This window comes from Conger conger, chromosome 13 (assembly GCF_963514075.1).
Source record: "Conger conger chromosome 13, fConCon1.1, whole genome shotgun sequence".
NCBI classification, from domain to species: domain Eukaryota; kingdom Metazoa; phylum Chordata; class Actinopteri; order Anguilliformes; family Congridae; genus Conger; species Conger conger.
In genome coordinates this window covers 47,547,945-47,620,033 of record NC_083772.1, presented here as the reverse complement: position 1 = coordinate 47,620,033, position 72,089 = coordinate 47,547,945, and the positions used below count along the sequence as shown (strand labels likewise).

General features: G+C 42.3%; 3 protein-coding genes across 4 annotated transcripts in view; 2 read left to right on the top strand and 1 right to left on the bottom strand.

Annotated features, from left to right (window-relative positions):
- The window catches only part of tsku (tsukushi small leucine rich proteoglycan homolog (Xenopus laevis)), a 20,958-nt gene extending 8,655 nt beyond the window's left edge, over positions 1-12,303 (top strand). For both annotated transcript variants that reach the window (XM_061217778.1, XM_061217779.1), the window contains exon 2: positions 10,675-12,303. In XM_061217778.1, the coding sequence (XP_061073762.1) occupies positions 10,681-11,658 (978 nt within the window). In that variant the 5' untranslated portion in view covers positions 10,675-10,680 and the 3' untranslated portion in view covers positions 11,659-12,303. The remainder of the gene's footprint in view (positions 1-10,674) is intronic.
- Positions 12,304-18,958: 6,655 nt separating this feature from the next.
- acer3 (alkaline ceramidase 3) lies at positions 18,959-39,971 on the top strand. Its single transcript, XM_061218201.1, has 11 exons — positions 18,959-19,143; positions 24,776-24,886; positions 25,544-25,596; positions 26,738-26,790; positions 29,003-29,084; positions 30,805-30,840; positions 34,110-34,168; positions 34,285-34,386; positions 35,982-36,086; positions 36,984-37,029; positions 39,219-39,971. The coding sequence occupies exons 1-11, from the start codon at positions 19,044-19,046 to the stop codon at positions 39,270-39,272; spliced, it is 801 nt and encodes a 266-aa protein (XP_061074185.1). The 5' UTR covers positions 18,959-19,043; the 3' UTR covers positions 39,273-39,971.
- Positions 39,972-50,499: 10,528 nt separating this feature from the next.
- Positions 50,500-59,439, bottom strand: LOC133107919 (collagenase 3-like). The gene is made up of 10 exons (XM_061217223.1): positions 59,314-59,439; positions 57,467-57,705; positions 56,528-56,676; positions 55,830-55,955; positions 54,950-55,105; positions 54,373-54,493; positions 53,585-53,718; positions 53,177-53,336; positions 52,523-52,626; positions 50,500-51,468 (listed from the first exon to the last, which is right to left on the bottom strand). Exons 1-10 carry the CDS (start codon positions 59,419-59,421, stop codon positions 51,368-51,370), a joined length of 1,398 nt encoding a protein of 465 aa, XP_061073207.1. The 5' UTR covers positions 59,422-59,439; the 3' UTR covers positions 50,500-51,367.
- Positions 59,440-72,089: the final 12,650 nt, after the last annotated feature.

Below are 72,089 nucleotides of genomic sequence, written 5' to 3'. Positions count from 1 at the left end.
GTCTCCAGAAAAAGCAGATGTATCAGTGCACATTTGTCTTTGACACACTACAGGACCCAGCGGTTACCTCACACAGTCACACAGGGGGGAAGGGGAAGAATGTTTACGCCTCAACAGGAGGATACAATAGTTGGGATGGTCATTGTCAACAACAGCATCAGGCTAAGAGAAATATGCAACAACATAATCGCAGACAACAACATATTTTCAAACACTGACAGTGTAAGCACTACAACCATTTCAAGAGTGCTACAGAAACATCAGATCAGGATGAAACAGTTGTACACTGTCCCCTTTGACAGGAACTCTGAGGGTATCAAGGAACCCAGATACCAATATGAAGTTTATGAGGGTATATGTGAAGGTTTAGGACCACCACCCGCATGAACAGATGTCACTTCTAGATGCAATGGCTGCTGGGTGTATGGACATAACAGTGGAACACATCCAGGGCTGGAAAAGGCACACAAAGAGATGTTTTCCTCAGTGTATAGCAAGAGATAAAATTTGGAGTGATGTTGATGAAAATCTATGGCCAAATGCAGAGGATGGATGGGCCAGGCCAACAGTAGACTTCTGATACTGATAGGCAGACAGTATATGTGCGAATTACTGTATATAGTGAAAATATTGCTTTTTGATATGCATTTGTTATTGATTGTAATGTATTTTGAGTAATTTATTGTATTGTATTTTTCTTTTCTGAATTACAGTATATTGCACTGTGAGAACAAATGTCAAAATACTGTAAACCTCAAAAATAGAGGAAAGGGAAACACATAATATATGTATTTAGCAATGCTCCAAGTTGTTTGTGTTTTGTAGTTCATTGAACATTGAGTGACAAAGTAGTCTTATAGGAGAAAGCATATGCTATAGTTATGGCAGCATGAGTCACTTTTGGGTAAAATATTAAGTGTTTTGGTGGTTGAAGTGCATTTTGCACCAAAGGTTAACTTATTTGCTCAGGTGTGTGTTTCAAAAGCACACTGTGTGAAGAGTTTTGGAAAAGTGGACATGGTATTGAGACAAGTGTGAAAACGATTGTAAAAAAACTGTAAAAATATATATATATATATATATATATATATATATATATCATAACTGAGATATTGACCTTTCATACTTTGTATCTGAGATCAAGACAGAAATAAAGGTGGAAAAGGAAAAAGAGGAAAAAAAACAAAAAAAAACAAAAAAACAAGTGTAATCCAACTAACAATGAAGTAGAGTTGGGCTAGTACAATGAGATAGTAAAGAAAACAAAAGGAGGAAAAAAAAAAAAAAAAAGAAGAAGAAGAGGTGACTAAAGGTCTGACATTGCCTGTGTTATTGGTAGCCATCGTTCAGCAAACCTGTCCGTTTTCAGATGTAATCTGGCTGTGATTTCCTCCATGATAAAGACCCTTTTTACCCTGTCTCTCCATTGTGTTATGCTGGGGGGTTGTGGCTTTAGCCAGGATATTGTTATCATTTTTTTGGCTATTAAGAGCAAAATTCTCAATAAATAAATTGTGTTTCTATCCATAATATTGTCAGGAGCTATACCCAGTATGAAAATTAATGGGTCTCGGGCTATTTTAATACCCAAGATCTGCCTAATCTCCCTTTGTATATTCTTCCAGAAGTCCAGAAGCTTTGGGCATTGCTAAAATATGTGTGTGAAATGCCCCACCAGTCCACAGCCCCTCCAACATAGTTCCGAGGTGTTGCTGTATTTTGAAGTAATGGATGGAGTATTAAAGTACCGCATTTTCACCTTCCATTCAAATTCCCTCCATGTTGGGCTATGAGTTTGAACCTTCTTTGAATGTTTCCTCCCATTTTTCATCCATTATTGTACTATTTGTTTCCAATTCCCATTTTTCTTTAACTTCCATATTGTTATCATTTGATTCCTGTTGTAATGCTTTATAGATGTTTGATATGATCCCCCTTTTTTCCCTTCCTCTACACATGACATTAATAATAACTCTATTTTGCTTGGTTTTTTACAAAGGTTCATCATGTTTCTGAAGGTAGTGTCTTAATTGCAGAAATTTATAAAAATCATGGGCTGGGAGATTAAATTGCTTTGTAAGTTCTTCAAATGACTTCATGGTGTATTCCTTAAATACTTGTGCAATATATACTAACCCCTTGTTTGTCCATTTCTCATATCCTGAGCCCATAGTAGTTGGTAAAAAATCTGGGTTTATTGCTATTTTAGTGGCCCTACAAATAAAAGTTGATAATTTTAATTTCTTTCGTACCACTGACCATATTTTCATCGTTCCCCTGATCCATTCATTACCAATCTTAAGTTTCTTTTGTGCCTTTTCATTCAGGAATGGGAGTGATTCCAAGGGTACCATTGGACATGACTTTTGTTCCATTTCTACCCACACTGAGTCTGTCTCTTTAGTTAACCACATAATTATAGCTCTCAGCTGTGCTGCCCAATAGTAATTTTTTTAATTAGGTAAATTCAACCCCCCCTTCTCTTTTGGGCAAAGGATTGTCTTATATTTAATTCTAGCTTTTCTCTTTTGCCATATAAATTTAGAAATAATTTTATCTAGTAATTTGAAAGTAGAGCTAGGAACCATAATAGGTAATGACTGGAACAAGAACAAAAGTCTTGGTAATAGATTCATTCTCACCGTTTCTATTCTCCCCATCAGGGTCAGAGTTAAAATCTCCCATCTAACCAAATCCTTCTTTATTTCAGTTATCAATTTTGCATAATTTGCATCAAATAGCTGTGATGTGATCGGTGTAATGATGATACCCAGATACCTAAACCCTTTATTAATCCATTTAAAATGAACCTTCCCTTCTAGTTCTGCTGGACATTTCCCTGAAAGCATCATAGCTATTGATTTACTTTCATTAGTCAAGTATCCCGACATTTCTCCATAGTCATGCAGACTGTTCAATAGGCTTGGTATCGATAACGATGGTTCACTTAAATAAGCTAGGATGTCGTCCGCGAATAACGATACCTTGTGTTCTACCCCCCCTACATCCTTTATTCCCTTTATATCTTTGTTTTGTCTAATCGACTCAGCCAGTGGCTCAATGCCCTGTCGAACTCCTCTTTTGAGGTAGAAAAAGTCTGAACAGCACCCATTAACTCTGATTCGTGATTTGGGGTTTTTATATAGCATTTTCACCCAGTCTATAAAGGTTGAGTGAAACCCAAAGGCCTCCAATGTCTGGTATAGAAAGCTCCATTTTACACGGTCAAATGCTTTTTGTGCATCTAAACTGAGCATCATGGTAGGCTGAGGATTATTTTTAGTGCAGGATATAAGATTTAAGGTTCTTCTAATATTATTAGCGCCTTGTCTACAAGGAATAAAACCTGTTTGATCTGGGTTTATTAATTTAGCGATATATCTCTGCATTCTCTGTGCCAATATGTTTGTTAATATTTTTAGATCATTGCAGAGCAAACTAATAGGTCTATATCCCTCACATGAGGTTGGGTCTTTGCCCTCCTTATGCAAGACTGAGATGATGGCTTCTGACCAGGTATTTGGTGGGTCACTTGATGATAGAGCATAGTTGAATACTTTAAATAGTACTGGTGTGACCACTTCTGCAAAGCATTTATAAAACTCTCCCGAAAACCCATCCGTACCAGGGGATTTATTATTTTTAAGAGTTTTTATAGCATCCGATATTTCCTGTAATGAAATCGGCTGTGTCATTTTGATCGAATCTTCTGCTGATAATGATGGTAGATGTAAACTTTTAAGAAATGCCTGAGTTTTGCTTTCTATAAGATTCTGAATCATTATACAAATCTTTATAGTAGTCTGCGAGCGCTTTCGCTATCTCATTTGGCTTTACCATCATTTGTTTGGAGTTCTTATTTTTGAAATTATCCTACTAGTTTCGGCCTTTTGAAGTTGAAAGGCTAATAAACGATCTGCTCTATTGCCCCTCTCATAATACCTTTTATTTGTAAAGCGTAGAGCTCCTTCTGCTTTATATGTTAAAAGTTCATCTAGTGTATGCCTGTTTTTTTTCAGTTCGAGGAGGGTGGAGTCATCTGATGTTCTTTTATGTTCTAACTCTTGTTCTCTGACTCTACTCTCTAACCCTCTTTGCTGTTCTAATCGAGCTTTTCTCATCCTGGATGTTATTTCTATTATTTTCCCTCCCATAAAAGCTTTCCCTCCCTCCCATAAAATCGATCGTGATACCTCGCCATTGTCATTTATCTGAAAGTATTCCTTTAAGTCTTGTTTTATTTACCGCCTTCTCATCTGATAGAATTGACACATTAAGTCTCCAGTATTTAAAGAAGTGTTCATGGCCTATATCTACCGTTAATATAATAGGTGCGTGGTCACTTATGGTTATGGCCTCTATGCCGCAATTCAAGACTTTATGTATATGCTGTTTTGATACAAACAAAAAATCTATCCTCGAATAGCTCCCATGTGGATTTGAATAGAAGGTGAAATCCTTTACCTTAGGGTTTTTGTTTCTCCATGGATCAGTAAGGCCTAACTCTTTAATAATGTTGTTTAATGCTTTGGATCTTTTTGTAATTGGTCCCTGTTCTAGTGGTAACCTGTCTAAATTACCATTCTGCACTGTGTTGAAATCCCCACCCATTAATATCATCCCTTTTCCATTACTGGCAATTACATTTGCTATGTCTTTAAAGAATGTCTCATTCTCCTCATTTGGGGCATAAATATTTAGTACAGAGATAGTCATATCCCCTATCGAGCCGATAACCATAACATATCTAACATAATTATCTTTTATCACTTTCTCTGTAGAAAATGGTAAAGATTTATTAATTAATATAGCAACACCCCTTCTCTTGCCATATGATGCGTGGAATACTTGGTCTACCCATTCCCTTTTCAATTTTTTATATTCTCCCTCAACCAAATGTGTTTCTTGTAGTAAGGCAATTGAGCATTGTAATTTCTTCAGTTGGCTCAGTATTTTCTTCCTCTTAATAGGATGATTTAAACCATGAACATTATATGACACAATATTTAATCTATTAATTTTACTTTAAGTTGAAACCCATCCATTGCACACCTCATAGGAACCAAAATATATGTACACCTTGTATACACCAAATCAGCTGTAGTAACCATCTCACAATAAAAAATACAAAAAATAATAAACATCTCCTTCAAAACAAACATACAATAACAAAATAATAGGACTCCCAAAGGTCCGGTCTCCAGAGAGATGTGGCGAATCCTCCCTGGGGAAATAGCACTGTGTGCATCTGTAACTTCTCGATCCTCTAAAGTTACTTCATACTCCATCTGAGTAGCGATTTAGCTCAATTGAACCAATATGTTTCAAGTAATTTCAATATGTAGTAATATATTTAACTAGCTTCACTTATACTCAGTAGGCTATGCATTTTTGTTAGGCTCATAATTCTAGTCCTTACCGTGGCCTACTGGTGTTCACGTTAGAGTTCACTCGATGAGGGCATGCAAGTCCGCCTCTGTAATGTGTGGTTGCTTCCTCGTCTCACTCCGTCCTGTCACCGTGATCCAGCTGCCTTGCATCATCACCCTCTGTAGTCTCTCCGTCTCATCGTCCTCGATGTGAATCCCCATGTCCTTCAGCATTGGTACAGCCTCCATTAGTGTAGTAAAGGTCTTAGTTCCTGATTCCAGAAACACTTTTAGCTGTGCAGGGTATGGGGACTGTGCTTTCACGTTCTTCTCCTTTAATTTTTTTATGACGTCCCGCACCTGTTTCCTCTTCTTTTGAATCTCTGTCGTGTAGTCTTGATTGAAGTAGATGGTCTGTCCCTCGTATATAGTCTTGTGTTTCCATGCTTGTTGGATTACATGGTCTTTCACTCTATAGTCTAGGAAACGGACGATGATCGGCGGGCAGCTTTCTCCTTTGGTTTGTGCTCTCTCAATACGAATGTCCATATCCTCCGGTATTTGCTCACTCACAAATCCTATGGTGTCGTTTTTCTCGGAACCCTCCGGGAAGCCATGCATCCGTATGTTATTACGCCTTGCCCTTGAGTCTAGGTCGTCACATTTCGCAAGTAGCTTTGCCTCTTGGTGAAGTAGGAAGGCGACCGTTCTTTCCAGTCGCGCTGTCCTGTCTTCCGTGTCTCCCAACCTCTCTTCCATTTTTACAGTTTGTTGCTCCAACAAGGCTGTTCTTCCCACAAGTTCCTTCATATTTGTCTCTAGTCTTTCCAGTGCCTTTTTGTTAGCATTAGCTGCGTCTGTATGCTCTTCTCTTAGCTTGCGTAGCTCCGCCAGTATAACAGAGTCATTTTCGCCTCCATGCATTGACCCTGGCGGCGTTCCTTGCGCCTCGCCTGAGCCTTCGTTTTCTGCGGCGCTGGGCTGCTTCTTTCTGCCAATCTCTTCTTATTAAGTTTCTTTATCAAGTTTTCAACGGTTTGACTGACTTTTTGCCGTTATGTTGTTTTGTTAAGCTAGTTTTAACTAGGTTTCATGAGAGCTAGTTGTTTTCACATGCCTTCTACAACATGGCGCCACCGGAAGTCAATTCTATTTCATAAAGCCATTTCTAAAGCTTTGGGACTCCAGCGAACCACAGTGAGAGCCATTATCCACAAATGGCGAAAACATGGAACAGTGGTGAACCTTCCCAGGAGTGGCCGGCCGACCAAAATTACCCCAAGAGCGCAGCAACGACTCATCCAAGAGGTCACAAAAGACCCCACAACAACATCCAAAGAACTGCAGGCCTTACTTGCCTCAGTTAAGGTCAGTGTTCATGACTCCACCATAAGAAAGAGACTGGGCAAAAATGGCCTGCATGGCAGAGTTCCAAGACGAAAACCACTGCTGAGCAAAAAGAACATTAAGGCTCGTCTCAATTTTGCCAGAAAACATCTTGATGTTCCCCAAGACTTTTGGAAAATACTCTGTGGTCTGATGAGAACTTTTTGGAAGGTGTGTGTCCCATTACATCTGGCGTAAAAGTAACACCGCATTTCAGAAAAAGAACATCATACCAACAGTAAAATATGGTGGTGGTAGTGTGATGGTCTGGGGCTGTTTTGCTGCTTCAGGACCTGGAAGACTTGCTGTGATAAATGGAACCATGAATTCAGCTGTCTACCAAAAAATCCTGAAGGAGAATGTCCGGCCATCTGTTCGTGACCTCAAGCTGAAACGAACTTGGGTTCTGCAGCAGGACAATGATCCAAAACACACCAGCAAGTCCACCTCTGAATGGCTGAAGAAAAACAAAATGAAGACTTTGGAGTGGCCTAGTCAAAGTCCTGACCTGAATCCTATTGAGATGCTGTGGCATGACCTTAAAAAGGCGGTTCATGCTCGAAAACCCTCCAATGTGGCTGAATTACAACAATTCTGCAAAGATGAGTGGGCCAAAATTCCTCCACAGCGCTGTAAGAGACTCATTGCAAGTTATCGCAAACGCTTGATTGCAGTTGTTGCTGCTAAGAGTGGCCCAACCAGTTATTAGGTTTAGGGGGCAAACACTTTTTCACACAGGGCCATGTAGGTTTGGATTTTTTTTCTCCCTTAATAATAAAAACCTTCATTTAAAAACTGCATTTTGTGTTTACTTGTGTTGTCTTTGACTAATATTTAAATTTGTTTGATGATCTGAAACATTTAAGTGTGACAAACATGCAAAAAAAGGAAGGGGGCAAACATTTTTTCACACCACTCTATATATACTTCAAATGAGCAGTGCAAATCCCAGTAAATTTATATCATTACAAACATACCCCATAACTTTTCAAGTAACTGCTAATGTGTGTGCGTGTGCGTCTGTGTGTGCAGCAGAGATGGGGCCTTGAGTCAGACACAGACTCCAGACTCGGCTCTGACTCGTCCAAAAATGACTTGAGACTGGACTCGGACTCGTCAGTAATGACTCGTGAACAATAAGAGTGTGCCAAATGCCATTGTCAACATGTTGCTACCAATCATTATTTTTCAATGATATTTCTGAAAAATAATCCCTGGTTGAGAACCCAATGTCGTTTTACGCGGCACACTGCGGTTTTCAGTTGCAACCATAGCAACACCCTACACTGTATTTCATGCAGCATAGCTAGCCTTACAGTTAAGCATGTTGTGACCTAGAGAAGCGTAATGTACAATAATGTTAAAACAAACTTCTTCAGGTTGGCTTGAAAAGCCCCTTCCATTTTAATTGTCAACATAGATCACAGAAGCAGCTCGCTTGCATGAGCAAAGGGTTGCACTATTTTAAAAACCTTTGAGTATAAACCTTAAGCTCAATATGCAAGCAGGACAGCAAGTCATTTTGGTAGGTGAAGTTATGTAATAGTTGCGTGGAAATTGATTGTTATTCCAGTGTCATACAAATATGAATGGTATGTACTTTAAGTTGTTTGTGATAGACGTTGGTATTCAATCTGTAGAACATGAACCCAGACCTGAGGTTTTGGCAAAGTATTTCCCCAGCCATCTTGAGAATGGATTTGCCAAAATGTTGGCTCTGATGTGGTAGTTCATTGATATATGAATAAATGAGCAAACTAACCGGTTCTTATTTGCGTGCCCCTGATAACACTGTTTCTTCCGTTGAATTTCAGCCAAGTGCAGGAAGTTCTGAAATAAAAGTAGCTATAAGTAAAACTCAATTTATTTATTCAGGAGAGTAAACATAACTTTGTAAATGGTAAATCGCTGGCATTTATATGCTTCTCATTCACACACCAATGGTGATTGGCTGCCATACAAGGCACCAACCAGCTCATCAGGAGCAATTTGGGGTTAGGTGTCTTGCTCAGGGACACTTTGACACACCAAGGGAGGGATCGAACTGCCAACCCTCCAACTACCAGATGACTGCTCTTACCTCCTGAGCCTCCCCCCCCCCCGTAATGTGAAATATTGCCTCATGGAGCCCTCACTCCTCAAAGTCTGAACAATATGGCTCCATGGTGAGAAGTGTCTGCCACAGCCCTGTGATGGAGCTGGGAAGGTGGTGCAGCCCTGTGATGGAGCTGTGAAGGTGGTGCAGCCCTGTGAAGGAGCTGTGAAGGTGGTGCAGCCCTATGATGGAGCTGTGAAGGTGGTGCAGCCCTGTGATGGAGCTGTGAAGGTGGTGCAGCCCTGTGATGGAGCTGTGAAGGTGGTGCAGCCCTGTGATGGAGCTGTGAAGGTGGTGCAGCCCTGTGATGGAGCTGTGAAGGTGGTGCAGCCCTGTGATGGAGCTGTGAAGGTGGTGCAGCCCTATGATGGAGCTGTGAAGGTGGTGCAGCCCTATGATGGAGCTGTGAAGGTGGTGCAGCCCTGTGATGGAGCTGTGAAGGTGGTGCAGCCCTGTGATGGAGCTGTGAAGGTGGTGCAGCCCTGTGATGGAGCTGTGAAGGTGGTGCAGCCCTGTGATGGAGATGTGAAGGTGGTGCAGCCCTATGATGGAGCTGTGAAGGTGGTGCAGCCCTGTGATGGAGCTGTGAAGGTGGTGCAGCCCTATGATGGAGCTGTGAAGGTGGTGCAGCCCTGTGATGGAGCTATGAAGGTGGTGCAGCCCTGTGGTGGAGCTGTGAAGGTGGTGCAGCCCTATGATGGAGCTGTGAAGGTGGTGCAGCCCTATGATGGAGCTGTGAAGGTGGTGCAGCCCTATGATGGAGCTGTGAAGGTGGTGCAGCCCTGTGATGGAGCTGTGAAGGTGGTGCCGCCCTGTGATGGAGGGTGGGGAGGGGCTTCAGGTTGCCAAAATGTTGAAGAAGAGGCTGAACCTCTGCCCTGTAGTGTCCCTGTAGTGCACTCTTTGGCCATGCTTCATGGTTGAATATTGCTTCATGGTTGAGGCAGTCGACGACACCTTCCCCTGACTGACTCAGCAGACAGCCTAAGCTCTAGGTCTACTCTTTTCAGCTGCAGTGTCATCAGGTGCTGCCACATGCAGATTTGGGCCATCGGTCGATGGAGCTGCTCTTTCAGCTCCATGCCCTGGAAAGCACCAACATCGAAATAGCAGTAACTGAACTGAAACATTTATTTTGTAATGTTGTGTTTTCTCTTATTTGCTATTGTATCACACCTGAAAGGTAACACTATCGCCTGAATGCTCAAAAACTTCTCCAACATACCTCCTGCCTTAGGGCCTGTGTCTGCTACGTTTCTTTTTACGAGTGCCAGCGCCTTTTTAAAATGGTTATCAAAGTAGTTCAACTGTTCAGAAAGGTGCAGGCTCGTCAATGTCACTTTTCATGATTTGACCCATCACAGCTTAGGATGGGGCGGGACTTCCTTTGTGCTCCACGGTTGTGAATCGATTGAGTGGTGACTTCCCCATCAAGCAACTCCAGGGCCAGTGCTAGGGCAAGCATCCTTCGGCTTGTTGAACTTATGTCTAAAACTGTAAATAAATAATACTATAAACAAACAAACAACAACAAGTGGAGCCAAAGATATGATTCTCCAAAATCGACACAAACCCCAATTTCTAGTCATAAGTCACCCCCCCCTCCTTTTTTTTGGTGCGATTTGAACAGAAATATCTCTTGAACAACAAATCCAATGATGCTAATTGTTTGCATATTCTCAATTGAATATATCAGGAACTTTTATACAAAGTTTGAGAAAAATTGGAGTGGTCACCCCCCCCCCACCCTATGCTGACCGCCCTGGATAAAAAAATTCAAGTGAGATAACACTCCTGTTGTTGTTTCGCCCTTGTGCCTTCTAGGGCGCCATGGCAACCCTGCTGTGGATGGCCGTGTCCCTGCTGCTGGCGGCCCAGCTGAGCGGGGCGGTGCGGACCTGTCACCCGGGCTGTCGCTGTGAGGTGGAGAGCTTTGGCCTGTTTGACAGCTTCAGTCTGACCCGGGTGGACTGCTCCGGCCTGGGTCTGGGGCTTGGGGGCGCCGCCCAGCCCGTGTCCATCCCGCTGGACACGTCCCATCTGGACCTGTCCTCCAACGAGATCAGCTCCCTCTCCCGCGGCCTGCTCTCTGGCCCCGGCTACACCACGCTGGCCAGCCTGGACCTCAGCTCCAACCAGCTGCAGACGGTGGAGGCCAACGCCTTCTCGCGCCTGCGCTACCTAGAGATGCTGGACCTCAGCCACAACGCTCTGGAGGGCCTGGCCGAGGGCTGCTTCTCGGGCCTGCCGCTGACCGAGCTGGACCTGAGCGGCAACCGCCTGTCCGCGCTGCGTCTGGGCGCCCTCTCTGCCCCGGCCCTGCAGAGCCTCACTCTGGCGGGGAACCGGCTGGCTGCCGTGCCCAGCCTGGGGGGCGTGGGGCTCCGCTACCTCAGCCTGGACTCCAACCCCATTGCCGAAATCCCCGAGGGCGCCTTCGCCGGGCTGGGGGAGCTGGTGCACCTGTCGCTGACCGGCCTGTGGGACCTCACCGCCATCCGGCCCGGAGCCTTCCGGAACCTGCGCAGCCTGCAGGTGCTGGACCTGTCCGACGCCCCGCGGCTCACCCAGCTGGAGCCGGAGGTGTTCCGCGGGCTGGGCGCCCTGCAGGAGCTGATCCTGTCCCGCTCTGGTGTGGTCTCGCTGCCCCAGAACATGCTCACCCACCTCCCCAGCCTGCGCAGCCTGACCCTGGGGACCGACATCCACTGCTGGAAGACCCACAGGCAGGGCCAGCTCCACAGGGAGCACGGCCAGGGCAAGAGCGACCTGGTGCTCACCTGCAATGTCGCTGCCGTCATGTTGTGAGGTCATCGAGAGGGACTCATCTGCGCATTTTCCCCAAACGCTCTTATGCTGAAGAAAGTAACTTTTATTTCAGTTCTGTTCCTGCCAAACTTGAGCATTGCCTTGTGTGATGTACTGTTTGCATGTAATTCCACAAAGACTAAAATGATGTATCTTTGCACATACTCCCTTTAAAAACATGCCTCCCAGGCAGAGACCAGAGCCACAGTCTCACTGAAGCCAGAAAACTAATCAGCCAATGCATTATGGGTATTCTGGAGGAAATGAGGTCCTGTGTCATTAATACTGAATGTTGAGCAATTGCTGTTGCACACGATTCTTCTTAATGTGAAACATACTTGTTTATTGTTCAAGCCCCAAACTGTAATGGTATTAATTTATTGATGAGGTAAAAGTGTTTGCTTTTGCAGAGCAGTGTGTACATACCAACTTTGATAAATGTAAACAGTCCTTCCGAAATGGAATAGCAAAACCGTGTTTAGCATTTAGCATATTAGCATATTTCCACTGAAGTGTGAGTTAAGAGCAGTTGTCATTAATGCACTAGACACCAAGAATCTGTGGCGTTTCAAGCAACGTTCTAAAGGGTTCATCGCAGTGGCATTAACTGGAAGCACACATAATAAAAGCACTCAGTTTATGCAAGAGTTGCTGGCTTGCATTTATTTAGCAGACCTATTCCTGCCTATCGGTGAGCACCGCACAGCAGCCTGAGCTAATCATTAACTGCAGGACCGCACACTAATACTGCTGTTCAGCTACAAATGAGTGTAAGAAGGAGGACGCACTGGTGATGTGACCACAGTAGAACAAGCCACAGAAGAGAGCGGACATATCTTTATTTATTTTATTATTTCCATCTGAGCATACCCAGTAGTTAACGCATTTGATGTGTTTTTATGTGATTTTGGTGAGTTTTGCTAGAGTAATTCAGACCAGTTTTGGAATCACTTTTTAATAGTATCAAATGTTGATGCAGTATGAGAGATTTTCATGCTTGGGGCATCATGACCAGTTATTTCCACTACAGTGCCTTTTTCGTGTGCAGACATCAGCTTTCCCATTTACGTGTGTGTGTGCGCGAGAGTTACAGAGCCTTCCTAAAGTGACCCTTTTTTACCAGTTAGTTGAATGGGGTGGGGGGGGGGGGGGGGGACTACTTCCAAAGGCAGCTCATATATCTGTCAGCAGCCTTGGTGAACTGTGGCAAAGCAGAGCAGCTAGTGCTCTCCAAGGACAGTGATCATGTACCCTTGGCCAGTTGTGACAAAGTGAAGGAGGTTTTAGTCCCTCTGGATAATCATGAATTTACAGCTCATGCTCTCCAAAGGCTGTTCGGTGTCTAATAACTAATTTCACACCTGAAAGGAAAAGAAACATGATTATGAATATTGCTAGAAAAAATAACTGAATCTGTATATTTTACAAAGGCTTTTATACTCAACAGTACAACAGAATAGATATTTCACTGGGAAATGTCGTTGAGGATTATCCGACAATGCAGCATATGCAGCTCATCACATTTTGCTTTCTGAAGTCTTAAACATTTATCAATTCACCAACATTTACACTCTAAGCCATGGTATTAAAACTCTTCTGCTGGCAGAAACAAAACAAACTTGTGTAATATTCGTTAAAACAATGGATGTAATAAATACCTGTCTGTCATCTTTACTGTCTAGCCAGGCATGTGCCATTTCTGAAAACACGATATGAGATTCACAGAAATGAGTTCTTTTTGACGAAATGTCACACATCCTGATGAGCAACTTTCGTGTACGGACCCCAGCATGATTTCTAAATATGTAAAGGAATGTTTATTGTGAAAGGTTAAATGTCTATTCTTACATTCTTGTTGTTTCTCCTTGAAGACGTCAGAGGGTTCTTCACTGGCTCAGACATTCCTCCCCACGCTCTTTTGCCACACCCGTTCTTAGATCACTGTCTTTTTAAAAACGTGTCAGCGCCTGCAGTCAACTCAAATTAATTTAATTCTTGTGGTTCTTGTAAAACTTTTCTAATCCCCCCCCCCAGAGAAGTTTTAATGAAAATGTATCATCATATACCATAATGTCGCTCTGGATAAGAGCGTCTGCCAAATGCCAATAATGTAATGTAATAATGTGCAGTGAATTATTGTTCCAAATCCTGGTGAAAATATGTTGTCAATAACCTGAAGTAAAAAAAAAAGAAAAGAAAGTCTGATTCAGGTCTAGTCACTGCAAAAACAATACATTAAACTAATAAAGCAATCTGTTTTATTAAAGTTGGGCCTAGTTCCCAGCCAGAACAGAGTGCAGCACCTCTAACATACAAACATACAGTAGTGCAGTTAATCACCGGGTGTGTGATGCAGCAAAATAACAATGGCAAAGCAAAGCCTTGAACAAAAGATGCACACACAACCAAGTTTCCCTTCATCTTTCCTCACACTTTTCACATTTTTATTTGTATTTATTTTGCCTTTATTTAACCAGGAAGTCTCTTGAGACATTAAATCTCTTTTACAAGAGAGACCTGGCAATGGTCAGCAGCCAGTAAACATTAAGATGAATAAAACACAGAGTACATATACTGTGTAAGTCTGTAAAACAATAACAAAGAATAACAATAAATGGCATAACATACAATCACATTACAGTATATCACACAGGTGGTCAGTCTATTAAAAGTGATTAAAGTCTTCCCTAAGAGTTGAATGGATGATATGTTTAAAATCCCAAATCCAGGGCGACGTGTCCAGCTTCAATGCCTTCCTATAGAAAGCGCAAGTTGCACAGTGAAAAAGGCAACCCTGCCAAAATCACATCTGATGCAATACATCCCTACAGTAGGAACCATGATGATCTAGTGTGACAGCAGTTTGTAGATTAAAGATAAAGAAGAAGCTGACTAAGAATAGTTTAGTAGATAAAAAGATAGACGTACATATAATGCTTATGAAAAAGTATACCGTGATTTCCTCATTTCCTATTACTGCATATTTGTCACACTGAATGATTTCAGATTAAAAACACAAAAGAGTTATCAAACACGCAAATCACCCCTGTGAAAAAGTTGGTGCTAAACTTAAAAACTGGTTTCACCACCTTTAGCAGGAAAAATTGCAACCAAACATTTCCTATAATTTGATATCAGTCTTCCACATTGCTGTGGAGGAATTTTAGCCCGCTCTTCTTTGCAGAACTGCTTCAGACAAATTGTCAAGATTTGGAGCACATGCTGCTTGTTTCACTCATGTATTCCATGGTGGAGGTCTCTGGGAGGGAGGGAGTAACCAATCATGCCTGACCCAGTGGGTTAGCCCGAGTGAGGCCCCCCGTGAGAGACTGACTCCAGGCAGAGTGTGGAGTCACACTGGGGCTGACATCTGAGGAGATGGGTGGGGGAGCTCACACTCAGACAACCACACACACATGCACGCACACTCAGACAACCACACACACACTCACACACTCTATCACACTGACTTGCGCACAGTCCGACAGCCACACACTCTCACACTTACAAAGCTGACTAGTGGCAACTTTGGATCTCACCACCAAGCACAACACATCATTCTGTGCTGAGTAGTGGGGGATATTGCAGGACGTTTGTCTCTGTCAAGCTATAAAATTAACACAGGAATGAGATAAAGCACAATGTGCACACCCCTGCTCCCTCTAACTCACCAAGCTCACAAACGGGACCTCAGACTGCATCCCACAGGATCGTTGGAATCTGATGAATATTCCTGGGCTTTCTGCCTTTTTTTCAGTCTCATTCCTATGCCAACATTCGTCCACGTGGACCGTTTGAGCTGCCCACTGTAATCAGTAGCAACTAATTCTTTTAAAAAGCAACCCCCAACCGAAAAAAAAACTAAAGTAATTAAAAGCAAGAGGATGGGAGGTGGGGCGTGTTTCTGTTGGCCCCCATGCAAGGCCCCACCCCCCGCTGAGGTGCTTTATCTTAAGAGAGAAAAAATAACAAGAACTGAAGACAGGCCAGTCACGGGCAAACACATTCCTCCCTCTGGTGTGTCCCTTTTTCCAAGGGAAACTAACAAAAACACAGAACGGAGAGAGGTTTCCTCAAAAGCAAAGCCAATGGCTAAACAGGAAAAAACATTATAGGCCAGGATCACAAACACAGAATAAGCCTAGTCCTAGACTATACTCAATCTTAAATGGCGAATATCCACACAAAACTAAATTTAGTCTAGGTCTAAACTTAGTCTGTGTCTGTTAAACAGTACCTATCAATTTTAGACAATCAAATGAGGTTTTACACGATTTGTTATTTGTTGTACTGTGATGGCTGGACAGGTTTTCCTTCTCAGGAATGCTGCTGGCAGATAAGGAATTACTGAGGAACTCTTTATGACGCAGCATGACCATATTTGTCAATTGTCTTGATAGTGTACTGTACAGCATGCGGAGCAATGCTTTTTGTCTCCACCTGCTGCTAAGTAGGAGCAACTGTACAGAGTGTTTTGACTTTGACAGCCTTCTCTCATCCTTAAACCATCACTGCACTTTCAGAAGAAAAGACATCGGCACAACTAGTGACAAAAATTGGGTAATACCAAAGATTCACGCCTTCATGTGTTAAGCAACTGGCAGAGTTGGTGGGACTGAAGTCTTGACAGGTAAAAATAAATGGTTACTGAAGTTGAGGCATGTCTGCTTGGTCATGTGAGGAGTTGGAAGATGACGTATTTTGGGCTGGGGATTGGAAGGTACTCCATGGGTTTTGTTTATACAACACTTCCAGACAACTTTTGGTGGCAGAATTTTTAAATAACAGAAGTGGATCAAGTTAAATATTCAGATCTTTTCCCTTCATTGTAGCCTAATCATAGGCCTAACTGTTCAGCAATAGGCTACCTGGCACATCACTATAGCACAATTTACCATCTCAATGGAATTGCTACAGATAATTTCTGCTTATCTGAAAATGGATGTATCCTTATTTTCTGTTTTAAGTTTGGGAATAAGCTCTGAGATTTTGAAACTGAAACTGTAGCTGTAGCCTATTCTCCTTTGCCAGCCAGAGGAAGGTTAAAGGCGATTGCAAGTCCCATAAACTGCCATGAGTGAAGATAAAGGTTATTCATTGAAGTGGTTTGGATAAATAACGGCTGCCTGCTTTCTCCGGCTCTCACGGGACATGTTGAACAAGCTAGGCGTCTTAAATAATGCATGACGCAATGGTTTTTATTACTTTGAGCGCAATGACTGGCACGACACATTTCAGTCATGTGTGATAACTGCAATTATACTCTTCCTTTTTCGATTTTAGGGGTGTTACAGGTATGCAAAGATATATGAAGTTAGGACAGTTGGAAGTGTTGTATAAACAAAACCCATGGAGTACCAAAGCTAATTCTTTCTTTCTAGAAAAGTTGATTAAGGATGTAACTTCAACATATTCGAAGTAGGGGGTCGGGTGAAATTTCTGATACTGGTTTTCAGGCGGGTATAAATGTGCCAAAAATGGCCAAATTGTGCCATATCGCTAAGGGCCATATCTCAGCTATTGTTATGAGTGCTGTGTTTATCTTTACACAGTGGGACAGTGTTCTCAGATTACTCTCATTTACAAATAAAATGGCATGAAAAGTCCGTTTATTTTTTAGAGATATGATTTAGTCCCTGGAGAAAAAAAGTGCATGTTTACATTACAAAACATGTTTACGGCCAAATATCTCCAAAACAAGTCCATGCATGTTTTCTGAGATGAGATATGAATTAAACCTAAAAAATAAAAAGTATCCCTACATACAAATTTACAAAGATTTTGGGTTTTTCTTTACAAAGTTATGGATCTCTTGTGAAGCCAGTGGGACAAATCGCAAGTTCTCGTCAGGGCTAGACAACTGCTGCCGGGGCCCCTCTGGTATTACTTGCCTCTGCTCGTAGTTCAAGGATTGGATTTGGAATATCTGTTGTGAGTCCTGGCCTTTCCAGTGTATGTGTGTACTTAATAATGTGATAAACAAAGGCAAAGCACGACAGTCTGGTAGCCACCGCGACCCGGGTAATCTTTGACCTCCGGTTAAAAGGAAAGTTGCGCCTTTGTACCTCGGTGTTCAGCCGCTGTTCTTTGTAGTTTAATTTCTGTGCTGCTATTTTGCCTTTTAGATATTGTGATACGGACATACTCTCCTAACCAGCCGTGTGTGTTCTAATAGAACCTTTTACCCGTGCCTACCAAGGTTTCTGTCGAGCCGGTTAGCCAAATTCTTTTTCCAAGAATATCTTGTTTTTACTGTGTATTTGGCATTTCCTCAAGGCTATCAAAATACTTTGCACAAACCAAGACCTTTAAAGACTAGGGTAATAGTATATTGGAGCTCAGACTTCATATATTTGCAATGTTTCTACTAATGTATGTATAATGCGTGTAGCCCTTGAGTGGATCTATTTGCATCATCTTTAATGTGTACAGCCGTAGCATTTGAACGTGCCTATTAGAGTAGAGTGATCTTATTCCCTTTTGAGCAGGCTCCAAGTGTACTTTTCGCCCAGTGGCCATTCCTGGTTAGCTATGCATAAGGATTGGGATATCCGGCAGGAGTTTGTTCTATTTTATTTAATAGAGGCTATGCATTGTTTTACACTGAAATTGTGTGTCTAAGATGATGTAACAGAATGAGATATGCTTCCACCAAACAGCAATGCTATTTTTCTTCACGATTTCATTGTTCTAATAGCTTTGTTGTTTCTATTGGGAATCCAACATTCCTGTAAGAACCTGTCTTATTGTTTGGTGGCATTTATGTTCTTTCTGGTAACCATGGGTGATCGCGACCCTAACTTCGTTCTTAGTCCGGTAACTTAACGTTACTCTTCTTTCCTTGGCTTGGACTGCTGCAGCTATCCTCATCCTGATTGTGTTGCGTGTGTTTCAATTCAGGTACACTCTTGTCTTTCTTTACTTTTAAAATGTTATGTAGATGGCGAACATGGTGACCAGTCCGTTAGTATCATCAAACTGCAACTGCTTACGTTATCCTCTTCCCTATAGTGTGTTTGTACGTGTACATTGTAATGTTTCAATTCAGAAAGCAATAAACAGCATTTGGCAGACTTGGGAATCTTAATTCACCATCACAATACAACGCAGAACACGAACAGCTACTTCTACGTGGTGTACTAAGCCTTTTGTATTTCTGAATGGCACTGTTTTGACTAAAGAAAGTTTTCGAAGTTAGCCAATGTTGATTAGCTAACAAAGTGAGTGAATGAACTCACTCAGAAAAGGGAAACGTTAGCTAGATGTGTGTGCCCTCACCTGAGCTCAGGTGTACCACCTAGTTGCCGTGGGTCATTCGGAAAAAAATATTTTTCTATGGTGAATAAACGCCCTCCCTCTAGTACCAGGCTCCAGTTTCCCCCATCATGGCTCCTTCGGACAGACATGGGTACTGGGGCCGCCCAACATCAACATTGGACTGGTGTGAGGACAACTACATCGTGTCATTTTACATCGCCGAATTCTGTAAGTAACCCTATCAGATAATCTGTGTTAAGTGGGATCAGCTGTTTTAGCTACGGAAACAAAGAAGGCAAGCATGCCTGATGTGTGTTACTAAGCACAGGGCCTCTATCCTGTCAGAGGACAGTAGATTAAGCTAATCAGCTAAAATATATATACACCAAGCGACTGACGGGTTCTGTTTGTGTTCTATTTGCTAGATGCAGCGATGCTGGTTCAGGAACTGCGTCGAGCCCAAATGGCTTAATTTACCACAGCTAGCCAGTTAGATCGCTAGTGTTTAAATAAAGGGAATGTAGCTAATCTATTTGGAATAAATGCTATCAAGCTTGTTGGCTAACGTTTTACTAACTTACTTTGCTTGAAAAAAGAAAAAAAAACGCCCTGAGGCGATTTGTAGCTGTAGTTACTTAACGGTTCAAGATACACTTCGTCAAACTAACGTTTATTCTAATGTTACCTAGCCAATCAGCCTGTGCGAATTACTAACGTCGTAGCTTTGTCCTAGCTAAGTGACATTTATTGATGAAACGATATCTTGTCGAGCTAGCTAGCTAATGGTAATATTCCATTCGGGATAACGGTTTACATTATGAAAGGCAACATTTATTGATAGCTAGAGAGCTAGCTTTTTGTTCAAGTTCCAACTTAACTTAAACCTAAACTAACGTTAATCATGTTAACTATCGCCAGCTAGCTAACTTATAGCTAGCCTAACCACTCCTAGCTAGGCTAGCGCAACGTTATCTAGCAAGCTACAGGTGATGAAAGTGATGTTGCTAGCCTAGACTAAGTTAGCTAGTTTAAGATATTCTTGCCATTAACCAATTTTTATTTTATTTTATTCACTAGAACGAACTACTTTCCCCAGTTAGTAATGGACGAAACGGCCATGGCCAAGATAACGTGACGAGATAGATTAGCTAGCTAGACTAGAGGTCAAACGAGCGTGATATATTTGTACACGTCTGCGTTTCAGGGCAACCTTTCTTCACACTTTCAAAACTGACAATGAGTTAACGTTACGTATGGGGAAACTTCAAACCACTGTTGAAACGAACCACAAAAAAACAGACCTCAAGGAAATTCATTTCAGTGTGACTAATCTAAGGACAATGCTGTTGTTGGTAGCATTTAGTCTTAAGTATTGGTGAAAATCTTGCAGGGTTCTGTACACGCAGACCACTTTATTAGGTACATATTACTGGGTATGACCTCCCTTTGCCCCAAGAACAGCCTGGATTTTTTGTGGAATGGATTCAATAAGGGGCGGCACGGATGGTGCAGTGGGTAGCACTGCCGCCTCACAGCAAGGAGGTCCTGGGTTCGAATCCCCGTCGGCCGCTGCCTCTCTGTGTGGAGTTTGCATGTTCTCCCCGTGTCTGCGTGGGTTTCCTCCAGGTACTCCGGTTTCCTCCCACAGTCCAAAGACATGCACGTTAGGCTGATTGGAGAGTCTAAATTGCCCGTAGGCATGAGTGTGTGAGTGAATGGTGCGTGTGCCCTGCGATGGACTGGCGACCTGTCCAGGGTGTATTCCTGCCTTTCGCCCAATGTATGCTGGGATAGGCTCCAGCCCCCCTGCGACCCTGATCGGGATAAGCGGGTTCAGATAATGGATGGATGGATGGATTCAATAAAGTACTGGAAACATTCCTCAGAGATGCTGGTCCACATCACAAAGGTGCTATATTTATACATCTTTTTCAGGACATTCCAAGCTATACCCAATGCTTGTGCAATGTTGCTGATTGATTTCCCCTCTTTTCTAAGCTTCAAAATGGCTTACTTTTCTCCCAAAGACAGCTCTCTGGTCTTCATGTTGGTTCATCTCTTCAAACACAAATGCAGTCTTCACAGGCAAAACCCAAGGGTAGACAATCAAAACTATTTATTGTCTAACCAGTCAATCTAACAGGACACATCTGGACAATCTGGCTGTGTGCTTTTCAGATACAGCCCACAAAGAAAAAAGGGTCACACCCTGAAACATCCCAATTGCTTTTTAGACAAGCAAGGACTGTACAGAAGTGCACAAATGTCACAGGTTGCTAGTGCATCATGACTGAGCATGGTTGTTCTATATTTTTCAAGGTGTCTGTCTTCCATAGTATGTGTTAATGGAGAGCAAACTTTTTTTGTAACTTGGTAGAAACCGCCTTTCTTTCTCGCAATGCCACTAAGTTGAAACTTGTTTGTGTAATAGACATTTACTTTTGAAATTAAAAATATAAACAATGTACAAAGACATGGGAATTCTATGTGTGGTGTTTATTTCCACTTTCTGATTTTCCTCATTCCAGCACTCTAAGAACAGCTACAAATGGTTTCAATCTAGCATACTTAATTGCTTGTATTGTTTTGCTTTCTAAGATTTTCCATGTAGCAAAACTTATTTGGAGAGACTGGTCCTGCGATGCTGTTCAGCCAAATGTGTCAGTTTATTTTAACAAGAACGGACTCCTGTCCCAGGCCTCCAGGGCTGAGAAAGGTTTGTATGCCTTAGCAGTCACCAAGGGATATTCAATAAGGGAAAGAAACCGATATCCAGGGAAAGTGTGTGGTTGACTCCGCTGGGCATTTATGTATCTGCCACAGAAGGCCAGTTTATGTGACCTGCTCTCAGGAGACCCTTTTCAGAATTACAGTACCTTGATGATCTTTTCCCCCTTAAGAGAAACTGCATTTAATATTGAGCTGCATCTGAGTGTAGGCTGCATGTAAAGCAGATTACAGGGTTAAGGACCTATCCATTATTTTTAAGAGAACATTTCCCTTTAAGTGTAACTTGGAGGTGGCAATGACAAAGTGTGGTACTTTGGAGTCAGGGGTTGTGTCCTAAATGGCTTACTAGCCTACTATTGCATATGCAAACTGAGTTCACTGAATTAAGTTATAAATAGGCAAAAAGTTTCTCTAAATTTAATTTACTGTATATAAAATCCCTGGATGATACAAATATTTCCAGGGTTTTGCTGAGTGTGGGTGTGCCTGAAACTACCGTGTCCCCAGAATATGTACTGTCTACTGAACATACTGCAAATTTCCTCCATACTATTTTCCAAAGGTATGGTGGAAGTGTTGCCCTCTGCCCTTGCCACTTCCTGTATGATCTGTTGGAGAGAAAAGGGCGCTCCCCAATACGCTCGCATGCAAAGATGCGCATATGATCTTGGATTTTAAGTACACTACACTGAGAACATTTTGCTTACTCAACCCTCTCATCCAGTATACCCGTGGTCTGCATTCGGGAGCACATCACATGCTAATATAAGAAGGCAGGGACTGGCTGAAATGGGATTTGCGGAAGAGTAGCAAGGTGGGAACCACTGCTAACCAAGATAAATATCAATGCACGTTTGCAAAGAAAGCACCTGGATGTTCCCCAATCCTTTCGGGGTAATGCTCTTCGGACTGATAAGTCTAGCATAAAACAAATCCGCAAAAACAGTCAAACAGTGGTGGTAGTGTGATGGTGTGGGGATACTTTACTGTCTCAGGGCCTTGGGGGCGGATCCTTTTACTTAGACAGTGCTGTGTACATGTAAAACAATAGTGGGAAAAAAATAGGTTGGCTAGTTAAGACATTTTTCTTCTGCTCGGTAGTGCAATCAAAGACTGCACAGTAGGCTGGGGAGTGAATTCTTTGTAATCTTTGTTAGGACTGAATTAAAATGGAGGTAGAGAGGGTCTCCTCACTCACCCTGAGGAAGCTGACACTGTGATATCCAGGAGTACCTGCATTCCAAAGAGCTAAGCTGGGATCCTCATGAACCGTGGGCTTTATCTCTGAGCTCACTCCTCAGTGCAGAGCCCTGCTGCATTACATTCCTTTAGCCAGGCTGGAAATAAGCAGTGTCTTGTTAATATTATTGCTTATATGCTATCGCAGTAAAAACAATTAGGAAATCCCCCATAACTCATTGGTTAAAGAGCCAAGATCTTTGTAACTCATTAAAGACTACGTTACAGTTGTGTTTGTGTTACAGTAAAGAAGGCGTGCTTTGCCCCTAAAGTGTTCTCAGGTGTGGTTGTGTTGGTGTTTACATATCGGACTAGTTTATTTGAAAATGAGGTTGTGTAAAGCTGATAGGCTGGGTGTGCTTTGTGGAAAAACCCTTTTAAATAACACAAGTGTATTAGGCTATAAATGAAATCCATCTCACTGCTTAAAGTTAAACCATTTTCTTTTAAGCATTAGATATATCGTGTTACATGTAGAGTGCTGGGCTATTACGGTCCACTGTCATTTAGGATAAGTTGCTGATCTCCTGTAACACTCAGAAGAATGAGCCTGGCCCAGGTAAATGAGAGGTAGAGAGGATTAGAGCTGTAAAATAAGGCTCTTCATATCCCTCCCAGGGAAACCGATATGTTGTCTGTGCAGGTGTTCCCAGGACATTAAAGCACTGTCTAGATTTGCATGTCATACCAGCGGGGCTGTTTTAGGTTCGAGTAGGGTGCTCTCGATTACTATGCTTTTTTACTTGGTTCTGAAATTACAGTCAAAGGAAGGTCGTCATTGGTTCACGTACACAGCCTGCACTTTAAAGTCAAAGGAAGTACTCTGAAGTTCAGTTGACTGCAATAAGACAAGTGTGACCTGATGTGGGCAGCTGTGTTTGTGTCTGCGCTTCAAAACTAACGTGATGAGTGCGGTGTGGACCCAAGTGCAGAGACACAAAAGCCGGGATAAATGGCAAAATGGATGGGTATACACATGGGTATGAAAAAATGAACATGGGTACAAAGTAAACAAGTCAATGGAACTCGAGAGACCTCTCAAGGCAGGAGACTCCAAGGCTCAGTAGCACGGGAAGATATAGCGGCAGGTTGAATACACAATAATGACATCAATAACAGGCACAAGATTAGTGCTTTGCCACCTTCTGGTGGCGAGCAGGGATTATGGCACAAGATCCCTGCATATGCAGCCTTTTCAGGGCCCAGGTTTGTGACGTTGCAGTGGAAGTGACAGTGCATCGCTGAGTGGAAACCGAAGTCGTCGTGTGAAAGGAGCCAGTAGCGTTGGCCGAAGCCAGGCGGTTCATAAAACGTGGTGGAAAAAGAGAGGAGCCGTTGCCGTCGGCGGTTTTGCCTGGGGTCTAGGGTGAGAGAGAGCACTCAGCCAGGGCTGGTCCGATAAGGACATAGCTGTGCGGGAAGCAGGCTGTATGTGGTGGGAGGCGGAAATACAGCGTTTTTTCATTACTGCACTACATAGCACTCTAGCTTAGTCGGAGGATCCTGAGCTTTTGAAATGGGGAAAGTAATTCCATTTGATTAACTTGACTCCCCGTTCCATTTGGAATCACTGACTGTACTACACCCCTGCAGGCCCCACCACCGCTCATTCTTAAAATAATGAAAGTAATATGTTATTTAGCTGACGCCTTTATCCAGAGTGACTTACATTTGATTAGACTAAGCAGGGGACAATCCCCCCTGGAGCAATGTGAGGTTAAGGACCTTGTTAAAGGGCCCAGCAGCTGTGTGGATCTTACTGTGTTTATACTGGTGCTTGAACCACCAACCGTCTGGGTCCCAGTCATGTACCTTGCCACTAGGCTACAGGCTGTGCCGTGTTGTGTTGTGTAGCGTTAATGACCCTTCTGGCCACTGTTTCATTCCACAGGGAACACCGTCAGCAACCTCATCATGATCCTACCTCCCATCTACGGTGCCCTCCAGACACTCAGAGATGGCCTGGAAATCCGCTATGTGTTCGCCTTCCTGGGACTCGCAGGTAAGGCTTGTGAAAAAACGCTCACTTGGTGTGTATGTATGCACAGATGGGCAGGTTTAATCGTGATGTGCGTTGAGCAAACACTATTGACTGATAAAACCTTTGTTTTCTGGCTGTACACCAGTGTGGTTTACAGTGATAATGCAATAAACTGGACATTTTTATGCCCTGCAGGTCCTGCAACGGTGTCTGTGTCAGGTGTCTGTAATCTAAAATGTTCATGTTTTTGTCATCAGGGCTGCAGGGTTGCATCATTAGGGTGTCCATACAGCAGTGCAGTCAGTACTGCAGTTTGGTTTTATTGGAGCATTTAAGCCTCAGAACTCAGAAGAACATTGTCTCTGTCTTGTCACTCCTGATTTACCACTGATGATTTGAAAAGAATAAAGGCAGATAGCTCATCTCACTGTCAGTGTATAAATAATGTCAGAATGCCCTTTATTAGCTTCAGGTGCTGTCTAGACAGCTAGATCTTACAATGGCCAAAAGGCCCAAAGTCCTGTAGAACGCCGGTTTAATGCCAGGGTGTGGCTTTTAAATAGTCAGTTTTCCAGAATCTCTTCCCCTGGAGTTGTGGGAGGTGCTCATGGGAGGTGACGAAGTGGGTCACGGTGGCAGAAGGACTGGTTTTGATTTAGGTTGTTTGTTTGGTTTCAGCTGTGGGGATTGGGTCTTGGTGCTTCCACATGACTCTGCAGTACGAGATGCAGGTACGTAGCATCATTCGCACATAAGAATGGAATACACAAAAGCACTCCATGCTTGGAAGTGTGGTTGTCTTGACGTAATCTCACACTTTTTTCATATAAAAAATCTAAATCTCTGTTAGGCAACTCTCAGAAAACTGATTCCCTCTCTTCACGCACTGCAGAACACGTGTTAACTACCTCTTTATTCAGTTGCATGCATCGATCATGTTGATATTTGTTTCACAGGCGAGGGGCTTTTGCATTGACTGTCTGTAATGACTTATTTCCTCAACCTGGGCACTTGATTGTTTAAGTGTACTTAAAATGTTTAAGAGCACAGTTCAGGAAACGTAGGACGAAGTCCAATCTTTTTTGCGCATATAGGATGTATATATGTTGTATATGTGATGGTTTACTATTTATTTTACCATTTGGTGATACAGTAAGTCATATCTCATTAATACCTGTCAGCTGTAAATCTGAATGACAGGAAATGGATGAAGGATATTAATATCTTTAGCCGTCAAGAATGACTTCAGTATATAGCTATAGCCTGGTTGAATTTTCCCTTGGAATTCGCTGGGAAATCGCCGAACACACAAAAAAGATGATACCCCAATAACACAAAAATATCCCAGGATTGACATTAAATGCTTTTTTTTACTTATCTGGAAACAATTTCCACATAATAGACATTCTGCAGTCATTGAATGCTCTTGTAATGAATGTGAATGTGTGGATGATGATAGTAAGACCTGGTTGATGAGATGTTTTATGACAATGAGACCTGGATGATAGATGATCTATGATAATGAGACCCGGATGATAGATGATCTATGATAATGAGACCTGGATGATAGATGATCTATGATAATGAGACCTGGATGATAGATGATATATGATAATGAGACCTGGATGATAGATGATATATGATAATGAGACCCGGATGATAGATGATCTATGATAATGAGACCTGGATGATAGATGATCTATGATAATGAGACCTGGATGATAGATGATATATGATAATGAGACCTGGATGATAGATGATATATGATAATGAGACCTGGATGATAGATGTTCTACGTCAGGCCTCTGGGTCTGAGATTGACATGCCCATGTTCTCTCTCCCTCTTTCTTTTCTTCACTTCTCTTCTCTCAGTTACTGGACGAACTGCCCATGATCTACAGCTGTTGTGTGTTTGTGTACTGCCTGTAAGTGCGTTCTGTCCTCTGCACATCCCCCACAGACCCTGCACATTTGCTTCAGCAAGGCAGAGCAAAGTATTCCTGTCTTTATTGACTTTAAAGCCTGGTTATAACCCAGTGAGCAAAAGCCAGAACCACACATCTACAGGGCTGGGGATCCAGGTTGAGAGATGTGATATTAAAAGACTAGGTCAATCCCCATTATACATTATCTTAACATTAATAAATGTTAACATTGTTTGGGATGGTCCTTGGTCCCTGGTCCTTATCTTTGTTGTACGGGTAGCAATTGAAATTGTACTTCCCTCTACGGTCTTTCAGCGCACTTATCCCTGGTTATGGGTATGCACTTTGTTGTACGTCGCTCTGGATAAGAGCGTCTGCCAAATGCCAATAATGTAATGTAATGTAATGGATGTGTTCCATATCACCATATTCTAAGTACTTACTACTTAGTATTCTAAGTGTGCCACATTACAGTCTGCTAGAGCCCATATGTGAGGTGTGAACCATCGGTCAGGTGGAGATCTAAGTCCTCTCTGCACCCTGGGTGTGTAGTGAACCATCAGTCAGGTGGAGGTCTATGTCCTCTCTGCACCCTGGGTGTGTAGTGAACCATCAATCAGGTGGAGGTATAAGTCCTCTCTGCACCCTGGGTGTGTAGTGAACCATCAGTCAGGTGGAGGTCTAAGTCCTCTCTGCACCCTGGGTGTGTAGTGAACCATCAGTCAGGTGGAGGTCTAAGTCCTCTCTGCACCCTGGGTGTGTAGTGAACCATCAGTCAGGTGGAGGTCTAAGTCCTCTCTGCACCCTGGGTGTGTAGTGAACCATCAGTCAGGTGGAGGTCTAAGTCCTCTCTGCACCCTGGGTGTGTAGTGAACCATCAGTCAGGTGGAGGTATAAGTCCTCTCTGCACCCTGGGTGTGTAGTGAACCATCAGTCAGGTGGAGGTCTAAGTCCTCTCTGCACCCTGGGTGTGTAGTGAACCATCAGTCAGGTGGAGGTCTAAGTCCTCTCTGCACCCTGGGTGTGTAGTGAACCATCAGTCAGGTGGAGGTCTAAGTCCTCTCTGCACCCTGGGTGTGTAGTGAACCATCAGTCAGGTGGAGGTCTAAGTCCTCTCTGCACCCTGGGTGTGTAGTGAACCATCAGTCAGGTGGAGGTCTAAGTCCTCTCTGCACCCTGGGTGTGTAGTGAACCATCAGTCAGGTGGAGGTCTAAGTCCTCTCTGCACCCTGGGTGTGTAGTGAACCATCAGTCAGGTGGAGGTCTAAGTCCTCTCTGCACCCTGGGTGTGTAGTGAACCATCAGTCAGGTGGAGGTCTAAGTCCTCTCTGCACCCTGGGTGTGTAGTGAACCATCAGTCAGGTGGAGGTCTAAGTCCTCTCTGCACCCTGGGTGTGTAGTGAACCATCAGTCAGGTGGAGGTCTAAGTCCTCTCTGCACCCTGGGTGTGTAGTGAACCATCAGTCAGGTGGAGGTCTAAGTCCTCTCTGCACCCTGGGTGTGTAGTGAACCATCAGTCAGGTGGAGGTCTAAGTCCTCTCTGCACCCTGGGCCATCGGTTAGGTGCAGATCTGACGGCTCTCTGACTGCACCCTGGGTGTGTGGTGCATACGTGCTCCTTGATGAGTCATCCTCAGAGGAAGATCCCTCAGGAGAAGCATTTGTTTGTGTTCGTTTAATTAACCGCTTAACCGCGCCACTAACCCCACACACATCTCCGTGCCAAGAGAAAAACCGGTGTTGCCAGAAGGCAAATATTTTAGGAAATGTTTTGCCCGAGTAAGTGACTCCGCAGTTCGAATTTGGGTTGGCCTGCATAGTGATGAAAGAGCACTGCTGCTGCATGGCGGTCTCTCTCTGGGGCCGCTCCTGTGTGGCTCTGAGGGAGTCGGAGCAGAGCCTCTGTGCGTGCTGCCAGCAAACTGCAGACCATTACCCTGTCTCCAGAGACCCACCCTGCTGGGCCCATCTTGGCATCGGCAGTCTGTCAGGGGTATTTGAGGACACTCTGAAGCGCATCTGCAGACCTTCTGAGGGGCACATACATTTTCTCTACAGGCTGGGAGTGGTCCGGTTTAGCCTGGTCTGAACCGGTTCAAGCCCATCAATACTGAATATCTTTGTCCAGACTTTTCAGAAAATGCAATGGTGATCAATTGTTTGTAAATGCAGATTTTTACAACTTATTTATTATTATTATTGTTTTTTGCAGATATGAATGCTTCAGGCAGGAGAACACGGTCAATTATATCCCCATTGTCATCTTGTTAACCTTCAGTATTGCCGTCACTGTAGTAAGTCTGATTTTCTTCCTGTTATGTCTCATGATTGTTGTTTTAGGGAGGGTTGACAAATACATAAATTCATGGTTCAAAATGACAATTTATAGTCAATAGTTTCATTATGAAACATTGCTGCAGATGGCCAATTGAGAACTACTATTTGCTTCCAGTATTTCTTCATTTTCTTGCACAGACATGATTCTCTCCATAATATTATATTTACATAATTTATACAGAACATATTTGGAAAAGTCCTTTTGTATATACACTGGTATAATGAGTTGTGTCTGTGGCTGTGTCTCTGTTCACTAATTACTTCAGTCTGTATTATTTGTGAGTAATGGGTGTCAGCTTTTGGCAGCTCATTGTTCAGAAACTGGTAATTAATCCCTGGCCCTGTCCCTTTTGGCATTCTGCACTGAAATAAACCCGCTCCACATTCCTCATCTTGGAAGAGTTCCTGTGACAGGTGTATCTTACCTGTCGAGGTTGAGCGTGTTGCTATGACAGCGGCTCAGAAGCCGTATCTGGCGAGTCCGGGCTTGCCCCCACACCGCTAGCTCTGCACAGAGAGCGGACGGCAGCTTAACCTCAGAACCGCCATGGTTGGACCCCCACAGGGCCCTCCCTCTCCTGTGCAGGGCCACACCACAGCTGAGGTGACCAGCGGGATCTACACCCATTTTACAGACCAATGTTTCTTAACCCATATGACACTCTCCACCTTATACCTTTTAAACCAATTAAAAGGGGCTGCTATACTATTGTCCTGAGCCCCTACTAATTTCTCAACCGAAGCCAAAACCCCTTGGGATTTGTGCAGAGCCATTTCATATTGGGCTTGGGACTGAAAGGGTTAATAAGAATCCTAAATAATTTGTTGGAGGTCACCAGGGCAGGGTGTGATGCTGTGCATACTTCAGGTCTTTACAAGAGAAGGCTAAAGCCGTTTATTGATGCGTTTGCTTGAAGATAACATGTCCAGGAGACCCAGTGTGATTGGAGCACGTGAAGAGTGATTGGGCCAGGGACTCGCTGAACTGGCTCAGCTTGCGTGTTCTGATTAGAGTTAAGAGCGATAACTACAAGTATAACTATAAATATGTTGTTTTAAAAACCATTCTAACTCAAGTGGGTGGCAGAGTCCACAGCTGAACTAAGGACAACGACCGTGACAAATGATATCGTTGCCATCACTTTCAGAGCGTCGTGAATGATAACGTAGACAGCAAATCAAAATCCAACTAAATTTATAAGGCATCACATGCAAATTGGCAGATGTAGCCGAGAGACTATTTACAGAACGTTAACGTTCATCAGTGTGAATGCTCTCATCGTTATAGTTATAGTTATCATTATAATTCTTAGTGCGCATAGGCCTTTACACACAAATTACACTTAACTTCCATGGGAACATTGCCAGTCTGTCTCCCAGAGAGGTGCGAGGCCATTTAAACTGCTCCACTATTTCGCTGCGGAGTGTAGTTACCTTTTAGCTGTTAGTTTTCCATAAAAAAAAATCTTTTTCTGTTCATATAAAAGTTGTGCATCTATTGAAACGTCTTCAGTGATAAAGAAAGGCCCTGTATTTCATAGGAAAAATGAACCACATTATAGTGAAATTGTTACTGACACAAATACATTATCCCGTCTGTCAGTGCTGCTGGTACTTGAATGTGTTTATTCTGCTTTTGGAAAAGATGCTCCTTGACTGATGATGTGAATATTGCAGGTTTATTTACAGTGGAAGGAGCCGGTATTCCATCAGGTCAGTAGTGCCCCTGTTTTCTGTGTGTTTAAAATCAGTTTTCTGTGTGCTTCAAGTCAGCTTTCTGTGTGCTTACAGTCAGCTTTTTGTGTGCTTACAGTCAGCTTTCTGTGTGCTTAAAGTCAGCTTTCTGTGTGCTTAAAGTCAGCTTTCTGTGTGCTTAGTCAGCTTTCTGTGTGCTTACAGTCAGCTTTCTGTGTGCTTAAAGTCAGCTTTCTGTGTGCTTAGTCAGCTTTCTGTGTGCTTACAGTCAGCTTTCTGTGTGCTTACAGTCAGCTTTCTGTGTGCTTAGTCAGCTTTCTGTGTGCTTACAGTCAGCTTTCTGTGTGCTTAAAGTCAGCCTTCTGTGTGCTTACAGTCAGCTTTCTGTGTGCTTACAGTCAGCTTTCTGTGTGCTTACAGTCAGCTTTCTGTGTGGTCTCTGAGCTCAAGCTGTGGTAATGGTTTGACACAGGAAGTTTAGACTCCTCTAAGCCTGATCACCTCAAATATAATAATGACTGTGAATTTAACTTTGTTTTAATCCAATGTTAAACTAGTGCCATTGTAGTCCAATGCTGAAGCCTGGGTTTAAATGGCTCTGCTAAGCTTCACCTGAAATAAAATTATTATTAACAGTTGCACCAAAAAAACAGGATCTATTTTAGGTATGTTGTAACAATACCCTGGTATGAAATGAACACATCAACCCCAGTGCTACTTTCCTCAAACATAGAACTATGCCAGTAATGTGGTTTATCAACCCTTCTGAAAAATCAGATATTCTGCCTGGTTGCCTTCCACAAATGCCATTTTCATTTTTCTATTAATTAAAAAAATAAAAATGAGATGTGGGGCAGGATCTTAAGACCGGTGTGTTTCCTGAGGAGCGTTGCTTGGCAGCCCAGTTGCTTCGAGGGTTGTGTGAGTGTTGTGTTGTGTTGTGGGGTGTTGTGTTGTGTTGTGGGGTGGGGTTGTGTTGTGTTGTGGGGTGGGATTGTGTTGTGTTGTGTTGTGTTGTGGGGTGGGGTTGTGTTGTGTTGTGGGGTGAGGTTGTGTTGTGTTGTGTTGTGTTGTGTTGTGGGGTGGGGTGGGGTGGGGTTGTGTTGTTGCTGCGATGGTGGTCCAGATAGGGGTTTTTTTTCCAGGAAAAGTCTCCCCCCCCACATCTGTTTTCTATGGAGACCAGCTGACTCCAGCTCCTTCAGGAAGCCATCGCGAGGGGTCAGGCTCGGGGAATTTCCCCCCGCTGCCAACCGCATTTCCCTCTCCCTCTCCCTCGTGTGCCTTGTTAAAAAGCGAGAGATTAAACCCTGAGGAATGCACAGCATCCAGTCCCTGGGTCTGAGTGTTCTTCTTGCCTACTTCCTCCAGTCTCCTGGCTGGAATTCAAAACACATATTACCTGCTTTTAACTGTACTGCTAGGTTATGGAATTACACACTTTGTGAGCACTTTCACAAATATCTAATAGACTAATTTTTTAGACGTATGAAGTGTTCTGCTGCGGTATCTTCTTAGAGGTTTGAAATGATCACAGAAGTCCTAAATGCCTCGCCATGTCATGCACAAGTAGCCGGGTCTGATTCGTCAAAGTGTTTTCGCAGAAGGCTGAATGACGAGACTGTGTGTACTTCTGGATGAATGTTCCAGATAAGAACGCAGTGACTCGTGGACACAATGCTGTTATTGTTTACCTCCGTCTGAGGCCGTTTTGTTTGTGTGGTATTGCTCCGTTTGAGACACAGATCCCCTTCTTGGTGTGAGGCTGTGGCACCCAACAGCTGCTAAATTGGTTTCATGTGTTTCTCAAAGCATTGCGGAGTAGTCGGACCAAAAATGCTCAAGAGGTGTTGAACAGGAGGGATGTTTGCCAGTTAAATTGTTGAGGTTAAGCTCATTTATTTGTGTGTGTTCATTTCAATATTGATGTAGCACCACCTAGTGGTGAGACTTAGAACTGAATGAACTTAGTGTTCACAGCCGTACATTAAACACTATTGAGCAGGGTGGGCAATGAGGGCTGTCTGTTTCTGGATTTCAGAACAACTTCTGCTCTTCATTATTAAATTGGCCCATTCCGTGTTATAAACAGCAGCTGATAAATGTTCTTGTCTTGTATCATTTTCTTGTGGTCTAATTTACAAGTGAATCGGTCATGGTGCATATGGTTAATTAACTGATTGAGCCAGGTGGCAGCAACTGGTGTAACTGGCAAAATCTGGCATACACATCGGCCCTCCAGGAGTTGCCCATCCCTGCTATAGACTATATAGACTATATAGCACCGTTGAAAACTGGAAACAAGGAGCTAATCCCCAAATGTTTTAGATGGTCCTCATCTGTAGTCTTAAACACACTGTTGGACTGAAATGGTAATTCCCTTGATAGGTTCGAGTGTATGATATAGAGACAGTGACGCCAATAGAAACGTATGGGCAAAGAGTCTGCCCGACCGGGCACCAGGAAGTGTAATAGTTTCAGTCTCTGCTCATGCTCATTGGTCTGTTTGGTCACACGCACAATGAAGAAAACACAGGTTCAAGTGAAAAACCAGTGAAAAACATTTGGGCAGATTTCAAGTCAGAGCATTTTTAGGAAATAAAAACACCGATATCTTGTGTGCTTGGGGGAAAAACAGACCTTGGAAAAAATGATAAAATACACTCAGTGAGCACTTAGTTAGGTATTTATTAGACTTTATTAAATCTTCTGCTGCTGTAGCCTATCCACTTAGAGGTTTGACACGTTATGTGTTCAGAGATGCTCTTCTGCACACCACTGTTGTAATCTGTGGTTATTTGCGTTACCGTCACCTTCCTGTCAGCTTTGACCAGTCTGGCCCTTCTCCTCTGACCTCTCTCATTAACAACTTGTTTCTGCCCGCAGAACTGCTGCTCAGTGGATGTTTTTAGTTTTTTGCATAATTCTCTGCAAACTCTAGAGACTGTTGTGCATGAAAATCACTGGAGATCAGCAGTTTCTGAGATATTCAAACCACCCTGTTTGGCAGCAAAAATCATTCCACGTTCAATCACTTTGATCATGTTTCTTCCCCACTCTTTGGTCTGAAAAACAGCAGAACCTCATGACCATGACTGCATGCTTTCATGCATTCAGTAGCTGGCGCATGATTGGCTGATTAAATATTTGCATGAGCAAGCTGGGATAGGCTACATCAGCAGAAGACCAATAAGTCTAATAAATACCCAATAAAGAGCTTGCTGAGTGTATATACAGTGTAAACAGTGTTGTGTGTCATTCACAAAGTGTTTTCTTGTTTTCTCTAGGTCATGTATGGGATACTGGTTGGTTGCTTAGTGCTGCGGTCTGTATTCATAGTTACATGGTAAGTGTCTCGGTGTTAGTGGAAATGCCACCTTTATGATTTTTTTCCCAGTTCCAGAGTGCCTAAATGTGTCCAAGTGCCCAGTTGAGAACCCACTCTTTGTCATGCACTTGCAGGGTGTATCCATGGCTCCGCCCCCTCTCCTACACCTCTCTAAGCGTGTTCATGATTGGCTTTCTGCTGTGGAACATCGACAATCATCTCTGTGACACGCTAAGGTAAATCAGAGAATTCCTGCCGGAGTATTAAAGTCAATTTCTCACCTTGTGTACATTTTCCACTGCTAGAAAAGCAGTGCTCAGACGTTGTTCTGCTGCGTGGATGGTCACCACAGTGTGTTATCTTATCTGGACAGGACCAGGCTAAAGCCCACTGTAGCTTGCGGCCCCACAGGGCTATGTGCAGGTAGCGGCCCCACAGGGCTATGTGCATGTAGCGGCCCCACAGGGCTATGTGCAGGTAGCAGCCCCACAGGGCTATGTGCATGTAGCGGCCCCACAGGGCTATGTGCAGGTAGCAGCCCCACAGGGCTATGTGCATGTAGCGGCCCCACAGGGCTATGTGCAGGTAGCAGCCCCACAGGGCTATGTGCAGGTAGCAGCCCCACAGGGCTATGTGCAGGTAGCAGCCCCACAGGGCTAGGGCTATGTGCATGTAGCGGCCCCACAGGGCTATGTGCAGGTAGCAGCCCCAAAGGGCTATGTGCATGTAGCGGCCCCACAGGGCTATGTGCAGGTAGCAGCCCCACAGGGCTATGTGCAGGTAGCAGCCCCACAGGGCTATGTGCAGGTAGCAGCCCCACAGGGCGATGTGCAGGTAGCAGCCCCACAGGGCTATGTGCAGGTAGCAGCCCCACAGGGCTATGTGCAGGTAGCAGCCCCACTGGGCGATGTGCATGTAGCAGCCCCACAGGGCTATGTGCAGGTAGCAGCCCCACAGGGTGATGTGCAGGTAGCAGCCCCACAGGGCTATGTGCAGGTAGCAGCCCCACAGGGCGATGTGCAGGTAGCAGCCCCACAGGGCTATGTGCAGGTAGCAGCCCCACAGGGCTATGTGCAGGTAGCAGCCCCACAGGGCTATGTGCAGGTAGCAGCCCCACTGGGCTATGTGCAGGTAGCGGCCCCACGGGGCTATGTGCATGTAGCGGCCCCACAGGGCTATGTGCAGGTAGCAGCCCCACAGGGCTATGTGCATGTAGCGGCCCCACTGGGCTATGTGCAGGTAGCAGCCCCACAGGGCTATGTGCCTGTAGCGGCCCCACAGGGCTATGTGCAGGTAGCAGCCCCACAGGGCTATGTGCAGGTAGCAACCCCACGGGGCTATGTGCAGGTAGCAGCCCCACTGGGCTATGTGCAGGTAGCAACCCCACAGGGCTATGTGCAGGTAGCAACCCCACTGGGCGATGTGCAGGTAGCAACCCCACGGGGCTATGTGCAGGTAGCTGTAGCTTCAGCAAGAAGTGTGAGGGTTACAGGCAGCAGGTCATTCAGTCACTGTGCTGCAGTAGTTCCTCTGTTGAGCTGTGCATGAATGGTCTTCCTCCTACTCATATCCGTTGGGCATTGCTTTGTGTTTGTTAAGATAGAAACTATGAGAAAATACACAGCTTTATTTTTACTTTCGGAAGCAACTGTCTTTCTTCATTGTGCTTGGACTAGGCTATCCCTGTGACTCGAAGTAGTATTTGAAATGAAGAAAATACAGCTAGTATCCACAGTGACACTTCACCTGACACTTGTATTATTATTAAGTCAGTTCATCTGTATGAGTGAATGATGGCTACATGTGTTTGACCCCCCTTCCACACACACAGGAGTACCAGGGAGAGGCTGCCCCCAGTGGTAGGGGCAGTTACCCAGCTCCATGCCTGGTGGCACGTCCTCACTGGGCTGGGGTCCTACCTGCACATTCTCTTTAGGTAAGGGAAAGACCGACATGGAGCCTGACAGATACCTGTTAACTTTCCATCCAAAGGTTAAGCAAATTTCCAAAACGTCATCAAAATAAATCGGTGTGTATTTCTATCCGTGACTATTATGTGAAGGACTGAAGATGGAGCAACTAGATTACTTATTTGGAGGGATATACTTGTAATGCACTTGCAATTGTATATACCTACATATTTATGGAGAGTACTGTATTGTAATGGTCTTGTGATCGTGATTTTGTTATGCTGCTATTTGACCCGATCTTGGCTAGGTCTCATTTGTAAAAGAGGTTTTAATCTCAATGTGACTTCTGAGGAAAGTAAAGGTCTTTTTTGGGCTTCCTGGAGCGGAAGCATGCAAGTGCCCCCCTCACATCATCGTTTATTCAACAAATCTGTTCACATCACCCTTTATTGCATCTTCTCTTCAGTATGCCAGCTTATCCACCTATTTCAGGCAATTTCATTAGAGTTACTTCAGCGCAAATCCAAAATTTGTATAAAAACCGTTGGATGGAAACCCCACTCCTGACAATACGATGGCTGATGGCTTGTCTTTCAATGAACCCAACACTACACATATCCCTGCTGTAATCCAGCTCAAGATGGTCAAGCTGGTCACAACATGTCAAGCAATGGGAGTTGGTCTGAACTGGTCAACTGTTTAAAAAAAAGTAGCTTCAGCAGATTTCAGTCGGGATGTACAAATATAAAGTTACATGATTATAGCCTTGGCTAAATGAGTGTAATGTAATGCAATATAAACCCAGTGTGGCTGTTCACATAGGACTGTGGCCCTTCTATGAGAATGTAAAGTTAATGCTGATGTGCCGTGGTGAACAGTAACTACATGGGTCTAACAGTAATGTCCTTTACCCCTGTCCAAAGCCTCCAAACAAGGACTACCTACCTCAAGCACAGACCAAAGGTAAAGGTAAGTATGCTTTAGTTTTATTTTCACACTTTTAAAAACCAGGATGTGTTGCTTGGTTTTAGAGACTGATACACTGGCAGCCTCTGAGTCTGTGAAGCAGAGAGCCTGTGAATCAGTGAGATGATCTGTTGTGATTTGGTGTGGTGATCTGTGTGTTTGATGTAGTAATGATGTGTGTGAGATTTGGTATGATGTGGTGATCGATTTGTTTGATGGAGTAATGTTTGAGTGAGATGTGGTGTGGTGATCGATGTGTTTGATGGAGTAATGTTTGAGTGAGATTTGGTGTGGTGATCTATGTGTATGATGTAGTAATAATGTGTGTGTGAGATTTGGTGTGGTGATCGATGTGTTTGATGGAGTAATGTTTGAGTGAGATTTGGTGTGGTGATCTATGTGTATGATGTAGTAATAATGTGTGTGTGAGATTTGGTGTGGTGATCTATGTGTTTGATGGAGTAATGTGTGTGTGAGATTTGGTGTGGTGATCTGTGTGTATGATGGAGTAATGTGTGAGTAAGATTTGGTGTGGTGATCTGTGTGTATGATGGAGTAATGTGTGAGTAAGATTTGGTGTGGTGATCTGTGTGTATGATGGAGTAATGTGTGTGTGAGATTTGGTGTGGTGATCTGTGTGTATGATGGAGTAATGTGTGAGTAAGATTTGGTGTGGTGATCTGTGTGTATGATGGAGTAATGTGTGTGTGAGATTTGGTGTGGTGATCTGTGTGTATGATGGAGTAATGTGTGAGTAAGATTTGGTGTGGTGATCTGTGTGTATGATGGAGTAATGTGTGAGTAAGATTTGGTGTGGTGATCTGTGTGTATGATGGAGTAATGTGTGAGTGAGATTTGGTGTGGTGATCTGTGTGTATGATGGAGTAATGTGTGTGTGAGATTTGGTGTGGTGATCTGTGTGTATGATGGAGTAATGTGTGTGTGAGATTTGGTGTGGTGATCTGTGTGTTTGATGGAGTAATGTGTGTGTGAGATTTGGTGTGGTGATCTGTGTGTTTGATGGAGTAATGTGTGTGTGAGATTTGGTGTGGTGATCTGTGTGTATGATGGAGTAATGTGTGTGTGAGATTTGGTGTGGTGATCTGTGTGTATGATGGAGTAATATGTGTGTGAGATTTGGTGTGGTGATCTGTGTGTTTGACATAGTCATGTTTGAGTGAGGTCTGGTGTGGTGATCTGTGTGTTTGACATAGTCATGTTTGAGTGAGGTCTGGTGTGGTGATCTGTGTGTTTGACATAGTCATGTTTGAGTGAGGTCTGGTGTGGTGATCTGTGTGTTTGACATAGTCATGTTTGAGTGAGGTCTGGTGTGGTGATCTGTGTGTTTGACATAGTCATGTTTGAGTGAGGTCTGGTGTGGTGATCTGTGTGTTTGACATAGTCATGTTTGAGTGAGGTCTGGTGTGGTGATCTGTGTGTTTGACATAGTCATGTTTGAGTGAGGTCTGGTGTGGTGATCTGTGTGTATGACATAGTCATGTTTGAGTGAGGTCTGGTGTGGTGATCTGTGTGTTTGACATAGTCATGTTTGAGTGAGGTCTGGTGTGGTGATCTGTGTGTTTGACATAGTCATGTTTGAGTGAGGTCTGGTGTGGTGATCTGTGTGTTTGACATAGTCATGTTTGAGTGAGGTCTGGTGTGGTGATCTGTGTGTATGACATAGTCATGTTTGAGTGAGGTCTGGTGTGGTGATCTGTGTGTTTGACATAGTCATGTTTGAGTGAGGTCTGGTGTGGTGATCTGTGTGTTTGACATAGTCATGTTTGAGTGAGGTCTGGTGTGGTGATCTGTGTGTTTGACATAGTCATGTTTGAGTGAGGTCTGGTGTGGTGATCTGTGTGTTTGACATAGTCATGTTTGAGTGAGGTCTGGTGTGGTGATCTGTGTGTTTGACATAGTCATGTTTGAGTGAGGTCTGGTGTGGTGATCTGTGTGTTTGACATAGTCATGTTTGAGTGAGGTCTGGTGTGGTGATCTGTGTGTATGACATAGTCATGTTTGAGTGAGGTCTGGTGTGGTGATCTGTGTGTTTGACATAGTCATGTTTGAGTGAGGTCTGGTGTGGTGATCTGTGTGTATGACATAGTCATGTTTGAGTGAGGTCTGGTGTGGTGATCTGTGTGTTTGACATAGTCATGTTTGAGTGAGGTCTGGTGTGGTGTGTTTGGCAGTTCCTCTGCGGGGTGTGGCCGGTGATCCACATAGAGGCCCTGAAGACCACGTGAGCGGGGTCGGGGGAGGACATGGCTGCCGTCGCTCTGGTAACGCCCTCCCAGGCCGGACGGGGAGGAGGGGCCGTCTCACTGGCTGCTTTGGATTTGGACTGACGGCCTCAGGTCTGGTCTGCTCAAGGGATTCTCCCAGATGTGCCGAGCGTAGCATTTAGTCCACTATGGATCATGGGGAATACGGCTGTGTTCTCGCATCAGGATCTGTTGGAAACTTGCACTCTAGAAATGAGAGATGTCAGTCATGTCAGTCATCTTTTCTCATGCAATTACAGCAAGCTTGTGTTGTATGCGTGTGTGTAGGCCTAATGTTAAATTCAGACCACTCTACTTTATTTTCTTTGTTCCATATCCCCCTCTCATCACACAAACTTCTGTGTATGTTAAGCGTAAGTGTCTTGAGTCATGACCTGTACAAAAACCAAATGTTCCTCACTACATGATTGTTGCTTTTACAGTACCCGCCCAAAGTTTGGACACACTTTGCCTTTTTCTGCTTTTTCCCTATTAATGTTTTATTTTCTCTGTTTGTAATCAAACAATTCATAAGTGGTCAAAGTGCAGACTCTCAGCATTTATTCAAGGGTATTTTTGTACATTGATTTCACCATGTAGTAATTACAATACGTTTTATACATCATACTATTTTTTACATCATCACGGGTCCAAGGTATCAGATGAGCCTCAAGCCATTGTGCTGCTGCCAGATATGCTGTAGATACTACAAGGGACATTTCTCCTGACTAATTTTCCTGTTGAACTCAATGGAAGAATTATTCAGGAGAAGCAACCCTTGAAGTATCTACTGTATATCTAGTAGCAGCACGGTTGTTTGAGGCTGATTTAATACCTTGGACCCTTGGTCACTTAAAGCCATTTAGCCAAAAAATGTTTTCCATACTGTATCAGAATAATTTACAACCAAATCTAGTCCCACCCCCCAATTCCCATAGAGATCCATTCAAATGCAAAGAATTATAGTATCGCTATATCAGGAAGTCATGGCATGCAAAGAATATGCAACCAAATACAAAACATACTATTTTATTTTATCTTAATTTGTCTCAAACATTGAAATGGGGGAGAGTGGAGTGCTGTGATTAGTACATGGTGAAACCAAAATGTATAAAAACGTGTTTTAATAAAAGCAGAGAATCTGCACTTTCACCACATATGAATTGTTTGATTACAAACAGAGAAAATAAAACATTCATCAAAAGTGCCAGAAAAGGGCGAGGTGTGTCCAAACTAGTACTGTATGTTCAGTCACATTTCATGTTCCATAGTAATTTATTGGCTAAACATGACCCCTGAAAACTGAGTTACCCCTCTGCACTAGAACATGCGTGTGGGGACATGTGGTAAGGTTTTTGTCCGGTAGCTTGCATTTACTATTATGACCACAGAACACTATGCAAGTAAAACAGTAAAGAGTGATGTAATTTCTGAATATTCAACACCTATGAAATATTTGGCTTTCAGTGTTTACATCTGGAGCCTGAAATGTGATCGACGCCCCCATACTTGCAACGATTTGGGTAAACCAGAGGTGCGTTCAATACTGCAAATGTTAGCTAACCTTCACAAACATATTCAAACTTTTTTTCTGTTCGCCACGAACATTACCTAATGTTAGCTAACCATTTGAAAAGATAATGCGCTGCGAACATAAATGGCCAGTGACGGGGAAGACGCAGAGAGAACAAACGTGGACAATTATTTAGCTGTTACACTTTAATCAATGTAATATTTGGTTTTTTTTAATTTATCACAGATAAGCAACGAATCGGCAAGTTGGAATTGTTAAATCTAAGTCGCATCCAATGGTATAACAATTGCGTTAGTGACCAACTAAATGGAATGTTCATTTAAAATCATTCAACAGTAACCGTTTGCTGCAAACAGTTCGTCGTGAAGGTTCTCTGTCTTGAACGCACCGTCTGGATATCTTAACAGCTTAAGCCTGGGCTGGCAACGTATTTTCCCTGTAAATTTTCCTTGAGATGTAGTTGATGTATATACAATCAGAATGAGAACAGTGCATAAATGGAAGAAACGCATTTTCACCCGATACCAGACTTGCTGATTGGCGGTAACGTGCGCAGTCTGACTGTGATTAAGGCTGGGTATTTGCCATCTTGGCATTTCTGTGACTTTCCCCATTTTTTTTGCAATTTATTTAAAAAATGTTTGCATTCTGTGACGTTTCAGCAGTTTTGGATGATAAGTCAACGTAACACGCAGTGTTATGTATATAGGCATACGAATTTTAACAATTTTGCCACTTGCTGGAAGAAGCAACTAAAAAGCGCCGGGATCGAGATTTCCATCCTAGTCGGTTGCTGCAATTAGACGTAGGTCTATGACAGCCCCTGTCAACACTGTTGGTCACATTCAGTGATGAGAGGCGCTCCATCAAAGACCAAATTTAGCAATGCACAACATGTAGTAGGAAAATAATACATGAAAATGTACACGCGGTAACTGTTTGTTTTATTTTTTATTAATTCATTATTTTTAAATTAGCCGAAACGGCGTACTCGTTCTTTGCGACGGACCTAATTAAGCAATTAAATGCACCCCCAATGTATTTTACTGGTAGACAATTTTTCCTAGCCGCTGGTTGCTCATTGGGTTTTTTGAAACTTCAAGCACTTCTGTTGCTAGCTGCAAACATTTTACACTCCTGCGCATGAGATCTGTTAGTTAATGAAAATAAAAATAAACCTTTTTTTAAACAACTTTGCCGCGACTGCTCCGTGACTTCGGACAATGCTTTCCATGACACATACTCAGCCTTAATTACCATTAACTTTCGCCATGGAAGTTTTCTGCTTCCTTATTTTGTGCCGGTCACAAAATAGTAAATTAAACATTTTCCGTTTGTTGTGAAGGGATTTATTTTGTATTTCACGTGTAATTAATGAAGACTGCATGGCATAAGGGGTCCTGGTCAGTGAATCACACGTGTTGTATGGGTCAAAGTTACAACGTAACTGCATGTCAGAATAAAGTCTTCCCAGAACTGGGCATAGTTTCTGAAGGTGCTATCAGCCCTGAAAGAAATACGTTCAAGGACTTTTAATGGGTCTATGAAGTAAATAGTACTGCGCATTTACTGTGGCACAAGTTCAGTAATGAAGTTCACCAGCCAGCTGGGATGTGGAGTGGCCAGACCACTACAGATTGGCCAGCCAGCTGGGATGTGGAGTGGCCACACCAATACAGATTGGCCAGCCAGCTGGGATGTGGAGTGGCCAGACCACTACAGATTGGCCAGCCAGCTGGGATGTGGAGTGGCCACACCAATACAGATTGGCCAGCCAGCTGGGATGTGGAGTGGCCAGACCACTACAGATTGGCCAGCCAGCTGGGATGTGGAGTGGCCACACCAATACAGATTGGCCAGCCAGCTGGGATGTGGAGTGGCCACACCAATACAGATTGGCCAGCCAGCTGGGATGTGGAGTGGCCAGACCAATACAGATTGGCCAGCCAGCTGGGATGTGGAGTGGCCACACCAATACAGATTGGCCAGCCAGCTGGGATGTGGAGTGGCCACACCAATACAGATTGGCCAGCCAGCTGGGATGTGGAGTGGCCACACCAATACAGATTGGCCAGCCAGCTGGGATGTGGAGTGGCCACACCAATACAGATTGGCCAGCCAGCTGGGATGTGGAGTGGCCACACCAATACAGATTGGCCAGCCAGCTGGGATGTGGAGTGGCCACACCAATACAGATTATGCTGCTGTCCCCTTTGCCAACAACTGAAGTAATTTAGAAAGACATTTTGCAAGATTTACTGCTTGAAGTGATTTTCAAAGACTTAACTTACAAGACAAAAGTATTATAGATTGTAGCAGATGCATTGATGTGTGCTACATATGTACTTTTAAGCTGTTGCAATCAAGGTGTCCAAATTGGAGGTTTTGACTTAAGTAGCTGATTTTATTTGAGTGGACCCAAACCTATTGTAGGTTTCTAATGATGGCATATTCTTTATGTGAAAGTTTTAATTTATTTCACACAAACTATCAGATGAAGTAATTCTTTGTGAATCTTTTTATAACTTGATTTGTGTTCCCTGAATCATGTTATTTCAGTTTGAGTGATTCATAATATAATGTTCCGGTTTTAACTGTAATTTGCATTCCCAAGTTGTATGTTACTTTGTTTCCTTGCATATTGTAACTTGGTGCATAGCCCACTCTTGTGTTTACAGGTGGCCCATATAGCATGAAGCAGTATCCACCCAGAATCACCCATAGGTCCCACTGGTTTGCTTTGCTTGTCCACTGACCAGCTGAAAATGTAATCTCTTTACATTTAAATTGTCTCCTCCTGGAGTGTCTGGGGAAGAAAATGTAGTAGATTTTTCTCTGCCAGCTGTCACTACCATCGTACCCAAAAGTGTTTAATTGAGAGAAACTAGTTGAGTTTTCATGTTGTACCATGCCTCTTCGCAGAGCAGCTATACTGGAACGGTAATCCGTTCACCAGGGCTGAAGCTCAATTTCAATAAAAACAGTATTTAAATTCAGTTTGTGAATTGAACAGTTTTGATGGGATTTTTTGCCCTAACTGCTGCCTTTTCTACTGTACTGCTGTTAGAATCGGGGATCCAGTCATCCTGACAGTGAGTCTTGGAGGGGCAGTATAGTTTGTTGGGCTGTATAGCTGTCTGAAATCTGCCTGTAGGCCATGTTGGGCTGTATAACTGTCAGAAATCTGCCCAAACTGACGTGTCTGTTCAGGCAGAGCTGCATTCAACAAGACAGCTGACCTCCAAAAACGTATTTGTTGGGTAAAAGCACAAGGCTTGTGAACAGGATATCATTTTCCATTTGCATAAGAGTGCACAACAAGGCTAACGATGACTAGCAACCACTAAGGATGTTTGTTTGTTTTTATTTAGAAATTTTTGGAAAATGGGTTGAAATTTCTGCAGCATCAATATTAAATGTGAAATTTTAAAGTGATCAGCAGTGTGTGTCTGTGACCTAATTTTGTTCGAAGCTCTGATCCAGGTTGAGAAAGTAAAAGTCCTCCCCAGGATTTTTTTCCAGTCATGTGGATTTGCTGATTAGCACAGTTCTTCAGCCAGGGGGATGTTAGTGAAATCAGCGGGTTTCACAGGTGGATGAAATGCATGGCAGGAACTGCTTTCTGAACCCTGGACTTTCCACCTGTGCTTTTAAATTTTAAACTTTTGGTGAATTAATGCTGGTTCTTCCATCTCTAATTTGAATCATGTGCCGAAATGCTTGGCCGCCTATTCATTTGTTATATGTGTCTTAAATAATGTTGTTCATTGTTGCCATTGAACATGATTTCATACAGTGATCTGAAGCTGGAGTCAACAGCTCATTACAAATATAAGAACATCAAGATTCTTTTCTTGCCAAGGTACTGACGAGTATTGTGTTTGCTGCCGTGTGTTTTGTAATGATGTGTGTTAGACTGACATGGTTTCTGTTATGCAATGTGTCCTTTTTAAAATATTTTTTAAATGAACTAACATTGTATAATTGTATTAACTGAGATTAGTGACCTGTGGATTTCAGATTGAGGTGTAATAAACAATTACGTACTATGTTTGTGTCTTATCATTCCATAGATTTACCCACCTCTGAAATAGTCGTTAACCGTCATTACATCATTAATTCCTGTTTCATGAAATATTTATAATTTAATTTAGGTCTGCCTAAATTAGGAAATTTATATTATCTTACAATATCTTTATTATGTACTGATTTGCATTGAATAACAACTGAAGTAAGTAAACTGTGGCATGATTGGGGCACACACTGGTCTGTAAGATCAGCCAATAGGGGGCAGTGTAGTGCACTGTATAGTAGAAAACCGATGTCTGGTTTAGAACATGCCATCTCCTACCAGTCAGAGGACCAAAGCCACAGTCTTTATTTGGGGAAATGCAGTTTCTCAATTATTTACACATATTTCCTAAAATTATAAACTCCAAAACTGTTTCTGCAAAACATAAGACGTCTCTGTCAAAATATAACAACCAATTCATGCATACAAGCCAGGAAATGAATACAGTAACTGAATGCCAATGACACATTGGTGAAATAAACTATTACGAAAATCTTTAGGTGTCAGAACGTCTCTTTTTTTTGTACAGTATCCAGTTCCAAATTTTTATTTTAGTATAGGCTGCAAACCTAAATTATTCAAATGAATGCAGTGAGATTTCTGTTTTTTTATTTTCCAAGTTGCAGTGATGTAGGGATATAAAACAAAAATAAATCTGAATGTACATGTAAAATTCAAAGAAAAAGGAGAAAGATGTAAAATACAAAAGCAAAAAAAGCCCCAAAAACATTCAGGTTCCTGTCTCTGCACTTGGCCTGTGAATAATGTGTGTTCATTCGATGAGTGAAGTCTATCATCTACCATTTTTAATGGCTGTGTTTTCCATATGAACACAAGAGACCTTTTGAAAATTGTGCCTAAAGAAGATTTTTGGAAAAGTGCTAAATAAGACTGAAATCTGTGTGAATACAAGCAAAATGTGCTTTTAGTTTTGAAATAGATTACTTTCTTTTTACTGATGAACGCAAAGTGGCACCCCTTGTTTTTGTGCCAAATGTGAAATTTGACACATTTTTGGCCACACTCGTGGTATACCAAGCGCAGACTGAAGACCCATCTCTTCAGGCTGCACCTTTCCCTCCCCAACTCACCACCATGATTAGCCTTAGACTGTAATGGCACTTATGTATAGATTGTATAGATTTTGTTATCTGTATAGGTATTGTTGTTTTTTTATTGGCTGTTGTATTGTTGTATTCTAGCTGCCAACTGTGGTATGATAGTTTGAAAGTTGATTGTACTCTTCAAGGGTTCTGATTTTCTGTATGTTTACACTAGGACTCGGAACTGTACTGTCCTCTCAGGTCCTCTTTGCACTTGTTCTTGTGTTTGATTTGCACTTTGTTGTACGTTGCTCTGGATAAGAGCGTCTGCTAAATACCATGTAATGTAATGTAATACCATGCACCTGGAAACAGCCCCAGCTGTGTGACAGGCTGGTAAAACTAAAGGCACAAACACACACTGACCTCTGGGCCCCAGCTGTGTGACAGGCTGGTAAAACTAAAGGCACAAACACACACTGACCTCTGGGCCCCAGCTGTGTGACAGGCTGGTAAAACTAAAGGCACAAACACACACTGACCTCTGGGCCCCAGCTGTGTGACAGGCTGGTAAAACTAAAGGCACAAACACACACTGACCTCTGGGCCCCAGCTGTGTGACAGGCTGGTAAAACTAAAGGCACAAACACACACTGACCTCTGAGCCCCAGCTGTGTGACAGGCTGGTAAAACTAAAGGCACAAACACACACTGACCTCTGGGCCCCAGCTGTGTGACAGGCTGGTAAAACTAAAGGCACAAACACACACTGACCTCTGGGCCCCAGCTGTGTGACAGGCTGGTAAAACTAAAGGCACAAACACACACTGACCTCTGGGCCCCAGCTGTGTGACAGGCTGGTAAAACTAAAGGCACAAACACACACTGACCTCTGGGCCCCAGCTGTGTGACAGGCTGGTAAAACTAAAGGCACATACACACACTGGCCTCTGGCATAAAACATCTTGTCATTGTTGTCATACTGTGGCTTGGCTCTGGACCACAGTCAGAAATTCCCAGCTGCGCTGGTGAAATTCAAAGCCGTGCGATCAAAAATGTGCCTTTAAAACACTATTTCTGCCTGCTCAAGCTTGTTACTGGAAGTGCTTTTCATCCTTCTTACTTTTGCGCTTACTTTAGGGCAGTGCTTCCCAAATTCGGTCCCAGGGGGCCATGTGTATACTGCTTTTTGTTCCGACCACAATTACAATCACAGAATTTAACAGACTGATACCGTTTTCATATTGTGAGTGATTTTACCCTCTTAGGCTAAGGTCAGAAATGACTATGAATGCCAATATTCACGTTGTGCTCTACTGTAAATGATTGCAAAGAAATGTACATGAAACATTTAATAGTCAAAAGACTGAGGTGAATCAAGAGGCGCGTAGTGTGAAGGCGCACATTCACGCATTCATGGCGTCTCAGAAGTCAGCAGTTTCTCACTTCAAAAGGAGAAGTCCTATTGGGCGACTGTAGATGTCATACTGAGTCGGAATGTAATTCCTGGGCTCCGAGTTTGCGAGATGACAACAACAACTGTCTAATTACTTTTGGTCCCTGAAATGCGGCCCTTTTCATAAAAGGGCTGTCATTCTTATGCACCCAAATATGCAGGTAAATACCAACAAATCACAGCTGTCGGTCTGCACTTTAAGCTCATATTATAGTTTCATTTCAAATCCAATGTGCTGGAGTACAGAACCAAAATGAACATTTGGTCACTGTTCAAACACCGCAATGTATGTTTCCAATGTAAAGAGATGGTTGGCTAAAAATATCCCGGTAGATATACACAATTCACACATTCAGGTTTGCTGCTCGCTGTAGATACACATGGTGTTCAGGTTTACACTGCTTACTCTGTAGATACACATGGTGTTCAGGTTTACACTGCTTACTCTGTAGATACACATGGTGTTCAGGTTCATACAGCTGACTGTAGATACACATGGTGTTCAGGTTCATACAGCTGGCTGTAGATACACATGGTGTTCAGGTTCATACAGCTGGCTGTAGATACACATGGTGTTCAGGTTTATACTGCTTACTCTGTAGATACACATGGTGTTCAGGTTTACACTGCTGACTGTAGATACACATGGTGTTCAGGTTTACACTGCTGACTGTAGATAGACATGGTGTTCAGGCTTACACTGCTTACTCTGTAGATACACATGGTGTTCAGGCTTACACTGCTTACTCTGTAGATACACATGGTGTTCAGGTTTACACTGCTGACTGTAGATAGACATGGTGTTCAGGCTTACGCTGCTGACTACATACACATGCTGTTCAGGTTTACATTACTGACTCTGTACATACACATAGTGTTCAGGTTAACACTGCTGCCTCTGTAGATAGTCTGTTCAAGTTGACTCTGCTGTTGTAACAGAATGAACCCCATTCCTAGATTAGCCAATCAGGTTTTGTCATCAGACCGATTAAACTCAATTATAAATTAGTCATTTGAATAGGCTGTGTCATACATCTGTTTTTGTTTCCATAATGTTACAATCAGTGCTCTGACCTGTGCGAATGCAGCACACATGTCCAGCTCAGATGATTAATGTATCCTTGGGAAAACTCTGTATTGTGTCATCTCTGTAACAGCTGAATGGGCGCAGACTTGGCTGAGAATCCACCACACAATTTCGGAGGCTACTGAATTGGGAAATGAAGTAAATATTTACTGATTACAAGCCGTGTTACCAGTTTTAACCAATCAAAGTAGTATTTCCATCTAGGTGCCTTGGTTTATTGAAACATTCCCAGACAAGCATTTTATTTGATTTTATTGAAGATTCTGTCCAAATGCTGAACACCTAGAGGGCCTGGCCTTCTCTCATCATGCTATTATCTAAGGGAGTGTACATAGTACAAAATGTAGGTGTGCCAAATAATTATCCCCAAATGAGTTTAGATGAAAAATGTTTGACCTTCTTGGAATAATTTAACCTCAATTTAGGTTAGATTTCTTTCATATTTTGAGTGTATCACCAAGCTGATAAGCAAGAAAGACATTTTTTGCTGTGTGGATCCGATAATCCTGGAGGACACTATGCTTGAATACAGCCAAATACAGAGAGGTCCTTGAAGAAAACCTGCTCCAGAGTGCACGCAACCTCAGACTGCACGCAGCAAGACAATGACCCCAAGAATACAGCCAGGACAACACTGGAGTTGACAAGTCTCTGACTGTCTGTCCTTGAGTGGCCCAGTCAAAGCCCAGACTTAAACCCCATATAACCTCTGTGGATCTCGGTGTGCAAAGCTTGTAGAGATTTTATGGGTCCAAATACTTATGTAAATGAGAGATTTAAGTTCAGCCGCCAGAAACTTGGTAAAGCAGATAAACTTAGAAGGAAGGTAAAGTAATTTATCTTGGTTCTGCCAATACATATCTTTTTCAGAAAACCTACACATTTCTAATCACATTAATAGTGTGTCTTCACCTATTGGACTCCTTGAACTTTTAATTACTTAATGAATCTGGAGATGCATCTCTTGTGCTAGCCTAATCTGGTAGGTTTCAGGAATAATCAACTAAACACAGCAGCTCATTTCAAACTGCCACTAAGTCAAACTGTCACTGTAAAATAGTGAACGCTGATAGTAGGGGCGATCTTCCAAGAACTGCGGAGATTCGCCGTTGAGACTGTGAGTTTCGCGGGACTTCGCAAGTTATAGCGAAGAAGAAGCAAAATAAGAAGAAGAAGCCACCAGCTGCTGCGGTGAAAAAATATAGATAAATGTCCGCAAACTAGCCACGTTCACTCTCCAGGTCGAATAGTTTGCATTTGTTTAAGAGAGAGAAGCGGCTGCCATCCGCAGTATTGTAAAGAACGTAGTTATCCACTAATTAAAGACGGAGCTTTCCCGTTTCCAGTTTATGCCGAACGTATGCGTTATCTGAAGTCAAAGTAAACGAACATTTCTTTAGTTTCGGTTTAGTAGCATAGGCTACAGTAACGTTCATTTTTGCTGTGTTAAATACCAAGTAGCCTACCCAGTTTAGTCCATTTCGATTACTAGCTCGTTTTTCAGCTATTAAACGGGAAATGTGTGTAACGTTAATTACATTATAATATATCGTTCTTATTAAGTAACGTAATCGTGTGTTATGCTGCTTATGGTATTTAGTGATTACTTTCCTGTAAAGTGATGCAAGTGTACACATTACTGATATTAGATTATTAATTTAGTCTACTTTGGTTTGTATTGTAGGCTTAGTATGTTGTTAGACTGCCCAGTTAAGTACTGCATGATGGTGTATTCGGTTTGTATACTAAACAAGCATTTGTTGTTTGTTCTGTAGACCACACACACACATACGCACCTTCCTTAATTCATTAAAGTGGATAAATTAAACCCCTCCTTGTGTCCTTACCGACGCACCGTGGCGACGACCACCCCCACACCTGAACCCCCATAAAGTCACCTTCAGCCACTGAGACTTTTGAATACAGTGTGAGATGATGCTCAACCGGCAGATGTAAAATGATCAAAACCTTTATACGATTTTCTCAAAATTTTATTTCACAGCTCCTTCCACTGAACACAATTCAACAGACATTATATAGTATTTAACATTTCACTAGAAAATAAAAAATATGTTCACAGTTCTTGAAACTATGGCTCTATTTTATTTAACTGCATTGTGATTTCCATTAATTACAGTAACTACCAAACTCATGAAAATGTTTTTTTGCAATTATTTACAAATTTTGTCAGTGGCCTAAATCACCCAAATTCAATTCAATGGCTGCAGCTATCTTAGTGGTTGTCAACATCCATTTTCCTTTACTCAGTTCTGTGCAGACTGATATCTCAGTGGGAAGGTGATTTTGTTGAGACAGCAAAATGATTTCTAGACTGGTAGATTGCTATTGAGCTTTAGATCACATCACTTCACATAAATTATCATATTAAATCAGATTTTGGTTTAATTTCAAGGGCTGAAAAATCAACTGAATGTCTCTGGTTTTGTGTGTTCAGTCACCTGATTTCCAGCAGGCCTTGTCATTGGTCGGCATTAAAAGTTCACTGCATTTTCCCTGCATTTTCACTGCATTATCACTGCATTTATACACAGTTTCAAAGTACAGAACATTCCACTGTATACACTAAAATATAGTTAAACTTTGATACAACAGTCATACCCAAAATACACAACAGAAAGTAAATTATTACCGTAACAAATTAAATAATATTTAGGAAACGGCACATTGGAGATCTCAGATCGCCCTCATAATCAGACCTGCTGTTTTTACCAAAATAAAGCTAAATAAATGTCTGTCTCTAGGTTTCTTGGCAGTCCATGCCAGGTCAGAGAGAGAAAAGTATACAATATATTAGGGGAAAAGCTTTCTTCTCTGGAGATGGGGCCAGGTGACTGGACAGAGGGTGGTCTTTCTGGAGGAAGCGATCAGCAGTTGAGGATGGAGTTCGTCCTCATTATTCGGATGACCTTCCTGGCGTGGAAACTGTACTCAAACTGGATTTGGTCACGATAGAAATACAAATAACCTGCAGGAGACAACAGACATACCAGTCACGTGTGGGATGTGCTGAAACAGCCTCCATTGGCAGTGCATTAGCAGGTACATGCAATAGCATTGAAAAACAAACAAACATGTCATGATGTTAATAGGAAATGTGACTAGATTAGACAGAGCCAATGTCCAGCTTGATATGAATAGTTAAAATGATATCTGCTTACTCTGCACACATAATTGTGCAATATTACTGCATGTAAAATATTTGTATTTAAATTGAAAATATGAGAACTGAGAATGATCATATTCCTTTATTTATTGTTTACAAGGGACGGGTAAAATCAAATAACCATGCACATATTTGTATTGTACATTTCCCTCATGAATAAGCAAATAAAAAAATAAATTCTCAAAGGCTTTTTCTCAATTTTATTATACAAGGATTAGTGGTATAATTTCATGGACTGTATTTGTCATAAGATACATTTGAGTATTTTAGTTATTTTTTGTCAGAGGATAAGACTCTGCTGTGACTTTAGTCTCACTGCTGTGGCTTTTAATCTCTCTCCTGTGGCTTTTAGTCTCACTGCTATGGCTTCTATTCTCACTGCTGTGGCTTTTAATCTCTCTGCTGTGCTTTTAGTCTCTCTGCTGTGGCTTTTAGTCTCTCTGCTGTGGATTTTAGTCTCTCTGCTGTGGCTTTTAGTCTCTCTGCTGTGGATTTTAGTCTCTCTGCTGGGCTTTTAGTCTCTCTGCTGTGGCTTTTAGTCTCTCTGCTGTGGATTTTAGTCTCTCTGCTGGGCTTTTAGTCTCTCTGCTGTGGCTTTTACTCTCTCTGCTGTGGCTTTTAGTCTCTCTGTTGTGCTTTTATTCTCTCTGCTGTGGATTTTAGTCTCTCTGCTGTGGATTTTAGTCTCTCTGCTGGGCTTTTAGTCCCTCTGCTGTGGCTTTTATTCCCTCTGCTGTGGCTTTTAGTCTCTCTGCTGTGGATTTTAGTCTCTCTGCTGTGGATTTTAGTCTCTCTGCTGTGGCTTGCTGTGGATTTTAGTCTCTCTGCTGTGGCTTGCTGTGGATTTTAGTCTCACCATAATGATACGCAGCGGCATCCACTTCCTCTCCGATGCCGGGGAAGTCGTCCTCTATGCGCCGGGGGTAGCCTCTGTCCATGCTACCGCGATTGTCATCATAGCTGCAGGGGAAACACAGCTCCATTAATGACTCTGGTCATAGCAGCAGAGGAAACACAGCTCCATTAATGACCCTGGTCATAGCAGCAGAGGAAACACAGCTCCATTAATGACCCTGGTCATAGCAGCAGAGGAAACACAGCTCCATTAATGACCCTGGTCATAGCAGCAGAGGAAACACAGCTCCATTAATGACCCTGGTCATAGCAGCAGAGGAAACACAGCTCCATTAATGACCCTGGTCAAAGTCTGGATTAACCGTGTTATAGATGGAGCCAGCGCAGCGTTGCTCAACTCTATGTCTTGGCATTTGCTCCGACCGTGTGCTACACCACCGGATTTCACTCATTATTATAACTGCTCGGTTCAGATAATTAGATTATCAGTGAAATCGGGTGGTGTAGCGTACGGTTGAAGCAGACACTGCGGTGTGTGCTACCAATCGAGAGATGTAAATGAAGCCATCAGATGGTTGGAAGCCATCTCAAAGGAATTTGAACGGTGGCCAACAGCTCCTGTATGAGTTTGGGACTCTTCTCTGAGGAAATGTACCTCCAGTACTCCTCATCCGTGAACAGAAGGGTCCTGCCTGTGTCTGGTATGTAGACAGCCGCATCGATCTTGCGCACGCTTTTCGGCAGGCCTAGTTTGTGGATGTATTTTGGGTAGCCCTCGACCAAGGTGTATCCATTCAGTGCCCACATTTTGATACCTGTGGGAACAGTTCAAGAGACTTTCAATAGAGCCTTTCATGTATTTGCAATATTGTAGTCAAATGTAGTAAAATATTCCATTGTAATGACAATCTAGGCTACTAGAATCTAGCTCTCCTTAATCCAATAACACTCATAGAACTAGGTAAGATTAATCAATTCGGTCACAAAAATGAATCAACTGGTTAAAATCTTGATGGGAACAACATCCTACAGGCACCTTGGTATTGGGTAACCTGAAACTCACCACTGAATATGAAGACCAGGTCTTTTTCTGGGTTTTCATATGCAGCATCCACTTTCTTTGGGATGGCTGGCCAGGTGGATTTGATCAGTGTCTGGTCAGGTTCAGGAAGCTGGGGATGCAGGCGCCAGTAGAACCTGTGAAACGGGACAGACGGGATCACAATAACGTAACAACATAACACAACATAGCATAGCATAGCGTAACACAACATAGCATAGCATAGCGTAACACAACATAGCATAGCATAGCGTAACATAACATAGCATCGCATAGTGTAACACAACATAGCATAGCATAGCATAACACAACATAGCATAGCATAGCGTAACATAACATAGCATAGCGTAACACAGCATAGCATAACATAACATAGCATAGCATAGCATAGTGTAACACAACATAGCATAGCATAGCGTAACACAACATAACACAACATAGCATAGCATAACATAACATAACACAACACAACATAGCATAGCATAATGTAACACAACATAGCATAGCATAGCGTAACACAACATAGCATAGCATAGCGTAACATAACATAACATAGCATAACGTAGCATAGTGTAAGGTAACATAACATAGCATAGCGTAACATAATGGAGCGTAGTGTAGCGTAACATAGCGTAACGTAACATAGCATAGCATAACATAATACAACCACAATCGTCAAGATTGTGGGAGATTGTAGTCAATCTATCTGAATTAGTTTAAACATTATTAGAATCACATGCTCATTGAAAGAGATCACAGAATTACAAGATTACAGAATTACATTTTGTTACCTGTCTTTGAAGATGATTGTTTCTCCCCTCAACTCAGTTACTGCATCGAAGGTCAACATGGGGTCACACTTGTTGGGAGCCACAGGCTTGGGTTTGACATATGGTGGGTTGGGGTTTGGGCCTGTTTTAAATTGACATTACACTTTAGAAATACTTCCATTCAGATTATGTAAACACCATTGTTCACTTGTAAAAGATAGTGGTTGGTTCCTCTATGAAAACAGTAAACCCAGGGAAAATGTTTGTTGGACATCCAGAATATATCATTATAATAATTACATTTTCTGATATTTATTAAACTGTCAAAGGCAAATCTTTGATCAGCCAAGTGCCTTAAAATTTTGGTAAAACATCGAACATGTATTGTAGGATAAATGGAGAACACGCTAATGTTGAGTTTTATTTCTTGATTAAGTCAACTTTGAACTTTTCTTAACATTTCTTCTTTAACAACAGCTTGGGATGTTCTTCACTGAGCTGATGAATTAATAATTCAAATTGAACTTTTAAGCAAAGTTATTGGAAAATGTCCATTGAATCAGAACCAGTGAAAAGTGCCTGTTGGTGGGACACTCACCATAGAGAGCTTGTATCCCTTGAATGTCATCCTCAGATAGGGGGAACCCTTGTGCGTAGGAGTACACCGGGTACATCAGTGCCCCTGGGTCCGTGGAGTGGGAAAGGCCAAGAGCGTGGCCGAATTCGTGACTCGCCACCAGGAACAGGTTGTACTCTGGGGGGAGTAAGAATATGAGGAGCACATGACTGAGAGATCCAGGTTATCCAGGCAGGAGAAAAATAACACCTACCTGTCCAAGCAAAGGACTTTTCTTTAATACAGTTTCAGTCAGGATGACTCATGTATTTACATATTTGAATGAATATATAAATGAGATTTTTAGGTTTGGCGCTGAATGGATATGCTTCAGGTACTACAGTGCATGTACCAGCATGTGTAGCAGGGTTAGCTTGGCTAGTAAAAGCATGGTAAAGTGCAGTGAAGGCTCTTAGCAGATTACTCATAGTAGGCTGACATAACCCTCTAATTCAAAATAACCTTCAGCTGACTGGTAACGCGTCAGAAAAATCTTTGGACGAGTGCGAGGCCGAAGTTGAAATCCCACAGATCCCACGTGCACTACCGGCAGATCCCACGTGCACTACCGACAGATCCCACGTGCACTACCGACAGATCCCACGTGCACTACCGACAGATCCCACGTGCACTACCGGCAGATCCCACTTGCACTACCCACAGATCCCACATGCACTACCCTCAGATCTCACGTGCACTGCCCTGTTTAACAGGGAGCGCGATACATCTCCCTTATTAAACTGGAGTAGTACCAGAAACCAAACAGGTCCGAAGGCCGGGTGGTAGCTGGGGTGGGGGAGGAAGCAGCGGCAGCACAGGCAGGGAGCAGCACAGGGCCGGTCATGGGCACCAGCAGGGTTACCGTGCGAGTCTTTGGTCCAGGTCTCGTCTTCGTCAAAGTGAGTATCCCCTCCCATCCCTTGACCAGGGGGGTAGGCGTGGGCCAGTAGCCCATTCGGGCCATCAAAGGGGTTGTAATCTCCATGCTCTGAAGACAACGAAAAACACAAATGATCTCAATTAAAATGATGAGAACACAAATATACACCACAGTGATTTTCACTCTTCCTCTTGGAGACTATTTTTCATTTGCATCTTAAAATCAGCAGCAACCACCTCACACCTTACTGTGCAAACATGTTCTTTAATTGATCAGCTAAGTGTTGAGTGATAATGCAAACCTTTACACACTGCTTCTTTGCAAAGGCAAGACTGAACATTACTATCATAAGAAATGGGTTGTTATACATATAGCTTTCCCATACAGATGCACATAGGCAGAATGGCTGTCTCATTCTAGCTTTCCCATACAGATGCACATAGGCAGAATGGCTGTCTCATTCTAGCTTTCCCATACAGATGCACATAGGCAGAATGGCTGTCTCATTCTAACTTTCCCATACAGATGCACATAGGCAGAATGGCTGTGTCATTCTAACTTTCCCATACAGATACACACAGGCTGAGTAGTTGAACAGTATGACCCAACTATATAACTGTGTGAAGGAAAATGGAAGTATTTGTTTTGCAAAATGGAAATACTTAAATCAGAAAGTTTACCTTTACTCCCGAAGCCGATCATGATGTCAGCGTTACCCTCATACAGTTTTTTGAACTTCAGAGGGGTCACCTCACTCCAGACGTTGAGGGCATTCCGGATGGCTCTATCCACATCGGACTTATCCAGGTCCGGAGTGTAGTTCACTATTCTGCACAGGAATGGCGGTGATGTTTCCACAAGGAGGGCAGACAGAATTACAAAATGAGAATACACTCACAAAAGTCTATCTTAACCAGTGTTTTCATCTTGTAATGAACTCTTCTTTTTTCTTTGAAGTAGATAGTATTAGCTTGTTTAAAGTTACTTTTTGCTTGAAGTGTCTAAACCCACTGGCAAATATTGCAATGAGTAAAACTGTCTCACCAGATGAATAATTTTTTATTCATCTGGTGGATTTTTTATCTGAGTAAAAAGTAATAGAAATAAAATTAAGACTGGCTTATTTCTTGGTGTTTGCAGTGCATGGACAGTGATATTTCCATTTTTGGTTTATTAATTTATGGTGTTTTAATTTTCCATAATTTGTTTTTATACCAAATATGTTTGGAGTGCACATTGGAGTGATGTTTTATCAGCTCCTCTGCAGTCAGGAGTGACTGCGTCAGCCAGCAGGCCCACCTGAACATCACTGTGTCAGCCAGTGGGCCCACCTGAACGTCACTGTGTCAGCCAGTGGGCCCACCTGAACGTCACTGTGTCAGCCAGTGGGCCCACCTGAACGTCACTGTGTCAGCCAGTGGGCCCACCTGAACGTCACTGTGTCAGCCAGCGGGCCCACCTGAACGTCACTGTGTCAGCCAGTGGGCCCACCTGAACGTCACTGTGTCAGCCAGGGGGCCCACCTGAACGTCACTGTGTCAGCCAGTGGGCCCACCTGAACGTCACTGTGTCAGCCAGCGGGCCCACCTGAACGTCACTGTGTCAGCCGGGGGGCCCACCTGAACGTCACAGGGTTGCTCTTCCATTTTGGGTTTTTGGGGAAGAGGTTGTACTCTGCCACATCGGGGACCCCACAGCGGGGCTTGGCCATCACCTCCAGGGTGTTGGAGTCCAGGCTCCCGGTCACCTCCAGCTGGAAGAAGGCCTGCATCTCCCGGATCTTCTGCCTCATGGTGTCGGAGGATGTCTCGGCCCCCTGGAGCCCCGCGGGCAGGTCGTAGAACCTGCGCAGGTATTTCTGCACAGGAAACGGACAAGCACACCACGTCCTGTCACTGGGTCCTGGCTATACGACATTATCAGAAGGTAAGAGCAGTCATCTGGCAGTCAGAAAACTGCCGGTTTGCCATCAATTGTATAATGCCTTAAATGCGGTCCATTTACCACTCATAGAACAGGATCAGGAAGCCCTGTTCCCAAGGGCCTTTTCACAAACAGAAATGCTGGTCACTGGATTTTGTTTTTTTGGCTGGAAAAAAAAATCTGCAGCTGGTTTGGAGCACCTTTTACGATGTGAAAGTCTGGCCTTGAGTGAGGAAACATGTCTTATAAGAGCATAAAAGTCCAACAGAAAGAGCCAGTTAACCCCAAACCACAGATTTCTTTCCTGACTTTTCTCAAAACCCTAGATACCTGTGAGATGCTCGGTGTCTGTGAGATTCTCGGTGTCTGTGAGATGCTCGGTGTCTGTGAGATTCTTGGTGTCATGGCTTTGAAGGAGTAACCAAGTGGATGAACTTTTTCAAATGTAAAAATGTAAAAAATATGTATATATACATATTAAAAAAAAAAAAATATATATATATATATATATGTGAGATGCTCAGTGTCTGTGTGATGCTCGGTATCTGTGAGATGCTCAGTGTCTGTGAGGATATATAATATATATATATAATATATATATATTATATTACACTATTATATTTATTCATTGTCATTTTTATGAATATTTTATTTTATCAGGTTTCTCCTGAAAACGAGATCTCTATCTCAATGGGATTTACCTGAATAAATAATGGTTAATGATTAAAAAATCAACAATCTTTGGTGACACAAAGGTCTAGTTAATCAACAATTGCCTCACATTTTATTAAGATCCAATACCTGTCCTAAAAAGAATTTCACACCCTTTCACAGACAAACATACCAAAGCCAAAAAAGCCATTAACTGCTTTACACTCATTACATTACATTACATTACATTACATTACATTACATTACATCACAGGCATTTAGCAGATGCTCTTATCTCGATGTACAATGAAGTGCCAATCAAACCCAGGGACAAGCACGATGAGAATACATCAACTTACCAACTAGTTGGGAGCTAGAATACCCCAAGTACAACAATAACTATATGTAAGTGCTATTATAATCTATGACATATAGAAGGCACTCAATGTCTTAAACATTAATCAGGGTATAATTGAATAGAATAATAATAGAATTCTATTATGTATAAAATGTCTACTTTTGGATTATAACTGAAAACAATAATAAACTCATTAATACTATTTAATAAATTTTCTATTAAATTGATTTTGGCAAGTCTTACAAAGCTTTACTTGTGGAATTCATAGATTTATTTTTGAGTCTCTCTTTTTACACAACAGCATGGTCTCCATATATATTCATTTGTCCTTCATATTAACTTGCAAGGAAATACATGTTTTGTTTGTATACAAACACACTTGCTGAGTCTGTTACGTTCAATATCAATATAACTATAAATTCATATCAATATTCTTTTTTTGCATTGCATTTTGTATTGCATTAATTTGTTGTCGAAAGTGAAGTATCACTTAATATTTGTTTAAAGCATAATAGCTTTGGGGTAAGATCTTACCTCAGCTGTAAGCCAGTCCTGCATGTCTTCGCTGCTCTCTTCAGAAGACAGCGGCACTGCTACGGAATATGTCACGGTCAGGAGCAGGATGAGTCCGGCTGTTTCCATGGTGCCTGTCGCTCGGGAGATCTGTCACTACTTGCTGGAGTTTGGGAAGTGCGCACGGTATTTATAGGAGCGTCCCAAACGGGGCTTTTTCTCCTCTCTGCCCTATCAAGTGACATTAGTGATTCATCTAAAAGTGCTAAGCCACTTCCTCTCTGGAGGCTGGAGGCTGTTTGGGAATTCTGTGGTGAAATTCTGTGGTGACCAGCCTTTCCTCAGTTAAACAACTTCAGGCACACCTGGCCCTGCATTAATCATCATTTACTTATAGAGCATCTTTCAGTCTAATGTGCTTCAGCAGAAAATAACAATGAAAACAGGATATAGCTGTCTACATCAGGTACAAATAAAAACACATTGAAATTAAATAATGTTGATCAGCAATATTCAGCAGTCAATAAACAGTTCAGCTCCATAAAGGAGATTATTTAGATCTCTCCAAATGTTACAAACAGTTTATCACAGCATGTTTTATCAAAACTTTGACCTTTCAGTCTGTATTAATAGTCCATATACGTGGTCAGGACACTGGGTTATGAACATATATTGTATGATAACACTCATTATCATAAAGCTATCCACATAAATGATCTATACAGCAAAAACAATTACATATACATTGTAATTGCAAGTATGTTTTGTGTCCAAATCATATAAAAATATATCATGTACAATCATATTAATTTTACACCAATACTTCGCCCAGCGTTTTGTAATGTATTTTGAATGGGGAATATATTTGAAATACTTGTATCAGCCATACCATCCCACTCCTCCTGTCTCCCAGTGGATAAGAAGGGCTGGGCTCACTTGTGTAAACCATGTTACTGCTGCCATGGTATTATGGGTTATAGTTTTTTGGATCTGCATTGTATTGTAAATGTTTAGGGTAAAAATTAGGGTGAGAAAACACTAGTTGAGAACTGCATAAAGTGATCATTTGGGTATAAAACCTTGGCCCGCAAAAAGCGAGGCGCGGTTGTTCATGTACTCGTTTGTTTAAATCCATGCTGGAGCCATTGGGTAAACTTTGGGGAAACCCTGAGACAGATTTCTACAAAAGGAAGGATAATTATCAGCCCGGCAAGCGGCTGTGTGTTTCACCTAGTAACTGGTGCTCGCGAGTTTTTTGTCTTTCTCAAGTATCTTGAGTATTTCTATCGAAACAGCGGTTGAACATTTGATGATGCAGAATCCATTCTACAAAAAAACGGAACTTCATTACTCTCCAACGTGTGCAAGCTACTGTAAATCCCACATAACACGGGTTCAGACTTGTTACACAGTGTAGCCTGGAGTAGTGTGGAGGACACTGTGCTCTAGGAGATGCTGACTTTTAGTTGAGAAATGAAGCCCAAGTCCTGACGAACAGTCAATGATGACATGACATGTATTACGAAGAGCAGGGGGTTCCCCGGTGTTCTGACAAAATAGCAAACTTGGCTTTCTCAATCTGGCTGCCTAATCATTCCCAAAACTATCTGGTTTATGAATTCTTCAGTTTATTATTTTATGATCAGTTGATGAATAAATCCATAGTACAAGATATATAAAAAGGACAGCACTGAGAGTAATAAGGCTGAATATTGTAATATGTGTGCTAAGGTTAAAAAAGAACCAAGGTTAGCCAAAAGGCCCATTGGACAGCAACAACCGAAAGGTAATTGGTCAATCTTTTAAAACCATAAATTTCATTATGTGTTGTAGTTTGCAAAGCATTGGGCCTCTTACCTTTTAAGAAAGGAAAACTTATGAGTCTACCACGACGGATTCAACAAAAGCACCTAAGACAACTGTTCTAAATGAAGATGTTCTTTATAATACAATATGTACTGTAGGTGGGTTCTGTTGGATAGATGGGTAATGTGATTAACACGAGCAAGGCACAACTGTTACCTGATTGGGTAGACTGTGATTCATAGTTTTTGGAAAAACATAATAATATGGCAGACCATTGATAAACTTTGTCTTTTTTCTCATGAGAAACTGAAATATGTTTTTGAAAACATTTCAGGCAAGAAATAAACAATGCAGTTACTGAATCTTGATTGATGTTGGATCTGCAGGGCCTAGTTTGAGAGTTCAGTGTGCCGGGCGAGCTGCATTGACATGCACTACAAGGCTGCTGTTTACATGACTCATACAACAGGTCGAGATTACTCATCAATGTTGTTCTTACCTCAGCAAAAATTCAAAATAAGTGAGAATTGCTGAATGTGCCAAGTTGTTTAAGTGATTTAAGAACAAATCTGTTCATACGAGTGGTTCTTCTTGCATGATTGTTTTGGTCTCTAAATAAAAATATTTAATTTAAATTCATCTTTTTGAATGAAAAGCATATGAAGCCCTGTCCCTGTAAGAATATAATAGAAAATGTACACTCACTTATCACTTTATTCTGAACATCTTTACTTTATTACACCTACTTATTCATGCGATTATCTAATCAGCCAAATGTCTGGCAGCAGTACAATGCATAAAATCAGGAGATACGGGTAAGGAGCTTCAGTTAATGTTCACATCACCCATCAGAATGGGGAAAGAATATGATCTAAGTGACTTTGACCATGGGTATGATTGTTCATGGCAGATAAGGTGGTTTGAATATCTCAGAAACTGCTGATCTCCTGGGATTTTCATGCACACTATTCTCTAGAGCTTGCAAAGAATGGTGCAAAAAAAAAAAAAAAATCCAGTGTGCAGCAGTTCTGCAGACAGAAATGCCTCGTTAATGAGAGAGGTCACAGGAGAAGAGGCAGACTGGAAGAAGCTGACAGTAACACAAATAACCACGCACTACAACAATGGTATGCAGAAGAGCATCTCTGAACACACAACGCATCATAAATCTAAGTGGATAGGCTACAGCAGTAGAAGTCTAAATAATAAATCTAATAAATACCTAATAAAGTGCGCACTGAGTGTATACATATTATTTGAGAGGTAAGCTATCTAACTGCTGTGGTTCAGCTGATGAACTAAGTAATAATACAGTTATGCTAATATGGTTGGCCAGCTTGGCCTAAGCTTATGCAATTGATTGAGGCTTTTAATTAATGAAATAAAATGAAAGCCATTTCAAAACAAAGCTTGAGCTGGTCAACCCATGTCAAGCTGGGAGCTGGTCTGAACTGGTCAATCAGCTAAACCATGTTGAGCTGGGAGCTGGTCTGAATTGGTCATCCAGCTAAACCATGTTGAGCAGGGAGCTGGTCTGAACTGGTCAACCAGCTAAACCATGTCAAGCTGGGAGCTGGTGTGAACTGGTCGTCCAGTTGTTTGAAAACATGGCGTGAGCTGTTGTTTCAGTGGGGAAGGTGAAGGGAGCGGCCCCGTGTGTATCAGCAGGTTAATGTTTAATAACGCAGGGCGGGGCTGCCCCGAGGGCCATGACAAACCCCCATGCCCCTCTGATTCAGAGCTGCACAAAACTGCACTCAGACTGCAGCCTTCCACATATTTAAAGCCCACAGACAGCACATCAGCGCTCTGCCTTCATGTCCCCTCTGCAGTTCCTCAAAAACCTGGAGGCAGCCACGAGCTCATGTACCCATCAGGAGCACAATTAGTTTAGGGAAATTATGCTTTATTTTATCAGCGACAGACACGGCTATTTGCACAGTTCTTCAGGCAAAGTACATCACGACATCTTTATCGTGATTAAAAATGCACATGTGGTGTATGAGCAATGCATGTGTGGTGAATCTGCTCTGTATGAGTAGTCTGCTGCCACACTCTGGTCATGCCGCCATTTTGCATGGTGGTGCACAGTTAAATGTAGCCAGGGGAGGGAGGGTCTCAGTTGGCAGGACTGTCCCCATCTTGTAGTGCTGCAGGTTGGCCGGGGGCCAGCCTGTATTCTGCTTGTTGAAGCTGCACATTATGTGTATGTCAGGGTCATGATGCCTGCACAGCTCAGCTAAATCACAGATAAGCAACGAATCAGCTAGCTGCCATTGTTAAATCTAAGTCGCATCCATTTTCCACTATATGGAATGTTCATTTAAATATGTTCAACAGTTACTGTTTGCTGTAAACCCAGTTTGGTGAACGTGCGCTGTCTTGAACGTACCTCAGGTGATGGGGGCACAGGATTCAGGGGACAGTGTGCGCTTGCTTATCTGCGCTCCCCCAAGCTGAGGGAGGACATCACAGCAATGGAATAAATCCTTGTCACCTAATCACCTGTAAGTAAATAACCCCCAATCGCTCCTGACGAGCTGGTTGGTGCCTTGCATGGCAGCCAATTGCCGTTGGTGTGTGAGTGTGTGTATGAATGGGTGAATGAGAAGCATCAATTGCACTGCGCTTTTGATAAAGGTGCTATATAAATGCCAACCATTTACCATTTACCATTTACTTATCAAGGTTTGATTGAAGATGATGATTCATGAATTAGTTGAACCAAGTGTCATAGTGCCAGGTTATAACATAAACCTGTGCCCACACCAGCCATTATTGAATACAAATGGAGAATATCTTACTCTGGTAGAATATCTTAATTAATAAAGATGTATGGGTCTATGTGGGTGAAGTTGGGAACTGAATGAAGTTTCTGAAATGCATTATGGTGGTTAGATTGCATTCGGCAGCACAAGTTAAGACAGGCTGTTAAACAGTGAAGGCCTTTGTGGACTGGGCTTTTCTCCAGCTCAGCTGATTAGACAGTGTGAGACCTGCCATTTTACAGGAATTCCCCAACTCTAAGTCCTGGCTCCGAGCAGCACATTACTGTCTATTAAGCACATACCATGTCAGGATCGGCCATATACTTACAAGAGGTATGTCAGCCTAAAAGCCTTCTATTACAGGTCTCACCTTTGCCGCTTTATAGACAGATTTTCAATGTACAAACACGTTGAGTACATGTAATAGGGTTATTTGGAGACTTTACTTTAAGGGACATCAGTGTCAGAAGACAGACTGTAACATCTCAGGACACATGTAAAATATTAGATTTTAATTTTTTTTGCTTAACATAATCTCCCCACAGTGAGTCACAGTACCGTATCTCCTCTGTGCTACTTTTTCATAAAACCTCTAGTGTGTCTGGTGTATGACTTGTTCATAAAATGCCCCTCTTGTGCTGCTGGTAATTTTGGGGCCAATGGCTCGTCTGGGCTGTAATCGGAGGAGTCTCGACAGACTCACTGAACAAATCAGTTTAATATATGCATTCATTGTCACGTTTTAACATATTAGCTATTAATAACATATTAACACGTTCACTTGGAAGCCACTGACCTATTCTTTACACCATGGTTTCCACACATTATATAGTTGATGTTTTCTCAGATGGCTGAAAAATAAAACCTCCATTTTGGCTCAATCTGCAAAAATCATTAGTACGCTGTTGGCCTTGTGTCATCAGCACATCTGTACTATGAGGACATCTGGAAATACCCAAATTCATCAACTTTTCACTCCCAATTTTAAAAAAAGCTTCCTGATGTTTGATGATGCGAAAATGGCTATGTCAGCAGATGATCTAGGATGGTCTGTTTACTTGGTTGTGGGGGCGCAGTTCAGTAAATATGGGCCATCTTTTACTGGTCATATTTGGCCTCTTTTGAACTAGGCTGTGGTCACTCACTGGCATCTTGGATCTGATTCATCTTAAGAGGAAGCAGCCAGGGGGATTTCTGCATGTTTATTTTCAGTAGACTGAAACCAGGCAAGAGTATGTGTTACAAACACAACCCCCGCATCTGGGCTGAGACACGGACCAGGAGCAGAAATACCAATAACCAGCAAAAACAGAAGGAATGCCAGGCGCAAGAAAATTACTGGAATCAAAGGCTGAGAGATCAGAAACATATTGAGTGTTGTGAAATGTGAAGAATAATTATTTTCAGCAGTTCTGTCTGCCCATCTGCTGTAACACATCAGTATTACCATGTTAGCCAGCTGAAGGCCTTTAGCGTGTATAAGTTATTCAATATTAATCCAGTATACATCTACATATAATTAATACATAATAATAATGATTAAAAGTGTTATAAAGCCATCTACAAATACAGTCAGGTCCAGAATTATTGCAAACTAAATAATAATATTAATTATTGACATATACATTATTTCCGAACATGTGTAAATGCGCTTTATTAATGGTTCAATATTTATATTAAAATAAATAAATAAATAAAACATTCCCAAAAAAACAGGTTTCACAATTATTGGCACCCCTGGTTTAATACTTGTGCATCCACCCCTGGCAAAGATGACAGCCGTGAGTCTTTTCATATTATTTGTGATGCGGTTAGAGAGCATATTTGGAGGATTCTTGACTATTCCTCCATGCAGAACCTTTCAAGATAATTGATATCCTTGGGTTTGCACTTGCACTTCCCTCCTCAGATCAGACTACAGGTTTTTGTTGGGATTTGAGTCTGGAAACTGAGATGACCATTGTAGAACACACATGTTATTTTCACTAAACAATTTCCTTAACAGTAACAGTGCAGATTTTTAAGTATGTTTGGAGTCATTGTCCGGTTGGAAATTCCATCTATGACCAAGTCTCAGCTTCCTAGCAGAGAAAACCAGATTTTCTACCAGAATTTCCTGGTACTTTGGTGAATTCATTATTGTATATGAAATAGCAAGTACAAAGGCAGAGTCTTCTATTTAGACAATAGGCATAGCAAAATACACTTTTTTTCATGAAAATTCAACATTTCTAGGCATAAAGTCTCAAGGACTGTTTTTGCCATAATGTGGCAGTCTCTGCTAAAAAAGTTACGTTTTGTTTACACAGGAGAAAAAATGCTTGTTGTTTTATGCAACCTAAGAAACCATTGAAAATGTAATTTCATTAGCTAAAATGCTACTCATTTTTCACTCTAACACTATACTCCTAGCTGGATGTATGCAGAGCAAAACGGACACAAATTAAACAATGGATGTTACAGCCTAGTAATGTTTCTCCAAGTTAACACGTTTTTGGAATTAGAAACTATTATGGATTTGGTTTGCTGGACCCTTTGCCGTGAAAAGAATACTGCATTTACTGATTTATGTCATCTATGGATTTCCAAAATGCAAAGAAGGTAAGGTCACACCTTGTTTTGCCACCCCACTTGTTTCAAAATCAGGAACCATTGTTGTGAAAGCAAAGGTGCAGTGACCCGTCAGTCCTGTAGAGGGCTGCCTGCTTCACACCAGGAGTGGCCCTCTGCTTAATGAGAGCACGGTGGCGATACGCCCGGGTCTTTTGGGAGGTGAAGCCTTCGTACGCACCTGTTAAAGCCTTCATACAGACCTGTTAAAGCCTTCGTACAGGCCTGTTAAAGCCTTCATACAGACCTGTTAAAGCCTTCGTACAGGCCTGTTAAAGCCTTCATACAGACCTGTTAAAGCCTTCATACAGACCTGTTAAAGCCTTCGTACAGGCCTGTTAAAGCCTTCGTACAGACCTGTTAAAGCCTTCGTACAGGCCTGTTAAAGCCTTCGTACAGGCCTGTTAAAGCCTTCGTACAGGCCTGTTAAAGCCTTCGTACAGGCCTGTTAAAGCCTTCGTACAGACCTGTTAAAGCCTTCGTACAGGCCTGTTAAAGCCTTCGTACAGACCTGTTAAAGCCTTCGTACAGGCCTGTTAAAGCCTTCGTACAGGCCTGTTAAAGCCTTCGTACAGGCCTGTTAAAGCCTTCGTACAGACCTGTTAAAGCCTTCGTACAGGCCTGTTAAAGCCTTCGTACACGCCTCAGAGTCACATCGACCTGCGATGCAGCCACGGCTCTCAGACGCAGCCAGTCCTTCCCAAAGCCCGGCTCTCAGCACACCCTTCCATTACGCCTTCATCTGTTCCAAAGGCAGCTTGTCCAATCACGTGCTCTCTTTATGCACTTCCCCTTGTCCAATGGAGTTCCCCCATCTTTCTCAAGCATGGCCCACTGTTGAGTTTGCTCAATGCTTTATATATCTGCTGAAAAGCCTGTACTAAGTTTTCCTCCTGAATAAATATTTGTATTATTTGTAACAACATTGATGTTATTATTACAATAATATAATTTATCTAATGATACAACACAACATTACTGTTATTATTACAATATAATTTATCTAACGATATAACACAACATTACTGTTATTATTGCAATAATATAATTTATCTAACAACATAACACAACATTACTGTTATTATTACAATAATATAATTTATCTAACGATATAACACAACATTACTGTTATTATTACAATAATATAACTGCATGCAGTCTCTATGTCATGGGTAACTTAACATAGAGGAGTAAGATATATTATTATAATAAATAATAAATAATAAATAATAATAATAATAATAATAATAATAATAATAATTAGAAAATTAAGAATTACACTCTATAATCTACTATATATTTTGTAAAATGCACTTGATTTAGCTCATTAAGTCAGGATATCCTGACTGGTGTCTCTAAGTGGCTGAATTGTAGCGGAGAAAGGTGAGCCTCCTTCTGTATGGTCCTCGTCTGCTTACTTCTGTTTGCTTCACAATGACTGCTTTGCCTCCTGAAGTTGGATGCTGTACATGGGTGCTGACTGAAAAGGGGCACTCCCCTTTACTGAGGTGATTAGAGGGCAGCATTATTCTCATTATTACTTAGTTATGATATGCTATGTTTACCTAACTTAATTTAGACATGCATTAACAACAGCATACTAATGTTTGTATACAAGGCCAGGACAGACATACCTGCATACATAGCAGTAGATGGCAGCAAAATACCTTTCCATGCTGAATGAAACCATGACCTGCAGAAACTATCACAGAAAAGATAATACAGGCATAGGTTTCCATTATACCCATGCATCTTAAATGGCACTGAACCTAAATATAAATATTGTGCATAAATACATTTGCTGTAACTCATTGTTTCCTGAGCAATTTCCCCTTAAAGATGTATTTCACTTTATGGAATCTTGAATATGCTGTCAGTTTTTGCCAGAGAGTTTCAACCCAAAGATGTTTTATATGCTGTATCTCCAGACAACCTGCTGGCTTGACAACATGGGGGCGACATTGGCTCAGGATGTAAGAGCAGTCATCTGGCAGTCGGAGGGTCGCCTATTCGATCCCTCCCTTGGTGTATCAAAGTGTCCCTGAGCAAGACACCAGATTGATGAGCTGGTTGGTGCCTTGCATGGCAGCCAATTGCTGTTGGTATGTGAGTGTGTGTGTGAATGGGTGAATGAGAAGCAATTATACAGTGCTTTGGATAAAGGCGCTATATAAATGCCAACAATGAACCATTTGCCATTTACAATAGCTGGCACCGGGCTATTTATAGACTGAAGCAAATAAATTCAAACTCAACTCGCACCTAGAACTGTAAAATAGCTTGTATTATAGTGTTAACATTTCCAGAGTACATTCATAGATTAATGTCATAGCATCTATTCATTATAATAATTGTTATCTTTTATTATTATTATTATTATTATTATTATTATTATTATTATTAGTTTTTAGCACAGCACAAACAGGGTATTTTGGAAAAGGACCTAAGTCAGGAAATGTGTGCTGACTCATCTCTGTCCTAAGCGAGTGTGCCTGCTGCACGTGGATCAGAGTCTTTCTGCCTGAGGTGCATTGCCAATGACATGTGTCAGGCATAATTGCAACACAGAACCAACGGGTCGTGTTTCAACTCTGACACAAACCTCTTGTCGAACTCTATACTTAAGCCCCATTTGTGTTCATTAAATCCACATGGATCTGCAATGCCCACCAGAGCGGTTTGAGGCTATGTCACTTACAACATTGTTGTTGCTTCTTCCTCCATAATGAAGCAATGGATACTGCATGGCGTTGTGCAAGCCCCGGTAGGTGCTGAGGTAAAATGTTTTGCCTTGGGCGAGCGGTCAGATCATAACTCCGCAGAGCACGTTGAGCAACACGAAGACTCAGCATCAGCCTGTTGTCTCCGGTTTGAGTCAACGATAGACTGCAGGCTGGAAACCCCCTAACCTGGTCTCAACTATAAATAGTCACCATGCAGTTTTTCCATCTCCTTAAGCTGGTTTGGTGTGGTGGTGTTTTGTCGTTATTCGTTTGTGTTATTTATTGAAAAGTGTGTGCACAGGCGCCAGAACGACTTCCTGGTGCTGACTGCGTGGGTGCATGACCACGCCCCCGTGTATGTCATCACGGAGTGACATCATCACGTCCTCCAAGTGTTTGTTTTCAAACACAGTAAAAAAGTTATCTGTCAGCCTGAACTACTAACAGACAGACAGGAAATGGCCTACACAAGAGCCATGAGCCAGTGAAAAAGCCAGTGATTTCCTCTAGTATTCCATATTTGTCACACTGAATGGTTTTGTCATGATCTGAGTTTTTTGTTCTCTGTTATATGTCTAAGTTTTTAGCATTTCCATTCTTTGTTTCCCTCTGTGGCCACCGTAGTCTGTCTCCCGTGTATTTACCATTTGTTTCCTGTGTTCTATTAGTGTCTCCACCTCCCACTCCATAGTTGTGCGTCCTTCCTGTCTCCTGTCATTACACTCTTGTATCTACACACCTGTCCCTCATTTTAATGTTCATCAGTGTTGTGTATTTAAACCCCTTTGTGTTAGTTATTTGTTGTCAGATTGTCATGTGCTTCTGCCTTGCATTCCAGCTGTTTTTTTCTGTCTGTTTCTGAGTGCATCGACCTGTTTCATTTTAGATCACCGCTTCATGGATCTTCCGTTTGTGACCTGCTGTTTTTGGACTCTCTTTAGTTTGTCAGTTTCTGTTTTTGGATTTCGACTTTGTTTATCGACCTTCCGCCTGTGACCTCAACTACCTACTGGATTACCTGTGTTATTTCTGTTTGCCTGGCTCTTGGACATCTGCTTGTATTACCACTCCCAAACTGCCTGAACTCTGCTACACCTGTTTGCTGGTTAAAACGAAACCTGAGTAATCACAAAACATGTTTTTTAGTTTACTATTTCACTTACTATATTCAAAAAGTGGTCGAACCCTGAAATCATCACTGAAAAACGAATTGCCACCTAATAACATAATTGCACCAACTTTATCTGCAATAATTGGCCTCCTCATTGCCCTCCACTGGCCTCATTGGCCTCCACTGACTTCGGGTTGCCGCACGCATCCGCTTCAAGGCCCTAGTGTTGGCATTTCAGGCTGCTAAGGGGACTGCCCCACCTTACATACAATCCTTAATCACTCCCTACTCCCCAGCTAGACCACTCCGGTCTGCCAGCTCTGGTCGCCTTATGGTTCCCTCACTACGAGCACCTGGTGGTTGAGCTGCACGTTCATGCCAGTTTTCCATTCTGGTTCCTCAGTGGTGGAATGACTTGCCTACCTCTTTCAGGACAGCAGAATCCCTCCCCCTATTTTGATGCAGAGTAAAAACATACCTTTTCAAACTGTACCTTAGTCCTCCCTCCTGATTTCCCCCCTCCCCTTTCCGATAACCCTCTTGTCTATCCCCCCTAAAAAAATAAAAAAATAAAATTGCACTTACGATGACTGTATATTTTGTTTAGAACAGCACTTCATGTGTATTTTACTAGATATGGATGTGAACTTGTGGAAGACCCTATGCACTTGAAAGTCGCTTTGGATTAAAAGCATCTGCCAAATTATTAAAATGTAAAATGTAATTGCTGCCAAACACTTGCCATAATTTGGCATCAGTCTTTCGTGTTCATGTGTAGGAATTAGGAATTTTAGTAAAATTAGAACTGTGACTGGGGGCTGAGCGTGACCCCCAGAATGATTTTTTCACTGCGACTTTACGCAGTCATCCATAATGTACTGCGACTTTACGCAGTCATCCATAATGTACTGCGACTTTACGCAGTCATCCATAATGTACTGCTCTAATACAGCCATGAGAGTCATAACTGTTGCTGACTCATTTGCATGATTAAAGCAAATTCTAGCCATATTGACATAGATTTTTGGAGTGAACAGGAAGCAGATGAGGAAATATGAACAGGCCTCTGGATAATGCGAACATGGCAAAGATGTACGTATTATTTATTAAATGTTACTGCTTGTAATAGACAACTATAGCATTACTGCTTGTAATTGGATGTAATAGACAATTGTTAGCATTGGCTAAAAATGCAAGGCATGCTTGTATTGGGGACTAAGTAGCTCTACCTGGGTATAGATGCACTGTACCCAGGGTGGTGGTAACAAGCATCTGGGCTCATAGTGGCATGCTTCAAATTCCTCCCACTCACAATGAAACTGAGTGTTGAAATCCCCACAAAGAAGAAGATTACATGGAGTGCAGAGAACTTGTTTAGGTATGTGTACCACAGTGTGTCACATTTCTTTAACATCATTTTTTAATATTTCACCTTAAACTACCATGAGGAGAAAATGTATATGCTTTATAATGGGACAAAAATAATTTTATTTCTGTATTTTTATTTATTATGAAAATGAACTAAAATTAAGTTTTGTCAATGGCATGTGTCTTCCTTCATCCAGTCTCTGTGATGCTGGTCTCTGGAGTTATAAAGTCTCAAAGCAGAACACTGCAAAACCACATTCCACTCATGTCAGCTTAGAACAAGGAACTGAGGATACAGTGGGCACATGCTCACCAAATCTAGACAGATAAAGATTGGGAAAACATTGCCTGGTCTGACAAATCCAGATTTCTGCTGTGACATGCAGATGGTATGGCCAGAATTTGGTATAA

Excerpts from the sequence above, each read along its gene's own strand:
- LOC133107919 (XM_061217223.1), bottom strand. The coding sequence starts at position 59,421 with ATGGAAACAGCCGGACTCATCCTGCTCCTGACCGTGACATATTCCGTA. Across the intron at positions 54,494-54,949 it reads AGGGATACAAGCTCTCTATG|GCCCAAACCCCAACCCACCA; the intron begins GTGAGTGTCCCA and ends AATTTAAAACAG. Across the intron at positions 52,627-53,176 it reads ACGGATGAGGAGTACTGGAG|CTATGATGACAATCGCGGTA; the intron begins GTACATTTCCTC and ends TTTCCCCTGCAG.
- acer3 (XM_061218201.1), top strand. The coding sequence starts at position 19,044 with ATGGCTCCTTCGGACAGACATGGGTACTGGGGCCGCCCAACATCAACA. Across the intron at positions 34,169-34,284 it reads TCTGTATTCATAGTTACATG|GGTGTATCCATGGCTCCGCC; the intron begins GTAAGTGTCTCG and ends ATGCACTTGCAG. Across the intron at positions 34,387-35,981 it reads CATCTCTGTGACACGCTAAG|GAGTACCAGGGAGAGGCTGC; the intron begins GTAAATCAGAGA and ends CCACACACACAG.